General features: G+C 41.8%; 1 protein-coding gene across 2 annotated transcripts; it reads right to left on the bottom strand.

The window, feature by feature from the left end:
* Positions 1 to 46,813: 46,813 nt before the first annotated feature.
* On the bottom strand, positions 46,814 to 68,895 carry LOC129531432 (core-binding factor subunit beta-like). 2 transcript variants are annotated; one of them, XR_010129850.1, is made up of 5 exons: positions 68,650 to 68,895; positions 68,326 to 68,412; positions 61,396 to 61,512; positions 48,159 to 48,310; positions 46,814 to 47,258 (listed from the first exon to the last, which is right to left on the bottom strand). XR_010129850.1 is itself a non-coding variant. In XM_063695511.1 (4 exons), exons 1-3 carry the CDS (start codon positions 68,725 to 68,727, stop codon positions 61,444 to 61,446), a joined length of 234 nt encoding a protein of 77 aa, XP_063551581.1. In that variant the 5' UTR covers positions 68,728 to 68,895; the 3' UTR covers positions 48,129 to 48,310; positions 61,396 to 61,443. The 2 variants fall into 2 exon arrangements, 1 of the variants encoding a protein (XP_063551581.1); XM_063695511.1 differs by lacking the exon at positions 46,814 to 47,258 and having other exon boundaries at positions 48,129 to 48,310.
* Positions 68,896 to 72,089: the final 3,194 nt, after the last annotated feature.

The raw sequence follows: 72,089 nt of genomic DNA, 5'->3' as shown, positions 1-72,089 counted from the left end.
AGAAAAGTAACAAAGACAATATAATATTAAAAGACAGAAAAAAATTACATGCCACATTGACTATCATTGAATCACAAAGTGAATACATATTTTTAATGCATTGTTTCATTAAATCAAACTCCCTTTCCCGTACCAATACAACTCCTCTGATGTAAGTGACCTAAAAAGACATAAATAGGTTTTAAAGCAGATATAAGATAAATGCAATATATGTAGTGTGAGTTTAGGGAGAGATAAAAGGGAAAATACCTTTTATCTGAGAAATATATACCACACTAGAAACAGCAAAAATGAAGAATAGATATTTTCAAAATTTACTCATAAATGGGTATAAGAAAAAAATCGAGCAAAACAAAATGGAAAAGAATAAATAATTATCAAGGGTAGAACAATATTTATAGTTGTTTGAAGACAGACAAAGCTGACCTGATACCATGTATATTTTATCCAGTTTTCCAATTTTGTTTTTATTGCTGGAAGGTTAATTTGGTCAGAGTTATTTCACCATATCAGCAACTATAATTTTCCAAACTCACACCCCTTTTTGTATCTTATTTTTTATCCTATTATTACATATTTTATAATATATATTCTATACTGAATTATACAGTAAATAAAATATGAACACAACAATTTCATAGAAATGGTGAGGTTTTTTTTAATTGAGGCAGAAGTTCATGACTTGAAAATAGAATGATGCAGTAAAGAAATAAACTCAAGAACTCAATTTATGGAAAAAGTGAAAACAATTTGCAACATTAAAATAATCAGAACCTCAATCCAGATTAAGAAGGAATAGAGAACAAATATTAATTTGGAAGGCAATGAAAATATAATCACAGATATTGATCAAGTAATTAGATAAGATCATTTTCTTAATTTTACACAAATATATTGGAAACCCTGGATTATATGATTTTTTCCATATGAAAATATAAGTGACCAAAATGACAAGAGTTATAAAATCTCAGTATCTTATTAATGCAGAAAAAGATGTTGAAGATATAAAATTCTGAACATTCTCCTCTCAACAAACAGACACTAACTCGTCATCTAGCATTAGGTATATCTCCCAAGGCTATCCCTCCTCCCTCCCCCCACCCCACAACAGAAAGCGCACCGGCATGTCACAAGTATACATATGTAACTAACCTGCACATTGTGCACATGTACCCTAAAACTTAAAGTATAATAATAAAAAAATAAATAAATAAACTTTTAAGGGAAAAAAAACATGCGGACCTTTTGCTTATGTGGTTACTAAGGCAAAATGTAAGTCATGATTTTCCTGGACCAGCTCTTAAAAAACGTCTGTTCTGGTTAAGACTGGGTAAAATGGATGATTTGTTTATTCAATAAAGTTATTGAATGCTCTCCATGTGCAAGATACAGTGTTGAATGTGGTGCAAAATATAAAGATGTGGAAGAAAAAGCCACTGAAAATAATATGAGGAAATAAAAAACTAGAGTAAATTATCAGTGGAATAATTTCTATTACACAAGACACTACACCCATACATTTTCCTAATGGTCATGTAAGAATTTCTCCAAAAATACCTTCCAGCACTACAAACTAGAAGAAAAAAGAGACTTGATACCAAATTAAGTTATTAATAGTGAAGAATAAAAGAGACTACCTTGCCTAATCCAGTGGATCCAGCAACTGCCAACAACTGTCCTCTTTCTATCTTGAAATTAATATCTTTCAGGACAGGAATACCAAGAAGTGAGAAATTACTGAAGAAGAGGCTGTCATCACCATTAGAAATTTTTCTATTGTTGTTTTGTTTTGCTTTCTCAAATAATTCCTCAAATCCCTGTTAAAAAAAAAAACACACACACACACACATCAAAAATAAAAGATGAGTTTGTCAGAAAAAAAAATCAGCAGGCATGAACATTTTCAAGAAGAAATGTATCAAGACATGGAAGTACTGATAACTCAATGCTATTTAAAGTTTTCCTCTTCTAATTCTAGCTATGACAAGTTATCAGGCCATCCCACCTGGCAAGAACAATTATGAAAGCTGGATAAAATTAATTAAAAATAAGTAGCTATTTAAGGGCTTCTGATAGCAATCAAAGTATCCAGAACTTGAGTGTGTAAGCTCTCAGAAAGAAGAGAAACACATTGAATTGATTTCAACATTCTCCACAACCTTTCATTTGGATACATTTGCTGAGCAGATAGCTAAGAAGAAAATGGTAGCTCAGAGATTTTCGAAATCTGATAGGCCTGCATAGACAAAAATTGGAATTCATGACTATCATGGTGGCCAGGGCTTGATAAGGGGCCAGTAGAAACAAAACAATTTTGTTTTTCCTTCACAGCATTTTCTGGTTCTTTAGTTGCAGACGGTGAGCAACTAAGAAGCTTAGCATAAAATGGAGCTACCCGACTAAAAGGAAGTTAAGCAGACCTCTCAGCAAAAGGATAGACAAAATTGGAGTTCGACAAGGAACAGAGGACCTAGAAATCTCCCTAGGCATTGAGACCCCTAAAAAGCTAATCCCTAGCTGAAAAGGCAAACTAGAAATGCACCGCTGCCACAAAGACTGAAATCTAGCCTCAGGGCATTTCAGCCTGATTGGACCAAGAGGATCTACCTCTAAGCGAGAAGAAAACTACAATTTATTTGGAGGGAGATCCCATCTAAAGCCTTTTTCTCTTAGGTCAATGTCTGGCTTTTGATCATAAATAACCAGGCGTATCAGTCAGCTGGGCTAAATGATGCATGCACACACATGCGCATGCACACTCAAACAGAGCGAGAGTGACAGTGAGAGGGAGAGGAGAAATCCATAACTTTAAATGTTTCCATGTACAGAAAATAAAAATACTTCCAAATATATTTATGAATAAATATTGTATTTATACTAAACTTGACCAAAGCTGAACACATGTGTTCTCTTCCCATCCCTTTCCCTTCGTCTCTCTCATATACACTACACACAATAAAATACAGGCCTATTCCACTAATAAATATTACTGCAAATATTCTAAAGCTGTACTTTACAGTTAAAAGTTGCAATCCCATTAAAATCATACTTCAGAATCAAGTAGTGTTCATGTTAGTAAGCAAGAATGGATGACTATTAGGAAATAGTTTACTATAATTTATCATGTTAATAGAAAAACAATAATCTCCAGAAACTTCAACATATATTACCAATTAAATAATATTAATAGAATAGTATTATAATGAGATAGATGTAATTTTATCCAAAATTCAGAATTTATGTGATGGTGTTTGGGTACAGGGCCTTTGGGAAGTAACAAGGTTTAGATGACGTCATGAGGGCAGGGTTCTCATGATGGAATTAGTTCCCTTATAACATAGACACCAGAGAGCTTGCTCTCTTTCCCTGCAATGTGAGGACAGAGTGAGAGAACTTGACTGTCTGCAAGAGAACGCTTACCAGATAGCAAACATTCACAGATCCTGATCTTGGACTTTCCAGCCTCCAGAAGTGTAAGAAAATACATTTCTGTTTAAACCACTCAGTCTGTGGTATTTTGTGATGGCAGTTCGAGCAGACTAAGACAAATAATGACACCATTCATGATTGTTCCCATCTACCAGTCACCAAAACAAGTTCTAACAAGATTAAAAAATAAATTCCCCCAAAAGGTAAACTTAAAGCCTAAAAATTAGAATAAATTGTAAATAAAGATTAAAAATATAACTGGAGGCAATCAAAAATATATATATCCTAAGGAGATTGTTAAAGCTATATGAAAAATGTATGCTACAAATCTCATTGGAGCACTATTCATAAATCTAAATAATTGTAAATAACTATGGTTATGTTGATTATGGTAAATCCATATAAGTTAACATAATGTAATTTGTAAATGTTTATAAAGCATTCTTGTATATTAGCAAAACAATTTGAAGTGTCTAAAAATCTTCAATACAAAATTACATGTAAGTTATAATTCCAAGTATGTTTGAAAAATTACATATAAAAATAATGGAAGTAAATGCAACAAACTATTCATAGTAGAATTTTATTTTACAGCAACTCAAAATAATGAAACATCCTGTGGCTTACAACTTTCAACTAGGTATTGTGATTTTCTTACTATTCCATTCAGTAGGATACAGGTGACATGGTTGTATTCTCAGTTTGTCAGTGTTCTCCTGGCATCATTATTAATAGTGTCCCTATCACTTTCACAAGCTTCCTGGTTTGCAGAATAAATTATATTGTTATCTGAGATATGAGAAACCTAATTTTCTTCCTTCTTCCCCAGTAATAATCTATACAATTCTGGACAACTCACCTATCCATAAAACAATTTGATCTCTACCTTAAAAGAGATACTTCTCTGTTAGTTAACTTCATAGAAATATTGTGAGGATTAATGAGGAGATGCTTGGAAAATACTTTGAGCACATCAGAGAAAAGTGCTATGATATTGCCACTAATAAATTTATTTACTAGCTTTCTGAGTAGAAAGTCAAGGGAAATCAAGATTTTGTGGGCATCAGTGACAAAACCAAATCAATCATGCATGTTCTGGCAGCCCATTTTATATAAGTTCCCCAGAGTAGAGTAGCTAGTGAACATAGAACTTCTTTCCAAAAAAAAAAATATATATATATATATGAACATAGAACTTCTCCATATGTATATATATAATCTATATATATAATTAATTAGAAAAATTAGAGACACATAGGCTAAATTTTGACTCTATATAGGGTATTCAGTTAGCAGTTATGAGTGAATGTATTGAACTTCTCTTTCCTGGTGAAAATATTGTGTTCCATCAAGAACTAACCACATGGAATGTTTGGAAGTTGAACAAAGACTGTTCATTAAGCTTGAAAGGGACAGATCTGAGCCAGCCAGCACTTTGTAACCTGGCAGTCAGGCCTCAAAATCAAGGCTGTTATTTTAGTAGGCCAATTAAGTTTTTTAGAAACTCAGTGGAAAGGTGGCATCTTCACACATTTTCAGCACCTTATAAATTAGGTACTTTTGCCTGGCACTAAAATATCCTTCTTGAACTTAAAAATCAAAATCAATAAATCAGTTTACTTCTCAGGCAACAAAGAAGCAGGTGAAAGTCAACAACGGGGCAGATTAAACTTCTAGCAATGAATCCCAAATATACAGGAGCCTTAGTTTGATTAAGATGACAAAAAAACACCTGGAGGAAGGGCACTCAAGTCTGGCTCATGGTCTCTTTGTTCTTCCTAAAATCTACATCCCTTGCATCAACTACAGTACTGTAGTCGATGATTTGAAGTTGAAGCATAATATCTTATTTTTTCTGACATTGCAAGTATATAACAGATCACAAAGTTTTTTTTTTCTTTTTCTATTTTTTTTTTTTTTTTTGAGAGGGAGTCTCCCTCTGTCACCCAGGCTGGAATGCAGTGGCACGATCGTCACTGCAAGCTCTGCCTCCCGGCTTCACGCCATTCTCCTGCCTCAGCCTCCTGAGTAGCTGGGAGTACAGGCGCCCACCACCACGCCCGGCTAATTTTTTCTATTTTTCAGTAGAGACGGGGTTTCACCGTGTTAGCCAAGATGGTCGCGATCTCCTGACCTCGATCACAAAGTTGATTATCTTTTCACTTGTCAAGTTCTTACACTGTCTATCTAAAATTCATATCTTGACCTTTCATGTCTGTCTTCAAGAACAAATCATCTCTCTTCCCACTCTGTCAATTTGATCTCTTTCTCTTTGCTTTGTTCTGGAGGAGAGAAAGGTGTATCTGTATTATTTCCTTATTTGTCCGAATTAAACAGCTGTTCTTGGAGAGTGGTGAGCAGTTCTTTATGAAAAGGAGAACTGGTTACTTAGTTTTGTACAATTTACGAAAAAAGTAAGAAAGTGCTGAAAACGAGTATCTTAAAATATTCATTTTATTCAATTTTATTTTAATTGGGGCACAGATATAAGGGAATATTTTTAGTTGAATAAGGGATAAAAATATTCTGTTATAAATCCTCAAGAATATTTATACCTTAAAATTGTTTTTATATTTCTGTTTCTATGACATTCAAATGGGCAAAATTTTTTCTAGAATTTAGACAGATTTACAAATAATTGCATAAATATGTCTAGAAATTGAAAAATTAAAAGAAAAATACAACAATGAGAAACTGAATTGAACTTGAAAAATACCCTAATTGTGAAAACCAAACTTTCATAGTATTATTTTAATGTTTTCTGATTTGCATTTTGGGAATTCTTGCCTTTACTGTGTTTTTTTCCTTAGATTTTCTCTACATACTGTTCACAAAATTCAGTTAAAAAGTATTTTAGAGATTGTCTAGGGAAAGGGCTGCATGCTCAGTCATTGACTGTTACTTACTTTGGTACAATTAGGGGTATTAAATTTGAGTTCATTGGATTTGTGCTTCTCCCCACACAGGCTGACTATTCGTAGCTGTTCCTGCTTGGAATACATATTGGCTTAATCAGTACTATTTGGAATTCTGTGAAAATACAAACTAATTATGAACTTTCTCTGATAAGAGACAATTTTGGCTCCTGATTATTTGCTTTTCCCTACATTTATATAACAGCAATCTCATGAAATCGAGTATTAGACCAGCATGTTATTGATTTGCACATTAGGAAATATTCACCTCTGAATTGCTTTCCTTTCTGATATCCTCAGATGCAAAATATTGAAGAAGAGCATGCAGTCAGACCTTTATTTGATTGTTTGATAATTGTTTTTCCTGTTTCCATTAGTATTATTTGTGGAAGACCATAGCAGTGGGAGTTCTTATCACAGAAGTCTTGTGACCTCTGTGTTTGGTAGCTATAGACTGCAATGAGTTTATCTTTTCATAGGGGAAATTGAGACGAGATTACTGCTACCCACTACCCAAGCTCTGGTTTTCTTTACAACGTTTCTGCATAAATCACAACTACATAGCTTCAATGACGTACGTAACTCTTGCTTGGAAGTGTGGCAACAGAGTTGATGGTCATGGATTTAAGCTAGAGTCTCATCACTAGTTTATTTATAGTAAACACTCTGGGGGAGACTTTCAGTGTTAGATTCTGTGCTACACTCTGGTTTTGAAATATGTGTCAGCTATGGCCTCAGCTCTCAAGGCATTAGTTGTGTTTGTGTGTATTGTGTGTTTTGAGGGAGGTGTTAGGTTTTGGTTGAAAGAATGAGGAAGGGGAGCAAGATTTGAGGAGAAAACAAACATGCACACGTACATGGTTTCATTGAATAATCTGCACTTCTGAATTGTCAGTACATCCATCTGATTCAGTCATAATTGTATTAGAATCATCCTGAGCGGCGGTGGAAAACATTGAATATTTTTTTTCACACTGAAGCCAGAACTCTTGGGTACCATAACCCAGCAATATTGTTTGCTGGCTGTCACTTAAACTCACAAAACACCTCTGTTTTATCATCTATAATAAATACAGACACAATATTCTGTTTTATATATATGTATATATCTTGCAAAATTATTGTGATGATGAAAAACGAAATGTAATACACACAGAATAATGCATAGTAGATGGTAAGCACTAAAAAATGGCTATGTAAGCAGTGATTCCTCTCTTTGTTATCTTCATTATTACAGTTTCTACATAGGTTTTATTTCAGTGATTTTTATAGTAATGACTTTGCTTATTTTATAAAAATACTTCATGCCAAAGAGTACAAAGAAAACAAAAAAATCACTCCAAATTTTCAGAAACAACCAATGTTAACTGTTGGTGGAATTCATTTGGCTGATTTTTTTTTTGTTTCTTCTTTGCACTTTTTGGTATTTTTCAAGTTTAAAAGGAATAAGCACATACAATTATTATAATAGCTGTAAAATAGTTATATGTGTTTCAAATTTCATACTCCAAAAAGTTTGGATATAGATGGAAGATACATAACTATATGTACAGTGAGAGAGAGAGCTAGCAGAATAGATAAAAAATAATTTTATAATAAAAGAATACTATATCTGTTTTTTTAATTGGAAGTATTAAATTTATCTATGTGACTGCATTATTTCCTAAAAGGTCACATTTAAAAAAAAAAAATTTAAAAAACATTAGAAGATTGCATCATTATAAGTTATTTCTTAAATTTTAATTACATGTGTATCTATGAATAATTTATGCATAAACATATATATGTAATGTCAAATCCTAAGAAAATGTATACACCTTAGGGAATTATCACAAAACAAACACCTCCACAACTACCACTCAGAATAACTTTTTTTTGCAAAATAGATTACTACTCCTTGATTTGTCTTCAAAGATACCCACTATTTGGAGTTTACTTTTCTTAATGTTTTGATATTTATATACCCACTCTGTGGTAGGCCAATAATGCCTCTGAAAGGCATGTCCATGTCTTAATCCATGGAGCCTGACCTTATTTGAAGTAGGGCATTTTCAGATGTATTTAAGATATTTGAGGCCGGGCACAGCGGCTCATGTCTGTAATCCCAGCACTTTGAAAGGCCGAGGCAGGTGGATTCACCTGAGGTCAGGAGTTCGAGACCAGCCTGGCCAACATGGTGAAAAGCCTGTATCTACCAAAAATACAAAAGTTAGCTGGGTGTGGTCGTGGCGGCACCTGTAATCCCAGCTACTCGAGAGCCTGAGGCAGGGAGAATCACTTGAACACAGGAGGTGGAGGTTGCAGTAAGCCAAGATCGCACCATTGCACTCCAGCCTGGGTGGCAGAGCAAGACTCTGTCTCAAACAAACAAACAAACAAACAAAAAAGAAGAAGAAAGAAAAAGAAATTTGAGAGGAGATCATCATGGGTTATCTGAGTGAGCCCTAAATGCCATGACAAGTGTCCTTGTAAAAAGGAGACAGAGGGAGCAGAAGGCAATGGGACAATAGAAACGGAGAAGTTTGAAGATGCTGTGATGCTGGCTTTGAAAATAGAGGAAGGCCCACAGGATGGAAGAGTCCATGAATGGATTATCTTTTGGAGTCTGCATTGAGAATATAGCCCTTCTGCCATCTTGACTTCAGGTCAGTGAAACAAATGTTGTACTTCTGGTCTCTCTAAGTGAGAGAGAATGAATTTATCTTGTTTAAAATCACTAAGTCTGTGATAAGTTGTTACAACAGCCCCAGGAAACAAATACACACTCATTTATTTTCTTTTACTGCTTAACATTATGCATTGTGAGTTTGACCTATGTTGTTACATGTAGTTCTAATTTGTTCATTTTCCTTGCTGAATAATATTCAATATGCAATTTTAAAAATTCATCTCTTTTTAAACAAATAATGCTGCTATGAACATCCTTGCTTGTATCTTGTGGTATAAATATGTAAGTGGGTAGCTGCATCCATTTACTTTTTCTCCAACAATCTATGAGAATTTCCTTTGTTCTCTATCTTCGTTTGTAATCGTTATTGTTAGTCTTTTAATGTTAGACAAACTAGTATGTGTAGAATGGTATGTCATTACAGTTTTAATTTAAATTTCTCTAACAAATAATGAGCCATTTTCATCAGGACTGAGGCTTGGGTGAAGCAAGAGAGGCATCTAGGGTACACAATTTAAGGACGTGTTTATTCCCTTTCTTTTCTGTCCTTGTTTGTGATGAATTATTTCTACTTTATCAAACAAAATTGTAATAGGTATACAATTGATTTTAGCTTTTTGTGCATTTGTTATAAATCCAGTCACCTTACCAAACTGGCTTTTATTTCTAATTGTTTGTAGATAATTTTTGACATTTGTACATAGCCATGCCATCTCCAAAATAGCATTTACTTTCTTTTTCAATATTTACAAATTTAACTTCTTTTAATTGCCTTATCCCACTAGCTGGGGCCACTGTAAATCTTTTATACTTGTTTTGATGTCTATAGAAACTGTAGTGATGTCCTCTCCTTTATTAATTTCTCACACTGGTAATTTCTGGTCTCTCTTTCTGTCTCACTGTTTATCTTTCTGTCACTCTCTTCCCCTCTTTCTCCGTGTGTGTGTGTGTGTGTGTGTGTGTGTGTCTGTATAAAAGAATTCAAATATACGGGTAGTCCTTGACTTGATGGTTTGACTTACAATTTTTCAACTTTACAATACTGCAAAACAATCACAATTTCAACATAATGTACCATATTCAATACATTACATGAGAGATTCAACACTTTCTGATAAGTAGGCTTTCTGTTAGATAATTTTGCCCAACTGTAGGCTAATGTTAGTGCACTGAGCATGTTTAAGGTAGGTTAGACTAAGCGATGATGTTTGGCAGGTTGGGTATACTAAATGCATTTTCTACTAATGATATTTTCAATTATATTGGGTTTATCAGGATGTAACCCTATCATAAGTTGAGGAACACCTGTACTATAATTATGCAATTATAAAGAGATTCATTAAATAAAAATGATTTACTTGATTCACAGTTCTGCATGGCTGGGGAGGCCTCAGGAAACATACAATCATGACAAAAGGTAAAGGAGAAGCAATGCACATCTTACATGGCAGCAAGAGAGAGAGCAGGAAAAACTGCCACTTTTTTTTTTTAAGACAGAGTCTTGCTGTGTAGCCCACACTGGAGTGTAGTGGTGTGATCTCGGCTCACTGCAACCTCCACCTCCCAGGTTCAAGTGATTCCCCTATCTCAGCCTCCTGAGTAGCTGAGATTACAGACGTGTGCCACTATACCCAGCTATTTTTTTTGTATTTTTAGTAGTGATGGGGTTTTGCCATGTTGGCCAGCCGGTTTTGAACTCCTGATCTGAAGTGATCCACCCACCTCAGCCTCCCCAAGTGCCGGGATTACAGGTGTGATCCATTGCACTGGACAAAACTGCTACCTTTAAAACCATCAGATCTCATGACAACTCCCTCACTATCATGGGATAGCATGGAGGAAACCACCCCCATGATCCAATTACCTCCCACCAAGTCCCTCCTTCAACACGTGGAGATTACAATTAAAGATGAGATTTGGGCAGGGACACAGTGCCAAACCACATCATTCTCATTTTTTTCAATAATTTCTTCATCATATCTCGTCATGTATTCATTTACATGTATTTTTAAATTGAGTACTAGGCATTATATACGAAAAACTGAGAGTAATTTGAGGCCCTGGAAATGTTAACATTCTCTAGAGAGGATTTACATTTGCTCTTTGCAGTAAGCTAAGGACACTAGCAGGTTACTTTAATGCATCCATAAGTGTACAGATAATCAGACACTAGGTTTATGTCCCTGAGTGGGCTGGTCTTTATTGAGTGTAGTCCTTGCCCCCAACTCAAAGCCTGGAGGGTACTGTGATCCAGTTCTCCCCACCACATTCCCTTGCACACTCACAGTTACATGCATTTCGCTGCCAAAAGTATTCCTTAGTTTTGCAATCTATTTTTTAACTTCCTAGAATCAGTAAAAATCTTGAGCTGAAAAGTGATGCTCAGTGCCAAGCTCATCTCTTGGATCTGGGCTTTGCAATTTTCCATGGCTTGTTAACACTTAGTGTCTTGAAGAAAATTTTGTTGTTGTGTTCCATGGGAGAGTTGATATCAATTACAAATCTGCGGTTACTGGTAGAAGTTCCTGTGGTTTCTATTTTACCTTCAGATTTTACTTTTAGACTGCTCCAGTCTACATCTTTTTATAAGACGTTATGTGAGGACAGTTTTTTTTAATTCTCTTCTGCAAACTCTGGAGTTTTGTAACTTGCATTATTCTTGTTTTAATAAAATTTATGCCTTTTTTTCTATAGTCTGCAAGAAGTTTTCTTTAGTTGCTTAATCTATGTGCTGTATTTATAGGACTTATTGTTCATCTGTCATTTCATAAAATGTCTCTTTTTACTTTCTCCTTATTTTGGCTCATTCTTTGGCTAGATTTTTTGGGGTGATGTTATCTGAGTTCTCTTATGTCTATTTGTTGCTTGAATGACCCTTCAGGTTTTACATAATTGTTTCAGCCATCCTTTTATTTTCTTAAGAATGTCCTGGTAACATGTTTCCCCTATAAATCTACATCCAAATCCTTCCTTAATTTAAGGAATCACTACATGATAGTGAACGTTTAATTCTCTTTTATTCCAATTTGAGTTATCAATGTCAGTGCCAATTATTCTTTTTCAAGATATCATTGCCTGCACTCTTCACATATTATCTTGTTTATGATGACTTGAATCATTTTTCTTTATTAACATACATAGCTACACTCCCCCCAGAGGAATAGGGAACTCACATATGCAAAAGAAAATCCATGGGAACACCCACAACACAATTTATCCATCATCCAGTATTACTGAGTAAAGGCTCTTGGAATAAGAGTTCTCAACACAAATAGAATATGAAAAACTATAATATGCATACAAAATGTGAGAGGACTTGGACATTTAAAAAATGACTTCTAGTTGAAAACTAATGTGTAGACTGACTAGCAGAAAAGATATAGGTGGAATTGATGAGCATAAAATTATTAAATAAAAACAAAAAATAGGAGTACATGATAAATATTTTCAAAGTATGATATCTGAAAACGCTAATACAATACACTTTTGACAATTTCCAAGAAAAGTAGAAAGAAAGAAGAAAATTTCTAAAACAGCTAAAGATACTACACCTACAGATATGAAGAAATTTAAAAACCTCAAGCTGTAGTCATTAAATATGATTATTATCTGAATTTTAAATGCATGCACTCTTTGACTCACTCTTTGACTCTATTATTATCATCTCTAGCAGATGCTCAGTAGTCTGATAAGATCAGGAACAACACAGCACCATTGCCAAGCCACATAGAAGCATGAAGCAAAAGAAAACGTCAGTAATATTGATTTTGTCTTTATTTAAAATGTTAATATGTTGTTCATCATGGATTTCATGCATTAATTTTGATTTAATAAAATATTACATTATCATTTACCTTGATTACTGAGTTTATTTGACATCCATTTAGGTTCCTCACCTGAGGCAGCAAGCGCTTCACGTTCTTCACTCTGAGTCAGGACCTGCACAAGACCTAAAAATTTTACATTTATGTCCACTTAGGCAGTTGAGGTCTTGCCTTCTAAGTTTCTCTATAGCTCACTACGAAGAAATGGTTTTGATGTAGGGAGAGGGCTACACTCTCGTAGTGCTAGTTCCAGGAAGATGCCCATGTGCCCCTGATAGCACTACAGAGTTTAGCAATTTCTGTCGTCACTGCTTATTTTACTGTTTCTCTTCCTCAGTTTGTTTCCCTTCCAGAGAGCCAGGTCATGGGCACTGGAACTAGATGAATAAGTATTGAAAACCCACTTATGTAAAGTTGAATGAGTTATTTTACTTGTCTGAGTCTCAATTTTCTTATATATTAAGTGAGTATAATTTTTAATTTATAAGATTCTCATATAAATAAATACGTACAGAAAGTCCATCATACACTTAGTCCACAGCATGGACTTAATAAATCTCGTTTATCTTTTCAACTCTATTTCTGCTTCCCATTTTTCAACTTACTACTACAAAGCTAATCCATTACCTAGTATATAGTAGAAACTGAAAAAAAATTGAAATGCATTTCTTTTATTGCTATAATCACAAATATGTTACATAGACCTACCTCAATGCTAGAGTTCATCCATTGAGTTGGTACAGTTTTGTTTAATATTAGTTTAATATTTCAAATGTAGCAAAAATAGTTTATTAGTTACTTATAATAGTTGGAGGAAAGTAATCAATAGGCTTCTTAGAAGCACTGTGATTCCTGATCTAAACCCCATTCTTCAGTGAAATTGTTTTGATAATGTATAAAATTTCAGAAATTTATATTTCTGCTTCTAAAATCTCAGTGTATTTAGTTAAGAGAAATAAAAATAACTTTAGCTGACTTTATAATATATAAAGTTTATTTTAAACTTTTGCCTTTAAATGAAAAAAATAATGTTATTAGAGGTTTTATACTTTTCTGTATATAACATCAGGCTAATTTTCACTAGACTGTAAATATTCGTATATGGACAGGCAAATCAGTACTGAATATACAATAGATTTTCTTTTCTATGGATTGTGCCTAAATTACATCAGTTTAGAACAAACACGCTTAATTAAAGCCAATAAATTTAGGTGTTCTATGATTGTTATACTTTTTTGTTTTCCATGAAAAATAGCCAGACCTGTTCACTGGGGCTTGTTGTAATTATGGATTTTAATGTGAATAAGCTATCATTTGATGTTCCACCAAGAAAATGTTTTTACATTTTAAAGAGCTCTAAGATTTGTTATTTGAGTTAGTGTCTTTGAATAATGGCTGAGAGAACAGTTTTTTTTTTCAATTACACAAGTATTTCTTCATCTATTTAGAGGCTCTGAGGTCAGACTAGATTAAAAATGCACACACGCATTTGTCTCAATTAATGGTGGAAAGTTACCTTCTTGGTGACTGCAGTGTGAAAGATTGTGTGTGGTTTGGTTTCTAATCTTTCATTTCTTTCCAACATGAAAAAATAACCTTCCTCAGGCAAGAAAAAAACATTGTACTTGGGGAGTTGCCTTTGATCAAAGAAAGGGGCAATAGCTCTTTCCTGAAAATGGTGACAAGAATGAAAACTGGAAAGAAAGATCGATTTTAACTAGAAGTAATGATTTTGGGGGAGGAATAGGGAGAGTATATGTGAGGAAACAAGGAAGGAAACTGAGAGTAACAGTCACTGATGCCAGTTTGTGAAAGCGATGAGGCTGACCAACATGCCTTGAGGCCATATCAGGAGATTTTAGTTTTCATATAAAATATTTATGTTTCCATCTTTTCTTCCTATATTACGAGGGCAATCAAAAGAAGATTTTTGGCTTTGTACAGAATTTTCTCCTGTGTTGACGAAGTAAAAATGCCAAGTATATTCACATTTTCAAGGTTTTACTGAGAATAAAGTTTATACCCAGAAATGATTTTAAAACAAACAATGGGCTATTCTAGGAAAACAAAACGGAGAGAGATGGTCTAACAGGAATGATGTGGCAGAATTAACATAAATGCTGCTATGCTTTTGTTCTGTGTCCCCACCCATTCCCACGTGTTGAGGGAGGGAAGTGATAGGATTGAGTGGGGGGGGGGGGTTCTCCCATGCTGTTCTCGTCATAGCGAGTCTCACGAAATCTTTTGGTTATAAAAGAGGCAGTTTTTTCCTGTGCTCCTACTTCCCTCTCTTCTGCCACCTTGTGAAGTAGGTGCCTGCCTCCCCTTCACCTTCCACCATGATTGTCAGCTTCCTGAGGCCTCCCCAGCCATGCAGAACTGTGAGTCAATTAAACCTCTTTTCGTTATAAACTACCCAGTCTCATGTAGTTCTTGACAGCAGTGCAAAACCGGACTCATACAAATAGAAAAGATATTATCAATTTCATCCTCCCCAGAACTTTCATGTTTTCACTAGATTTATGAGATATGTTTTTCAATCTCCTTGAAAATCAACACAAGCCCTTCGTTATCCAGTCTTATTATAAAATAAAGTATTTGTTTTATATTGGCACCATGACAATTTCAACTAAATTAATGGCTTCAGCAACATAAATTATTATCTCACACTTCTGTAGGTCTGAAGTCTCAGTGGGCTCAAGCAGCTCCCCTGTTCAACATCTGGCAAGGTCCAAACGAAGGTGACAATCAACAGGGATCTTATTGAGAAGCTCTGGTAAGAGTACATTTCCAGATTTATTAAGGTTGTTGGCAGAATTTAGTTGTTTGCAGTTGTATCACCATTCCCAGTATCTTGTACAGTTGTACGTCATTGTTTTCTTGCCTGTGTCAACTGGTGGTTGCTGGTGTCAGCTCCTAGTAACCTGTCTCCAGACTTCCTACGTGAGCCTCTACATCGCAAAACCAGCAATGACGCTTCCGAACCTTCCCTCTGCCAAGCCTCTCTTTCTCCAGCTGAAGTATGTTCTCTGCTTTTGAGGGGTCATATGATGAGATTGGGTTCACCTGGATACTTAAAGATGCTTGCCCTATCTTAAGGTTTGTAACCTTAGTTACAGCTACAAAGTCCATTTTGCCATATTCACAGATTCCAGGAATGAGGATGTGGACATCTTTGGGAGGCTACTGTGCATACCACAAATACTAATCTCACAATAATCTGTTTATGGCCAATTTTTTTGGCCATTACTTCACTGAAATTCATACTCTGCATTTTGTTAACTATTCAGTCTCTGAGCTGAAGCACAGTAATACAGAAAAACCTAGACGATTCAAAATGAAAAACATTGATAGAGTAAAAAGAATATCAGAAATCACTGGTTTTTGAGACTAATGTGCGAAAGTTTACTTTTCTATATTTTTGATAATATTTTTCCTTGTTTTTAATTTTGGTATGCTTTAGATAAGATGAAATGCACAATTATAAGTCATTATTCAATGACTTTTGACAAAAGTACACGATTGAGCCACCCACAGCCCATAGAACATTGACATTACCCCAGAAATTTCTCATGGCACTTAACAATCAATTCCTGTCACCCTCCAGCCAGTATTCTTGTTTCTATCACTACAGATTGACCTTGCCCATTCTGAAACTTTATATGGATGTGATCACACAATACATACTTTGTTGTCTTTTTTTGTAGTACTTTTGAGTAGTTTTCAATTATTTGACTATATCACAGCTTTACAACCCATTGTCCAATTTTGCGGGCCTTTGAGTTCTCTTCAGTTTGGGGTTATCAAGAATAATTATACTGTTATCTTTATTTCTGTTAGGCTTGAAAATATTTCATAATCATGTATTCTTAGAATAATTTGCAATTTATTTAAGCAGTCATATTGATTTTTAGGTAAATATATTTTTTTATTTAAATTTTAGGGTACATGTGCACAACGTGCAGGTTTGTTACATATGTATACATGTGCCATGTTGGTGTGCTTCCCCCATTAACTCATCATTTGCATTAGGTATACCTCCTAATGCTATCCCTCCCCCCTACCCCCTACCCCATGACAAGCCCTGGTGTGTGATGTTCCCATTCCTGTGTCCAAGTGTTCTCATTGTTCAATTCCCACCTACGAGTGAGAACATATGGTGTTTGGTTTTTTGTCCTTGTGATAGTTGGCTGAGAATGACGGTTTAAAGCTTCATCCATGTCCCTAGAAAGGACATGAACTTATCATTTTTTATGGCTGCATAGTATTTCATGGTGTATATGTGCCACATTTTCTTAATCCAGTCTATAGTTGTTGGACATTTGGCTTAGTTCCAAGTCTTTGCTATTGTGAATAGTGCCACAGTAAACATACGTGTGTATGTGTCTTTGTAGCAGCATGATTTATAATCCTTTGGGTATATACCCAGTAATGGGATGGCTGGGTCAAATGGTATTTCTAGTTCTAGATCCCTGAGGAATCGCCACACTGATTTCCACAATGGTTGAACTAGTTTACAGTTCCACCAACAGTGTAAAAGTGTTCCTATTTCTCCATATCCTCTCCAGCACCTGTTGTTGTATGACTTTTTAATGATCACCATTCTAACTGGTGTGAGATGGTATCTCATTGTAGTCTTGATTTGAATTTCTCTGATGGCCAGTGATGATGAGCATTTTTTCATGTGTCTTTTGGCTGCATAAATGTCTTCTTTTGAGAAGTGTCTGTTCATATCCTTTGTCCAGTTGTTGATGGGGTTGTTAGTTCTTTTTCCTTGTAAATTTGTTTGAGTTCTTTGTAGATTCTGGATATAAGCCCTTTGTCAGATGAGAAGGTTCCAAATTTTTTTTCCCATTCTGTAGGTTGCCTGTTCACTCTGATGGTAGTTTCTTTTGCTGTGCAGAAGCTCTTTTGTTCAATTAGATCCAATTTGTCAATTTTGGCTTTTGTTGCCATTGTTTTTCGTGTTTTAGACATGAAGTCCTTGTCCATGCCTATGTCCTGAATGGTAATGCCTAGGTTTTCTTCTAGGGTTTTTTATGCTTTTAGTCTAACATTTAAGTCTTTAATCCATCTTGAATTAATTTTTGTATAAGGTGTAAGGAAGGGATCCAGTTTCAGCTTTCTACATAAGGCTAGCCAGTTTTCCCAGCAGCATTTATTAAATAGGGAATCCATTCCCCATTTCTTGTTTTTGTCAGATGTGTCAAAGATCAGATAGTTGTAGATGTATGTCATTATTTCTGAGGGCTCTGTTCTGTTCCATTGATCTATATCTCTGTTTTGGTACCAGTACCATGCTGTTTTGGTTACTGTAGCCTTGTAGTATAGTTTGAAGTCAGGTAGCATGATGCCTCCAGCTTTGTTCTTTTGGCTTAGGATTAACTTGGCGATGCAGGCTCTTTTTTGGTTCCATATGAACTTTAAAGTAGTTTTTTCCAGTTCTGTGAAGAAAGTCATTGGTAGCTTGATGGGGATGGCATTGAATCTATGAATTACCTTGGGCAGTATGGCCATTTTCATGATATTGATTCTTCCTACCCATAAGCATGGAATGTTCTTCCATTTGTTTGTATCCTCTTTTATTTCATTGAGCAGTGGTTTATAGTTCTCCTTGAAGGGTCCTTCACATCCCTTGTAAGTTGGATTCCTAGCTATTTTATTTTCTTTGAAGCAATTGTGAATGGGAGTTCACTCATGATTTGGCTCTCTGACTGTTATTGGTGTATAAGAATGCTTGTCATTTTTGCACATTGATTTTGTATCCTGAGACTTTGCTGAAATTGCTTATCAGCTTAAGGAGATTTTGGGCTGAGATAATGGGGTTTTCTAGATATACAATCGTGTCGTCTGAAAACAGGGACAATTTGACTTCCTCTTTTCCTAATTGAATACCCTTTATTTCCTTCTCCTGCCTGATTGCCCTGGCCAGAACTTCCAAGACTATGTTGAAAAGGAGTGGTGAGAGAGGGCATCCCTGTCTTGTGCCAGTTTTCAAAGGGAATGCTTCCAGTTTGTGCCCATTCAGTATGATATTGGCTGTGGGTTTGTCATAAATAGCTCTTATTATTTTGAGATATGTCCCATTAATACCTAATTTATTGAGAGTTTTTAGCATGAAGGGCTGTTGATTTTTAGGTAAATATTTTTTAAGATTACCTGCCCACAAACATAAACTACCTATTGCGCCCTGCTTGTATTTTGATGGGCATATGCACATATACACTCAGAGTTGAATGTGGCTACTTTAAATGACTTCTGCCCTTCTCATAAAATAATTAGCAGATTATCCAGTTTATAAACTTGATGACATTGCTATATAAGATACTGGAAAGCAAATTCCATTATATAATATTTGCAGAGATAAGTTTTTGAAATTGATAAGCCAGTTTTCCAGGATTTTTTATGCTAAATACAGTTGTTTGGATAAGGACATTCTTATAGATACCTGGCTTCATAACTAATACAAGCAATTGATCATAACATACCCACAGTTAATATTTTTCTTCACTTTTGCCCTACAATGGGTGCTCTTAAATTCCTTTGTAATATCTTTAAAGGCACAGAAGTAAGAAATAGAGAGAAAAATAAGCCTGAGAAGTCTTTGGGCTCCAAAAATCTTTTCTCTTGGTAACCATAGTAGCTCGTGACTCAATAAAGTGATAAAAAAACTTCACATTTTGGTGTTAAAAGACTTGTATATGTTAGGTTTTCTGACAAAGATAATCAGATATGACAATTACTAAATCAGGATATTAAAACTATCATCTCAGGATAAGAACAATTATGTATTTTCCTGTTGAAACTTTAGATTCTTTGTTGTTGTCATTGTCCCTTAAGGAAAACCTATCTGTCCTTGTGCCCCAGAAGCACTCCACATCTTTGGTAGATGTGAGTTTATATTTTTTATCACTACTCTTGTGCTTGAAAAGTATGCTTTAACATTTCTTGTAGTGCTTCTCTGGTGGTAATAAATTCTTTCACCTATAATTTTAACCTTATTAAAGTGTTAATTTTGCCTTTTGAAGATTATTTTCACTGTATATACAATTCTGAAATGACATTATTTCTTCTCTATACTTTAAATAATTTTTAGATTTTCATTTAGCTTACATTTGTTCTGATGAGAAGTCAGAAGTATTTTTTATCATTATTCCCTTTTCTATTACATGCCTTTTCTCCCACCTACAATTACGAATTTTGAATTGTATGACTGTGTTGGTATTCTACATCTCTCCGCTGTTTTTCTTCTTTTCCTCTAAATCATTGGACATATTTTAATGCCAGCTTGATAATGCTTGTTTTTATTCTTAACAACATCCTGGCTATCTTAAGTCTGTTTCTATTGCTTATTTTTCTCCTAATTTTCGCATAGGTTTCTGATATTTTTGCATGTTTAATAATTGTTTTTGTTTTATATTTGACATTTTTCATACTATATTATTTAGATTCTAGACTTTCATCTTTGGTAGAAGTGTGTTGAATTTTATCTTGAGCAGACAGTTAATTTACTGGCACATTAGTTTGATCCAGTTGGTGCTTACTTTTAAGTTTTTAAGGCTGATTTAAGAGTATTTCTTCTGATAGGAGTAGATGAGCCCTTCTTTGGAAGCTGACTTTCCTGAGTTCTTATTTAAACACTGGGAGATGCTCAGTGAGTCCTTTCACTTTGACTGGTTGAAACTCTAATGGCTTTCAACATTGTTGAACCAGTGAAATCCTCATTCCTCTCATGGCCCCTTAGAAACAGTTCTCTGTGTGGCCTAGTGAAATCTTACTCTGTACATGCATAATATGTTGTTCACTCAAAAAATTCAAGAAGACTCATTTGTAGATTTTTAGATCTCTTTCTCAATTCGACTCTTTCTTCTCTGGAATGTTCTTCATAAATTCCAGCCACCTCAGCTGCATCCTATAATCGGTTTCTCCATTCAGAAAAATTGCTGCTATCTATTTGGGCCCCTCTTTCCTTTCCTGCAGTTTGGAAGTATCCCTATATAAAAGGCCAGCTTTAAATGTGGAGATCACTTCAAGGATCATGACTCTATGCTGTGTGTTGTACAATGCTTTAAAATGGGCACATGGTACATTTTGTCTAGTTTTATAGTTGTTTACAGCAGAAGATTCAGTCTGAAATCCATTATTTTATTATGGCCAGTACCAGAATTCAAGCACTCTGTTTTTTTAAAAAAGCACATATTGTGTACCTGCTACCTTCCATGTACCATACCAGGTGTGTTCAAATACATAGTCAAGTCAGCTTTTACTATTTGTTGTTCCCCATGAAGGGCTTACATTTCATTTTCTTTTTTTTCCAGAGAGAGGGCTTAGGCAGATTTTTATTCAATATCTATGCATTTGCTCATGCTGACTATTTTTGGTATATTTTTACATACTTCCTAAATACTGTTTGTCTTGCAAGATTTATGGCACTTCTTTTTTGCATGTTTTTCTAATTCATCTCCAAAATCAACCTTTCCCAACTTCGTTTGTTCATAAGATACTTTTAAATTCACCTCTGTTATAGCATTTACCCTGTTGAATTATAGCTATCTCTGTATGTGTCATAAAAACCCAGAAAAATTTTAGGCTGCAACTGCCACTTTCCTCTCTTTGTGACTCAGCTTGTCACAATTACAAGTGCACATATTAGGCCATTTCTAATGGTTCATTGTACTGAATACATGCTACCTAATTTAACTCACATAATAATCTTGTGAGGTATATAGTATAATTATCATTATGTTTAATAAATGAATTCAGTCTCATATAAGTTAATTATTTATTCTAGTTTACTAATGTCAGTGATAGAACTGAATTCTGAGTTCATGCTCCGTGTTTGCAACTCTAAATCTACTAATCATCACTATACCACATTTACCATGCATTGCCTTCACTCTTGTTAGCCTGACAAATAGGAAAATAATACAATAATCCTTAAATATCAGTACTATCTCATACAATTTCATATAACTCACACAATTTTAATCACAATTCAAAAGGTCTATACAGCTTAATTAGTCTAACTCCCCATTCAATGGCCATATTTTCTCTACAGTGTTCCTGACCATAAGACTTTGTTTTGACCCTGCTGTTTGTGTCCCCCATCCCTTAAAGCAATCCATCTATGCTAGTAATTATTAATTCCTTAGAGTAGTTTACATATGCCATCCTAAAACTTGTATCCACCATTTCTTTCTCCACCCTTAATGGCTGTATAAAATTTGTCCCCTTGGTCATTCATTGGCAAGCCCTCAAATATTTGAAAACAACTAATGTTGCCTTAAGTCCTCTTTCTTTCAAGGTAAACATCTTTAGTTGCTTTTCTTTGCTCTTCTTCTTAGATTGGTTTCTACTCTTACATCAAATATTTTCTGTTTGTGGACAAGATTTTAAGAAACGTCAAACTATGAAACATACTGTCCTGTATGATCATAGTAATCTGTGAGGCTATTATTATCTTAGGTGTTATTACAAAGCTTTCACTTTCCTTTTCCAAGATGAACAACACAGCAACATGAATAAAGAAAATTTTCCCTCTAGTAACTAGAAGAGTTAGAGTAACTGTGATTTACAGATGAAAACCTGGGGCCAGAGCCTTCCTGTAGGATATTAGACTTCCTTTTCAAGAGGTGGCCCCCTATATAATATTTTTAAATTAGCTGCCCTCTTCCTTCAATTCTGTCACTCTGTTATGCCCTTTGAAAAGAGACAGTGAGGGAGTTATATTTGGAAATATGCCCCATATTTTTTCTGATCACTGGAATGCAGAGGTGAACATGAGCTTTATGAGTCTGTAGAGTTAGGGAGTACATATTTTAAGTAATTAATTCTACAATCTTAAAAATAGCTCTCACCATAATTCAACAGCTGAATGGTGGGAGTTGGACATAATGGAGAAAATATGGACTAAAGAGATTATGAATAGGTATTGTGGAGAATCCATATTTTAATTGGGTGAATTAAGTAAACTCTTGGATGGATTAAAAGGTTAGATTCTGGTTGGATGTGGTTTTCCCTTATGTTCCAGAAATATGTCAACTCCCGATTTACAACAAAGGCCCAAATTCACAAAAAGAGAAAGACACCTACTTCCCTACTTAGTTGAAGAAACTAATATTGCCATCAGACCATCCATATGCCATTATTATTTTATATTACTCAGATTATAATAGGCAGTGAACTTTCAATAATATATCACCTGATCTTTTGGTGTTTATATCAGAAGCCCATAATCTTTCTCTGATAAAGAGAATGAGCCATGAGCCAATATACCTGACAAATATGTAAAGGCAGGGGCAGTGCCCAGGTTTCCCTGAGAAGTCTATCTCTGCCGCTACTTTCTCAGGGCTGCGGAGGGCACATATCTCATGCAAGCACACACTTGCGTGCATGTTCACCCTCTGGATTAGCCCAATTCTCCATTCACCTTTAGTTTTGCCTCATATTTTGGGAGTTCAGATTAGAAAACTGATCTAATCCACCCACATTTCTGACATCTCTAAGCTTATGTGGTATCAATGACCTCATGATCCTTTAGATTGATTTTTAATATCTGAGTATTTACTTTCAAGGGTTAATTAACCTTGGTGAAATCTTAAAATCTTCAGCTAAAGATATACTACATGACAGGCATACAATTTTGGAACTGCTTTGTTATGAACCTATACAAGGTACATTGGCAGTGGTCACATATTAAAGTAGCTGTTTGAACAAATCTTAATGGCACAGCTTCCATCTCAGGACTTATTAAGATCCAGTGGCTGCTTAGAGAGAAATTACTTTGTTTGCTATAATTTGTTGAGGAAATCACCATACAATATGCCATTAGAGTGCAGATATTTCTTGTAAGATACCTGTGGTAAAGCTCTTCCTGTCATCCTAAACTGGAGAACGTACTGAAATTAGCTTCATCATGAAAGTTTAGATGCAGCTGAAAATTCAGAGACAATTGCTTTATCTTAAAAGCTATTTTCACTTTTCCATTGCCACATTTAAAAGTTAAGGTTTATAGAGAAATATTCTCAAGTGATTATGGAACAAGGGCAGGAAAATAGAAGCATAAAAATATGTATTTCAAGGCACCAATTCTAATTCTGCTTCTAAAAATAGTGTGCAAAGCTGCAGTTGCTGGGGGATTGTTTCAATGAAGCTGCATCGTCACCATCAACTACATTTTCAGGATCCACAATCTTCATATATATACTTTATTTTTTAATATTATAGAGGAAGAAAGTGTAATAATTTGGTGGGAGCTTCCTCCTATGTATGATATAGGAAGGTAGACAAATTAGCATCTGCCCGTGCTATGATGATCAGAGGAACAATCTTGCAGCTGACAATGCCAAGAAATTACTGTCCTTGAATAACGTCAAGCTTTAAATTTTTGACTACTGAAACTTCAGTAACAAATATTGCAATCAAAATTGAATTTCATAAAACTTTGGATTCATTCTACAATAGTAATATTCAGCTTCAGGTGAATAATGACATTGATACTCAGCCTTTCAGTGTTCAGCCAAATATTTATTTGGTGCATCTCTACTTTATATATATTTGCAGATTTTAAAATATTTTTTTCTGCTGTGTATCATCATAACTGATACATATACACAAACATACAAAATCTTATGAAAGGCAAATGCAAACATATACACAAAGAACATATTATAGGAAAATGTGAAAAAAGAAAACATTCAAAGCAGAGATCATTACATAAGATGACAAAACTCAAACTAAACATATCTTCACTGTTATATGTAATGAAATAAAATTAATAATTAAAGCAAAATACTTATATTGGACAAGAAAAAATGTGTTGATAATTCTGTTAGCTCCACCCAAATCCTTTATCTGACTTTCAGTACTCTGTTCTGTGCTCCAGGAGGTGGACTCCCAAGACTTTATCATTCAGGTTCCTCTGCCAGCTAGCTCCTAGTTGAATTGGATTAATGTAAGGCACTGGCAGTGGGTCAGATGGCAGAAGGAGAGAGAGAGAAATCCTGATATCTATACCCTGCTTTCTTCCTAATTCTGCATGAATGTAGTTTCTACCAGATAACTCTTCTCCACAGCACCAGCTCTTTCTAGGCTTCAATAATGCAAATTATATACCTTGTCCCTTCAGGTCTAGGGATGGTAACAGCGTTTCACTGTTCCTGGTATCTGAGTATTACAGCAACCTTTGCTGGGGTTTTAAATCCTGCTCTAACTGAGGTAAGTAGTCCATTCACCAAAGTCTCTATTGTGGACCATTGAAGCAGATTTCTTTTTCTTTTCTTTCTTTCTTTTTTAATAATAATGATGGGGTCTCCCTATGTTACCCAGGATGGTCTTGAACTCCTAGGCTCACATGATCTCCCACCTTGGCCTCCCAAAATGCTGGGATTACAGGTGTGAGCCACCATACCAAGCCTGAAGCAGATTTCTGTTTTATACAAGGGTCCTAATTAATGTAGAAGCTATTACAAAATGGGGTATGTAAGAATATCTGTTTCTTAAGGAATAACAGGTAGCTATACCTTGTACTGCCTACCACACAGAAAGAGCAGAGTGACTGAGAGGCTTCTCTGGATTTTGGAAGTAACATGACTACAGTTGTGTGTATTCAAACCTATTACAGGCTAACTCACAAGTCTACCCATTTAGAACAAAGAGCTCTTTGCAGCAGGTTCAGTCTCTGCTGTAGGCTCCTCTGCTGCGTGGGTATTTTGACTCAGTAGATCTAAGTATCTGGCTTAGAGTAATGCTGTTTGATGCTTCTAAGTAACCCCAAGAAGACAATCATAGTTCACCTAACTAATAATTTTGGAATAAAATTATGTCCCCTTCTGCCAAATATTTTTATCTATTTAAGAAGTCTGGCTTGTCACCATGTAACTATGTGATTTGAAGGGTTCACCATCAACTGGGTGCTATCCATGTTACCAAATCTTAAAATTGTGCTCAAAAATTAGCAGGTTATTATAAAATGGAATTGATATGGGTGACATTAAGACTGAACAGGAAGGAGAGTCACAAGTGTATTGAATGAGCATGTAGTTCAGACCTTTATTAGCTATTCCTGCTTAGTTATCAAATTTTTCTCAACTCTCATTCATATTCACCAGGGGAATCCCCTAAAGAGAAGGTGCTCAACAATCAGGTAGATTAGGTGTCTGATCTTTCCTGTGGATGTCTATCAAGCTTTCTCCCAGTGATGCTGGTGCTTACTTAGTGGAACCATGAAAAAGTAATCATAGTTGCATGGATGGTAAATATGCATGAACTCAACACAATGGACTACCCTTTAGCAACCCTGATCTGTCTACTATCACTGAGTGTCCAACTTGTCAATACCAAGGGCCAATGTGTTCCTGATATGGCACCATTTCATAGGGACACCGACCAGGCACCTGGTGCCAGGGTGATTACATTGAATCCTTTATATTGTGGAGTAAGCAACCATTTGTCTACATAAAACCAAATACACATTCTAGAAATGGGTTTCTCTTCTCTGCCATCAATGCTTCTACCAGTGTCACCATATGTCACCTTATAGAATGCCTTATTCATTGCCATAACATCCCATATTACATTGCTTTTGACAAGGAAACTCATTTTGTAGCAAAACAATTGTTACAAAAGATCCATGCCCATGAAATTCATGTTTCTTCACATGTCTCATCACCAGTAAGCAGCTGGCCTGATAGAATGATGGAATGGCTTCCTGAAGGCTCAGTTTCAATGCCAGGTGTGACACAATATTGTTTGAAATTGTGGTGTTGGCCTAACAGATTAAACTATTAGACAGTACATAAGCCATATTTCCAAAAGCCAGAATATGTAGGATCAGGAACTAAGAAGTAGAATTATTTTACCTAATATTCTATTTACAGAATTTTATTTCCCTTCCTGGAAACTTGTATTTAGTAGCTTTGGAGGTTCTCTTTTCCAAGGAAGGAACATTTCTTTCAAGAAATATAGCTATGTTTCCGTTAAATTTGGACCTGAAATTGCACCCTTGCTATTTTTAGCTCCTAATGCCATTGATCTAACTGGCAATAAAGAGTTTAACTATACTGAATGGATTGATTAATTCTGATTAACAAAGGAAAATTCGGCAAGTAGGCCGAGTTGGAATCCAGGAGATCTGCTGTGGAGCCTTTTAGCACTTATATGTCCCATAAAGAGCCACCAAATAAAGACAGTATCACTAGGGACTTTGATCCTATGGAATGAAGATTTGGGTCATCCCATGAGACAATAATTCCTCTACTACAGAAGTAGTAAAGTTTGCTTGAAAATGGAATGTATAATAGAAAAAGGAAATTATGATGATAAAATTTAGCCTCATGACCAAAAATGAAAACAGTAGTAGTTAATTTACATATTTACGTTAACTGAATATTTCTTTCCCCTCACTCTCCTTGCTATCTCATATAAAGAGTACTGATAGTGGGTGACATTAACATTTATAATCCAGTTGGGAATAAGACTGAATTGCTGACACCCTGCCACAATTTAAATTATGCTAGGACTGTGTTCTCCCTGTACTGGAGATTCAATTTTCTTAATCTAAGCAGGAGGCAAGAATGAATGTGAAGTCAGAGTAGTGTTCTGGTAAGTTTCTATTGACTTCATGGATTTATTTTCTTCCCTTGTCTAACTTGCTCTGTGCTCATGGATGCAGAGCCATGCAGTCAACATCATTCAGATTCCTTTGTCGCCTGAATTTCAGCAGAAGGCACTCAGTGGGAGGCTCCTCTAGGGTTCAAGTTAGGTGGAGATGAGAATGGGTTATTTCTTCCCTGATTCCCTCTGCTTTGGTTCTGTGCTTCTGCCAGGGGCTGAATCTCTCCATAGCTAGAGCTCCTGCTATGCGACCTTTCCTTGCAGCTCCAGAACTCACTTAGCTCTGATAATGCTGTCTTTTCTCTTGTCCCTTTATGGCTTCCTGTGGTTGGTGTCTTTGTTCCTCTGCATCTCTCTTTCTCTCTTATTTTTTTAACCCTAGCTACATCTCCGTAAACAGACTTTTTAGGTTCTTGACAGTGGAAACTGAGAGGAATCATGACTCCTTCCAGGATTACATTCAGTAACAAAGCCAATGATTTATTGCATACAAGCAACAACTCTAATAAAAATTAACTCAAAAGCTTGAAAATGAAGCTTTGGGCAAAAGAATTACAGGCAAATGGAAATAAAGAAAAAAAGCAAAGATCACAATATTTAGAACAAATAGGTTTTATTCATGGTTGGTAAAAAATACGAAGGAGGACAAAGGCAATTTATATCAATAAAAAGGTCACTATAAATAAGTAACTGTCATAAATATTTATTAAATATGTATGCAAAATTCAGAAAGCAAAAACTTCAGAAGCATTTTTTACAATACAATTTATAATACTATTTTTTCAGCTGATGGAAGATCAAGTGAAAAAACATAAGTGAGATTTAGGAGGACATAAGCAATTAATGGAAGATAAGTAATATGTGTATATTTATTCAAATACTCATGGAATAATAGTCAAAGTGGACAAAGTACTGGGCCTCAATGAAAACCTTAGCATATTCCAAAAAGTAAAAATAGTGTATAATTTAGTCCATGATGACAATGTAATAAAACTGGAAATTATTTCTGGGAAGTGATATTGCCTGCAATTGTTAATTTCTACATTTTAAAAAATAATTATTCTATTATTTTGTTCAGTAAACATTGTACTTTTTTATAGGTAAAATATCAAAATACTCAAATATATACAAAAATTCATAATATATAATTTTAAAAATACCATACAAATATCAAACTTAGAAGAAGCAAAAACAATTCCCTCAATGAGTTCAGAATTTTATAATTAGATATTAAAAGGAGGGTAAGAAGTACATGTATAGTAACTGGACAGTGCACAGCCACAAGTTGGGTATAGCCCTATAGATTGTCTATTTTAAAGTATACATATATAGTAATTTGCTATTCAGAAATGTTGAATCATTTAAACATAATTTTATTATTACAGAAACAGTATATGTGCATCAGAGAAAAGTTTTTAAATGCAGAGGAGCAAAATGTGTTGAAATAGTCCTATAAACAAGGAAACACCATTGTTAGTACCTTTGCCTCTAGCCTTACATATTATTTTTCATCAAATATACACTTTTTAACCTTTTTCAGTCAATAATTTTCATATTTTTATTTTCATGCATTTTCATTATATACAATATCCATGCTGTATTTAGATGTCTTTAATTAATTAAACATTTTTCTTTAGGGCTGATTTCTTTAAACCAGTCTCAGTGCAGTCCTGCACATTATATCTAATTGTCTACCCCTTAATTTTGTTTTAAATCTAGAATTACCCCCCTTTTTAAATGGTACTGACTTGTTGAAGGAAAGAGGCCAATTGACCTACAAAATGGCATACCTTGAGGCTTTGCTTGATTGCTTTCTGTATCTAAATTTACACCTAATGCCTTAATGGCTGCCAGTTAAACACGCTTGACTAGAATAAATCACAGGTGAAATTTTGTACCTCGTGTTGTACTACATCAGAAAATTTGTAATGTCAGGTTGACCCACAGTTGAGACAGTAAAAGTGATCATTGGTTTGTGTGATATCTGATATCTGGTACTGATGTCATCTTTCAGTTAGATTGCCCTTTTTGCAAGTATGGGATGCTATGAAGGTCTACTTCCCCATAAGCCTTCACTTAATGAATTTTAGCAGCAATGTTTCTCTTTCATAAGCTTCCACTGAAATATAATATAATTGAATTGTGCAAATCATAATTGTATAGCTCAAGGAATCAGTTCAGAGTGAACACACCCATGAAACTATCAACCTGGGTCAAGAAACTCTCAAAGGACACATAGGAGGCTCCTCATGCCCCAACCACACTATTTCCCTCTCCCTTCTCCCAAAGTGTAACCACTCTCCTGGTGTCAAATGGCAAAGAATAATTTACCCCCTATAAATAGACTAATACAGAATGTGTTTGTATTTGTTCCTCTTGTTCAAAATTATGATCAAGATTCACAGATGTTATTGTGTGTACCTTTATCATATTCATTTTGATAGATGTAAAGTAGTACAATCTATTCATACACCACTATTTATTCTTTCCTGTCTTGTTAGACATTGTTTTCCTTCTGTGGCTAAATAATCCATTTGCGAACATTGTTATAAGTTTCTATTACTGCATGTGTGCATACAATTCTGTTGAATGCATACCCAGAAATGAAATTCTTGGATCATACAGGACACACGTGTTCAAATGTTGTAGATAATATGAAACTTGTTTCCAAAGTGGTTGTTCGAAATTCATCCTGATAGCATAAGAGATTTCCAGTTGCTTCAAAACCACATCAACACTTTAAATTATTTTCTATCTTTTAACTTTTCTGGTGAATGTATAGTATTTCTGCTGATGGACTTAATTATTATTTAAGGACAAGTGAGGTTGGACGTCTTTTAAAACGTTTATTAGATATTTGTATAATCTCTTTTGTAAACTGCTTTTTCAAAATATCGCCCATATTCCTATTGGGTGGCCTCTCTTCTTATTGTTCGAATTTTTATGTATTCTGCATATAAGCCATTTGTCAATTATATAAACCACAAATAATCTAGTTTCACTTGCTTTTGCTCTCTTATTGGTGCCTTTTTGGAGAAGAAAACTCTTTTTAATTTTAATACAGTTGAAATCATTAATGTTTTTCATATCCTGCTTAAGAAACCTTTGCCTTCCCAGGCCCTGAAGATATTATTATCTTATACAATTATTGCTTTTCCATTCCTGTTTAGATCCACATGAATGAAATGGTTTTGTGAATGAAGTGAGGTAAAAATCTAGATTTCTTTTTCCATACCGATACAAGATCCTGTACTGTTATATTTGTCTATCTATGCTTGTGATATTTACCTTTCTTCATTACTATGGTTTATATTATAGCCTTGATATCTGGGACTGTAAGTACTTTGTTCTTTTTTGAGATGTTAGCTGTTCTTAGCCTTTTGCATTGTCATCTAAATTCTAGAATTCACATGTCAATTTTTGAAGATAAGCCTCTTGGAACTATGATTGATATTGTAATCAACAGATGAATTTAGGAAAATGGACATCTTTATAAATTTAAGTTTTCAATTTATGAACACATTCTATCTCTTGATTTGTTTAGGTTTCATTCAATATTACCCAGTAAAGTTATGTAGTTCTGTAGAGATTTTGCATATATTTAATTAAATTTATCTCAAGTATTTGATGTTTTGATGCTGTTCAAAGGGGTATCTTTTTTATATTTTAATCTTCTATTTATTGTGTAAAGAAATACACTTTTTAAAATATTGATCTTATATCAGAAAAAACACAAAGCTGTGATATTAATTCTAATAATTAAGTAGAAAATTATCTTGGACATTTCATAAACACAAATGTATAGTGTGGAAATGGGAGTGTCATTTTACCTTTCTGGTCTTTAGTCTTCTTGCCATCTTGCACTGGCTATGAATGGATTAGAATAAAGTGGGATGGAGTAATGACAATAAGTAATCTAGCCTCATATTTTATCTTGCAGACAAAATGTTTAAATTTCACATTATGAAGGATTTTGCAGCAGATTTATTTTCTTTTTTTGAAGATTATGTTTATCAATTAAAATGCTACAGTTTGCTGAGGTTTTCAATTCTAAAAAATACTATTATCAGAGATTTTAGACAATCAACTGATTTTTTTTTTATTCAGTAGCACATTGCACTAATAGACTTTTAAATGTTTTTTGGCAAATTTGAGCAGAAGGACGATAACCTTTCAAACATGAAAGTTGCAAGAAAAGTATAAGAAACCACAAAGTATTTTTCTGAGATTTTCAGATTCACCAGTTGCTTATGTTTTGCTCCATTTATTTATGATTTTTCCTCCTCTCTCATTCTTCTCTTTTTTTAATTATTTAAGACTAATATGTCAAATTTGCCCTTCTACTCTGTTAGGGTTTCGCTGTGTCCCCACCCAAATCTCATCTTGAATTCCCACATGTGTGGGAGGGACCCAGTAAGAGGTAATTGAATCATGGGGGCATGTCTTTCCCATGCTATTCTCATGATAGCAAAGAAGTCTCAAAAGATCTGATGATTTTATACAGGGGAATTTCCCTGCACAACCTCTCTTCTCTTGTCTGCCACCATGCGAGACACGGCTTTCGCCTTCTGCCGTTACTGTATTGTCAGGGAAAATATAGCCAAGATTATCTGCTCCTCAACCTGAAGTAAAATATAGATTCTGCCTAATTTTAGAACCGATGTTAGCCAGGTGTGGTGGCTCACATCTATAATCCCAGCATTTTAGGAGGCCAAGGCAGCAGGGGAATCGCCTGAGTCCAGGAGTTCAAGACCAGCTGGAGTAATATGGCAAAACCCCATCTCTACAAAAAGAGCAAAAAAATTAGCTGGCTGTGGTGGCACACGCCTGTAGTCCCAGCTACTCAGGAGGCTGAGGCACAGGATCATTTGAACCCGGGAAGTGGAGGTTGCAGTGAGCCAAGATCGTGCCACTGCACTCCAACCTGGGTGACAGAGTACGATCCTGTCTCAAAATAAAAATAAAGAATAAAACCATTGTTTCCACATCTGGAACTTTCTTTTCAAGTTTATATCACCTCTCCTTCCAAATCAGGTCTCCCCTCCTCCAGGAAGTATTCCTTGATTAAGCCAAAAATGTTTTAATTTTCACCACTTGTCCTATTAATCTGCATCCCCACAGCACTTGTAGTTTGTACTTATTCCCTATCCTGTTTAAGTGTGTGTTCATCATCCTAACCATACTGCATAAGCAGGCACTATTTTAAGTAGGCTTGATAGATTATCAGAAATTGACAAGAAAAAATACACACCAAGAAGAAAGTAGAAGAGGATTTTTTCTTTTCTTTTCTTTTTGCTTTATCATAGAATTTCTTGTCTTGGTGCTTACAAACTGTGTAGCACAATGAGAGGAGAATGTGATTTCTGCAAAACATTTCAGGAAGCACGAAGTATCTGTAAATACCCAGGAATAATGACCATGTCTTTTATTTGTATTATTTTTCTAATTCCTCCGCTCTATAGGGTTTGCCCAAAGTCCTTGATTTAAGCCCTTGAGTGTTGGTCGGCTGACTTAGCTTTGGATTGTGGTCCACTGAGATCGCTCGATCTTTTTAAGCTTTAGAGTTATGCCTTGCCATGTGGATGCAGGTGGAGGAAGGACTTCTCAGTGTGACCCATGAGAGGAGTGGCTCTCCTGGGCCCCAGGCCCCAGGCTGCATGCGTATGGGAGGGAGGAGGAGAAGCAAGGAAAGGAGGAGAGACAGAAGTATATACTGAGCTGGTAGTTGGGGAAAGGGTTGGCGGGTGGGGAGAAGGGAAGACAGGAGTCTGGGCCAAGGCCAGATGTGTCTCCGTGGGGAGTCCTCAGAGTGGGCAGCCGGACGTCGCTCCATCCTTCCCGCCTGACGGATGGGTCTGCTTCGCAGGCACAAGCTGTCGGGCCAGGCCCTGCCTAGGCAGAACAGTGGCGCTCCTGTGCGCGCTGCTCCGCTCCGCTCCGGAGGATGGGGCCCGCCTGGGAAGCCAGGGAGTGATGGAGAAAGCAGATGTCCCAGAACAGGAGCCGCGGGGTCACAGAAGCACGCCTGCCTCCCAGAACAAGGAGCCACAGGATGAGGTGGGAGGGGACCGGGAATCAACGCGGGGGAGCGTTTGGGGGAAGTGTTGGTCGAAAGAAGAGAGGCAGAAGGACGCGCGCTGAAGGAGCCTGGGGATGAAGAGCTCCATGATTTGGCCACAAGCCCCCTCACCTTTAAGAACAAAGCTTCCTGCATTCAGTTGCAGAGTTTTGTTTCCCGGTCAGATGCTCAGAGACCGTCCAACCTGTCCTCCACCCCTCAGCCTTGCCCATCTCCAAGGGCATCTTCCGCGCCCTCGCCCGGGACTCGGAGCCCACCACCCTCCGCCTCCGCCTGGCCTGGCCTGGCCCGCGAGATCCCTGACGCTCCAGTTCAGAATCTGGGATCCGCAGGCTCCCAGATCCGCCGCTGGCCCAGCTCCCACCCGCCCGTCAGCCGCCTCCCCCTCAGCGTTAATTAAAACTTGCGAGATGGAGAGGCTGGCACAGGCGCCCCCGTTTAATTTGCAGCATCTTTCATGCTGCTGACGATCGTAAAGGGCTTTAATATTGAAATATGGGTCATTTTCCCAGCTCCAGCCCTCGCCGCGCGCTCCCTGCACCCCCACACCCAGCCACCACGCGCTTGATGAAAGAGCCCCTGCAAATCCATTAAGGAGAGATAACTGAAAACTCCGGGGTAATATTTAAGACCGCGTGCCGACGCGGGGTGGAGGGCCTGACTGCGCCCGCTTTGCCCGTCAGTGCTGGTGCGTGCCAGTCCCCAGTGCTCTAGGCCCACCAGGGCCCCGCGGACGCCCAGCCAAGGCCCCCCATCTTAGCGGTGCCTCCTCACTCCCTGCACTCAAAGGGCTGGCTCTGCGCTAACCTGGCCCTGCCGAAGACTTGCCTGGAGACCTGAGTTCCAAAAGGAGCCACAGGGCACACTGTGCAACAGATGCATTAGGGCCAGCATGCACAGGGGCCAAAGCATCTTGTCCCACTCCTTCAGCTTCGGTTTGGTGCACCAGCATCAGGCACTGCTCAAGCTTCTGAGCACAGCATCCCCTCTGCCTGCAAACTTTTCCCTCCAGCACTTTCTACTTGGGGAATTGCTGTTCCTCTTTCAAAACCAATGCAGTTCCACCCCAAGTAATGGTGCAGTGGGGTATGGAACGTGGGTGGGAGTATAGACATGCCAAGATCCTGGTGTGACCATTGTTGCAGCTGCATGATGAGGACACTATACTGCTCTGTTTTCATATGTTTTTAATGTTCCACCTCAAACATGTTTAGAAAGCAGCTGAAGCATCTTCTTTTACGCCTCCCTTTCCCATAAATACAGACTACCTGTTATCTTGTACATTGATGTTCCTTAGCACATCGTGTTGCCATTATCTGTTTAAAGTCTTTCTGCCTACTCAGCTGTGACATCTTCAGGACAGGGATCAGGTCTAATTTCACTCCTTAGCGCTTGCTCCAGGCCCAGTGCAAGGCACATAACATGCGCTCAGTAAACATCACTGAATAGGCTGCTCTCTGGGTACCTAGAAGTCTCTAGGGCTTAAGGTTAGGATACAAGCACACGGAAGGAGGGTAGGGCAAAGCGTGGAAGAGGGGTGGAGTCTGTGAGGCTGGGTTGGGGGTCATGTCTCTCTCCCACAATGACTGGCTTCAGGATGTTCCCAGAATGGGAAAAGGGTAGAGGACCCTGTTCTGCACTGTGATTTAGGAATCCTTAGGTCTCCACTTGGGACTTTTGGAGATGTTTCTCCACTTCACTCCATTTGGCTTACTCTCCCAATCAGGTTAGACACACACACATGCACACACACACACACCACCACCACCACACACCTTAGAAAGGGAAAGAGTGGGAAAGAGGGAAGCAGAAGAGATTATTTGAAGACCTACTTGTGCAAAAGGCATGAGTAGTTCAGGCATTTCCATGGATACCCAGCTAACCCCCTACCACAGGGCCTTTCCTACCTACCCCTGTTGCACAGTCTTCCCAAACACTGTCCAACTCCCATACAGGGGTTATACTCACAGGATGGCACTATCGAGGAAGAGGGGGCTGTTCTGACTCAGCTCCCCTAACTGCACATTGGCCCTGAAGCCACAGTTGCAATGATGCCCTCTCTATGGCCAGAATGAGATCCAAACCATTCCAAAGTTCCATTTCCAAACAAGGACTCCTCGTTAGAACCACAAAATATCAGAGCTGGAGGCAACCAAAAGAGCACTGTGTCCCCTCTTAGTATCTATGGGGCAACTAAGACTTAGAAAGGGTCTGTGATGTGCCCCAGGTCACAAAGCCATTGGTAACTGGGCAGGCGGGGTGGCTCACACTTGAAATCCTAGCACTTTGGGAGGCCAAGGTGGGTGGATCATTTGGGTTCAGGAGTTCGAGACCAGCCTGGCCAACATGGCAAAACCCTGTCTCTACTAAAAATACAAAAATTAGTGGGCAGTAGTGGAGCGCACCTGTAATCCCAGCTACTCAGGAGGCTGAGGCAGGGGAATTGCTTGAGCCTGGGAGGCAGAGGTTGCAGCGAGCTGAGATCTTACCACTGCACTCCAGTCTGGGCAACAGAATGCGACCCTGTCTCAGGAAAAAAAAAAAAAAAGCCATTGGTAACAAAACCAGTGCTAGTGCTAGAATCCCAGCAAGTTAGTGGTGGAGCTGGAATTAGAATCCCAATCGCTTGACCCACTTAAATATATACAATTGATATTCGAAGTGCTTTTCACAAACATTATCTCATTTAATTCTCTCTCTCTCTCGATAGGATCTCACGTGTCACCCAGGCTGGAGTGCAGTGACATGATCATGGCCCACTGCAGTCTCAAGCTCCTGGGCTCAAGCAATGCTCCCACATCAGCCTCAGGCACATGCCACCACACCTGGCTAATTTTTGCATTTTTGTAGAGACAGGGTTTCAGCATGTCGCCCAGGCTGGTCTTGAACTCCTGGGCTCAAGAAATCCTCCTACCTTGGCCTCCCAGAGTGCTGAGATTACAGGCATGAGCCACCGTACCTGGCCTCATTTAATTCTCACAAACCTATGAGATAGCGTCACAATTCCCATCTACAGATGAGAAAAATGAGGCTCAGGGAGAGCCATGATTTGTCCAGTGTCATACATGGGTGGAAAATAGATCCAGGATTTGAACCCCAGTTTGACTGGCTCCAATTCCAGTGCCCTTTCCACTCACTTCTCCAGTATCTCCCCCTACACCCCACCCCGCCAAGTCAGGCCAGTTTCCCAGACACTCACCCTTCATCCCTGGACATCTCCAGCCAGAGGTCTTTCTTCTCCTTAGCCCAGCTTCCCTCACCCAGGGCAGTGTTCTTTGCCCCAGATTTGGAGCTGGGGGTGTGGTAGTCCCCGCCGTGGTTCTGGGTACAGGCCTCCATGAACTGAAGCCATGCACAGCCTGGCCTCCTGTGCGCAGCCCTACTCCGGTTCGTGGCCACGGAGGCCTCAGCCATATGAGCAAGCGATTGGGCTCATCAGGACGCCTTTAGGAGACTGGAGTCAAATAAATGGATTGCCGGAGGTCAGGAACAAGGGATCTCCTTGCCTTGCCTTGCTTTCGAGATGCTCCCACCACCCAGAGGTTGGCAGATTCTGTTTGACTCACAGCTGTATGTGGAAGTGGGGGCATTGTCACAGGGGGATAAAGATGTACAGTATCCCCTGGTACTCCACACCCATGGAAGGAAAAGTGCTTGGAGATGCACATCCTCAGATAGCCCACAGTCATTAGGGCTGGAGGAACACACACACACAGGCACATATACACACTCAGACCCCCTCTCTGATTCAAATGCACTCTTCAGCAACCAACCCCCCAACCCCACCCACCTCACATCCTCTGATGTCCTCACACTCCATCCCTCCTGTGAGGTACTTCCTGAAACGCTGCTTCTCAAACACCACTGCACACAAATGACCTGGGACCTGGTTAATATACAGATTCTGACTCATTAGATCTGGGGTGGCACCTGAGCTCTGTTTTCTAGCCAGCTTCCAGGTAAGGCCAGGGCTGCTTCTCCAAAGATTTTAAGCAACGGTCCTCCCACATTGGAAGGGCAGGGGCTTTCAAAATGTAAAAGAGATAGGAGTGTGCAGTTTGGGAAAGCTCCTCTCCCACTCCGATCCCCCAAATGCTGCTGCGCACACCCAGGTGACTGAACTGTTTCTAGAATGCTGTTACCTCACTCTTTACATGGCTCCCTCTCATTCTTCAAACCTCAGCCTAAGTGTCACTTCCTCAGAGAAACTTTCTCTGACCACCCAATTTATTTTATTTTATTTTATTTTTCTGAGATGGAGTTTTGCTCTTATTGCCCAGGCTGGAGTGCAATGGCACGATCTCGGCTCATGGCAATCTCCGCCTCCCGGGTTCAAGGGATTCTCCTGCCTCAGCCTCACAAGCAGCGGGGATTATAGGCATGTGCCACCACGTCTGACTAATTTTTGTATTTTTAGGAGAGACAGGGTTTCTCCATGTTGGTGAGGCTGGTCTCGAACTCCTGACTTCAGGTGATCCGCCCGCCCCAGCCTTCCAAAGTTCTGGGATTACAGGCGTGAGCCACCATGCCTAGCTGACCACCCAATTTAAAGGGTGCCCGCTCCACCCTGTCTGTGATTACTCACTTCACAACAGGTCTCAAAATTGCATGTATCTATTTGCTAACTTGCTTATTTTTTTGTCTGTTTCACTCTCTGAAATGTACGGTCCTTGAGTTCAGGGATAATGCCTGTTCCATTTATTCATGAATTCTTGGCAACCGGTGCCTAGTGCATAGTAGATACTCAGTAAATATTGCTGGATAGACCAGTCACAGTGGCTCATGCATGTAATCCCAGCACTTTGGGAGGCTGAGGCGGGCAGATCATTTGAGGTCAGGAGTTCGAGACCAGCCTCGCCAACGTGGTGAAACCTCATCTCTACTAAAAATACAAAAATTAGCTGGGCATGGTGGCACAAGCCTGTAATCCCAGCTACTCTGGAGGCTGAGGCAGGAGAATCACTTGAACCTGGGAGACACAGGTTGCAGTGATCCAAGACTGCCACTGCACTCCCACCTGGGTGACAGAGGGAGCCTCTGTCTCGAGAAAAATAAAAAATAAAAATAAAAATAAAAAATAAAATATTACCTGAAAGAGTATCTGAATCCAGGACTGAGGCCATAGGTAATCTGAGAAAGTATCTTGGAGGAAGGAAAATGGGAGGAAAAGAACATTGTGTGAAGGACTTAAGAAAGGTGACTCAAGGAAAGTGGGGAGGCAAGGGTATCCAGATAAGATTGGCCCCATTGGTCCTGGGTTGATAAGACAGGGGTGAGGAAGGGTCCTGGAGGGAGAGATCCTGGGGGTAGCAGCAGATGCTGCAGGGTCTCAGAAACCATGGCAGGCACTAAGAAGACACGTGGGCTTCCCTCCACCTCATGGACAAGGACCTTCATTTATTCATTCTTTCCTACATTTGACAAATTCTTACTGAGATCTTATTAGGCGCCAGGCACTGTGTTTGGTGCTGAATATTCAGGAATGAGCACAATGGGTCTGGTTCCTACCCTCCTAGAGATTACAGTCCAGTGGGAAAGACTGACAGTGAACATATTAATATGTTACAGTTGGGCCAAGTCTACAAAGGATAGGGTATGATAACAGGTATGATGGGTGGTTCCCTAGGGAGAAGTTTCCCTAGGGAGTGACAGTCACCCAGAATGCTGATGGGTGGAGGTCTTCCTTGCTGTCTTCCTTGCCAGCTCCCTGCCAAGCTTTCGTCCTGGACATTCCTGCATTCCTCTGCACTGTCCCTTTAAGAGGAGCATCTCTTCCCTGAGCAAAGGCGGTTCAGGCACACAGCCTGATCCTGCCAAGGTTGTGAGCCATAAATCAACGCTGGCACTCCCTTGGCAGTGTGCTTTCCTCTGAGCTGCCCAGATGGCAGGCAAGCCTGGGGCTCCAGGGGCAGCCAGGCACTCAGGAGGGGGGAGGCGGGCAAGGTGTGGACACAGCTGGGCCCCAGGCTCCTGATGGCAGTTGCCCACTTCTGTCTAAGGGCCCTAGGACAGGGAAAATGCCAAAGTCCTTCTATTCTAGTCCCAGGGAACTTCTGACTCCCAAGTCAGTCTGGCATGGGGCTGTTGGGATTATTGTTCCCACGCCAGCCAGGGACCAGGGCCTCATAGGCATCCTCTGAGACCAAGGGTCTTGGATGACCTCTTGGGATCACAGTCTGCTCTAACATTCAACCTGAAAGTTCTGCCTGTGGTTTGACCTTCTTTCCTCTTGCTGTAGCCGAGGTGTCTTCTTTTACCCTGCATGACAGATGAAAGACAGTAGCTCCCCATTTAGTGGGGGTTTTGGGACTGTGTGATATCTCCCTCCGCCTTCACTTTAAGCCTCCCAGAAAAGCAGGATAAAAAAATGCTTCAAGGTCAGTTGGAGAGATGGAACTCTGCCCTCTTGGGGGATGCCATCCCTCTGCCACCCTCACAGGTGCTGTGACAGAGGGAACATATGTTGCTCCTACCCCAGAGGACAGAGACAACATCTTAGCAGCCACAGCCCCACAGAGCTGGGCTCAGCAGGCCTTGACAGAACTGGAAAGGCAGCCGCTCTCCTAGGCCTGGGCCTGGCCTGAGCCTGGGTTGTGGGCGGAAGGGTGGAAACAAAGCCTGTAGACCCCTCCCAGAAAGGAATCAACAGGCTTGACTGCTCTCCCCACGCACACTCCCAAACAGTAGAACAGTGGAAAATTCATGGGTTCCAGAACAATAGAGATTTCCTGTGATGTCCTTGTCCTCAGATTCTCTGTGAGAAGTCAGAGTTTACAAGTCCTTAGAGATTCTTTCTCACACACTCATCATACAGATGAGGAAACTGAGATGCAGAGAAGTTCACCCAGGTCTTTTTCAGATTGTTTTTACCACACCACATTTGCCACATGAACAGAAACTCCCAGAGCTACCACTAAGCAGGATGTATTAGATTCTAAAGGTAGTAGCATAGATGGAGGTTAGATAACAAGTAGAACTTTCTCAGAATAGTAGGTCACAGAAGAAGATGAGAAGCAAAGTAAAGAAAGTGCATTCTCTAAAACAGTAGGGTGGGGGTGGGAGGGATGGAGCCAAAGAATCAGGTTAGAATTTTGCAAAAAGATAGAAATATAGAGAACACAGGAGAGGGAGCTGGCATAGAGCCCAGAGCAAGGACAACTGGGGTGTGGAGCTTCTGGGGTTCTAGATTTCAGGACCCCTAGATTTCATCTGTCCCACGCTTCTGGGTATCACCAGTAGTTTAAAGTCAGGCCTTATCTGGGCTGATTCTCTTGGCTTTCTCCTTGTTCTCCCGGGATGGCTTATCTGGCTGCCAGAGTCATTTGTCGTCTCTAATTTGTGTTTAAATTAAAGTTCCCACAAACAGAGGTTTAATGTGCTGTTACCAAGAACTCCCAGGCCCCCTGCAGCTCTGGGAAGTTGAAGGGGCTGGGGAGAAGAGGTCAGTCTGTGCGCATCCCATCGAAGCTGATTCCACTGGCATTGGACCTGGAGTGGACAGCCCAAATAAGTGTCTCCGTCCTTGCTGCTCCATCCAGAATGGTGATGACAGGGGGCAGGGCAGGGAAAAGCATGCTCACAAAGGGCCTGGGACCAACATGCCTGTTCAGGGGCTCCTGGGTGGCTGTTCACCCTTTTTCAGGATGGTGAGGAGAAGGCAGGGGAGGTGGGCAATGAGAAGAGGGCAGGGGGTGGAAAATAAGGAGAGAGCAGGAGGCTCCATTCTGTAACACTTGTGCCTGGCGCTCACTGTGTGCCAGCACTGTTCCTGGGCACCTCATAACTACAAATTCAACCTTCTATACAACCTGTAAGGCAGGTGTTATTATCATTAGCCCCATTTTTATAGATGGGGAAATAAAGGCATGCCCAGTATCACCAAGCTAGTAAGAGGCAGATCCAAGGAGTTAAGCCAGTGCCGTCTAGCTCCAGATTCCCAGTGCTATGCTGACACTTAAGCCAAGATTTATCTGTCACCCTCCCAATCCCTTGATCACAAGGTGAGGCTTCTCTTTGCCAGAGAAACTGAGACAAAGTGAAGCTCCAATCCTGCTCCCCAGACCTTTACCTCTCTGGGCCACAGTCTTCTCATCTGTAAAATGAGGATAAGATACTAGGAGGTGTTGAGGGTCTGGGAAGTTTTAATGAGACAGCTTGTCAGTGACCAGCACAGGGTAGGTCCCCAGCAGTGGCTGCTTCCTTCTCTGTAGTCTAACCATGAGACTTCCTGCTGTGCCTTCCTGCACTGCCTCTTAACTCTGCTTTCAAAGGAGCTAGCGGCAGTGATCCTCGCCCCTTAAAGAAAACCCTCAGGAGAGCGTTGTTCCTCATTCATTTGTCCAAATTCTCTCTCTTCCTCTGGGAAACCCTGAAAAAGAGGGATAATAAAGCTGAACTGGAGCCCCAACCTGCTCTGTCCCCAGCTCCCCTGCACCCAGGTGAGCCAGTCAGGGCGGCAACAGAAAATAAACGACACATTCGAAAGGGTTTCACTGAAGGGTTTAGTGATGTGACAGTTTCTAAAGGCATAGACCAGATGAAGAAAACTAATAAGGGCTAGTGTGGCACCAGGATAGAAATATCTCTACCAAAGCCCGATGCCAACTCTGGTCATGGGACACAGGAGAGAGGCCACTCAGCAAAGCTGTGAACATGGAGGAACTACAACCACCACCAGAGAGCTTCAGGCAGGCAAAAAAGGGGGCTGACAGGGAATGGGGGAAACAAATACCCTGACTCCTCTCTCCCCCTTCTCAACCGGGACCTCTATTGGCCGAGAGATCAGGGGGCCCAGGTGACACAGTCTGCAGAGGTCAGCCTCCCTGGGCAGAGCAGCACAGAGAACACAGTGGGGCAAACAGAAAACCATCCCCATCCCATCCCACCGGCGAGTCCCTGCTCTGATACCAAAGCCTTCTCTCTGCTGCTTTATTGCCACCACTGTCACTGCCTGCAGCCAGTGACTGACAGGTAAGGAGAGTCAAGACTCCTTCAAGACAAATACTCCAGCTCACAAGGAAGGTGGGATCCAGGCAGAGGGCAGCTTGAGGTAAGAGGGCTGTGTCTGAAGGGCAGCAGGGCAGGGACTGCCCACTCCCAGCATGGAGAGACAAAGAGAAGGACCGCACTGGGCGTGAGGATGTCAAACGGTGATAGTAAATGACTCTCTTTCCTCAGCATATGATACAAATCACTGTGGATCTTCCTTCCTCCTCCCCTCTCTAGACCGGAAGCCCCTGGGGGAAGGGATTTTGTCTTGTTCATCCTTGACATCTAGCACAGTGCCTCTTAGGGGCATAATCAGAATTTATTGAATAAATAAGCAAATAGATATATAAACGAATGAACAAACCCATTTGCAGCTCATATGCACGGCCCTGGGCCCTGGTCAGGGAGCACTGTTGAATGAATGACATGCAGCATTCCTACAGAAGTTTTATTTCAGTCAGTTCCATCATCTACCACCTCAAGTTTCCTTTCAGCCACTCAGTCAGGGGCCACACAGCCCACGTTTGTCTCCACGCTGGCCAGAGGCTGTGCTTTGATGGCACCCACTCAAATGTGCAGTGATCTCATCTGGCTCCTCCTGATGGAGGAATAAGGGGAGTAGCAAGTGACTTCCTTTCTCACAGCAGCCTTTCTGTGAGCTCTTTCTTGAGAGAAATCTTGATCCATGGCAAACCGTCTGTGGTATTCTCCGCTGTAGCCCTTGGCGGGAGATGGGAGGAGGGAATGACAGTGCCAAGGAGGCAGCTGAAGGATCATCACCCTGGGAGCCACAGTTCTGGCTTGCTTTTTCCAATGGGCCACAAAGACTGAGGGAGGCAGGCGGAAGCAGGGGCACCAGACTAACAAACTAGAGTTTCTAGTCCCCATGCGAAGCCCACCTGGCAAAGTGGTTAGACACAGATGCTGTGGCTGGGCTCAAGATCCCTGTTCTACCACCTGCTGGCTGTACAACCTTGGGCAAGATACTTGATTACCATGCCTCAGTTTCCACATCTTAAAAAATGTGAATAACAGTAATGCCTACTTCACATGGTGGTGAAAAAGTAGGTGAGTTATTAGTTATGAGATACAGCCAGGTCTGATGGCATGGGCCCATAGTCCTAGCTACTCAGAAGGCCGAGGTGGAAGGATTGCTTGAACCCACGAGTTCAAGACCAGCCTGGGTAACATAACAAGACCGCTCCCCCTCTTTGTTTTTTGAGATGGAGTTTCACTCTTGTTGCCCAGGCTGGAGTGCAATGGCATGATCTCGGCTCACTGCAACCTCCACCTCCTGGGTTCAAGTGATTCTCTTGCCTCAGTCTCCGGATTCCAGGGATGAACCACCACACCCAGCTAATTTTTGTTTTGCAAATTTAGTAGAGATGGGGTTTCACCATGTTGATCAGGCTGGTCTCAAACTCCTGACCTCAGGTGACCTGTCCACCTCGGCCTCCCAAAGTGCTGGGATTACAGGTGTGAGCCACTGCGCCTGGCTGCAAGACACCCATCTCTCTAAAAATGAAAGTTTTGAACTATTTAGGAGAGTACATGATCCATGGTAAGCTCTATATAAATTTTGTTACATAAAATTAAGGTTCTAGTCCCATAAACTTTTTTCTGTAATAAGCTGCTCAGCCTTAGATACCTCTCATATTTGCTGTGAGAAGTGAACAAATGCATGTGAAAACTGTAATGTGTTTATAATTTTTATTATTTGTCATCAAGATCATGTAAGAGACCTGATTTAGCAGAGGGTGAAGGGATGCGAAAGGGGCTGTCAGTCATCAACTTTTGATTATCTGCCTTGTTAAGGTCCCCTTCTTGTCAACATCATCAGTTCTTTGGCTTGTTCAAGTCTTTTGTTGACAATATCCAGGCCTCTCATGGTCCCTCCCACACACAACGGGCCGCACAGCAAGGGCTGGAAGGAAAAAGCCTTTGAAAGCAAAACGTGTCCTTTCCTTCCTTAGCCTTGAAGCGGGAATAACCACTAGACAGAAGGCTGTGAGGGAGGACTCTGGCACTTCCACTGTGGCTGATTTGCCTTTGGGCAGGAGGGGAAACTGATCAGCTCCCTCTCTGGTAGGGCCGCAGGAAGAGATGTTGGCATTTGTTATGAAGTGCTAGGAATAAAAACACATACATGGCCGGGTGCAGTGGCTCACGCCTGTAATCCCAGCACTTTGGGAGTTCGGGGCGGGTGGATCACAAGGTCAAGAGTTTGGGACCAGCCTGGCCAACATGGCAAAAACCCGTCTCTACTAAAAATACAAAAATTAGCCAGGCGTGGTGGCGGGCACCTGTAATCCCAGCTACTCAGGAGGCTGAGGCAGGAGAATCACTTGGACTCAGGAGGTGGAGGTTACATTGAGCTGAAATCATGCCATTGCACTCCAGCCTCGGCAACAAGAGCAAAACTCCATCCCAAAAACAAACAAACAACAACAACAAAAAAAAAAAACAGAAAACAAACAAAACAAACAAAAAAAAAACCCATACACACATACTTATCCCAGTGTCCAGAGCAAATGTTCTGCCGCTTACTGGTATGGGTGTGATTTCAGATAGCTACTTAAGCCCGGAGTTTTGGTTTTTCTCATCTTCAAAATGGAAATATTGATGCCTAATTCAAAGGGTGAAAATTAATGAACTATAGAAACCCCTTGGTGTATGTCTGGTCCAATAAATGGTAGCTCTTATTAGCTAACATTTTGTAATATCTGCCCACTATCTCCTCCAAGGGATGGAGAAGTAATGCTGACTTCCAGACTAGGAAAGATAGTGGTAGCAGAAAGTGATTTACAACTCTGACTTTTTTCTCATTTTCTTTCCAGAGCACATAGTAAGTTCTTGTTGGTTCATTCATTCATTGAACAGTGTTTAGAAGTTTGAACAAGCTTGAACAACTTGCCATCATTTTGTTCACTTGTATTCATCTTACTCTCACCACTAGAACTGCAAGGTCCATGAGGGCAGAGGCAGTGTCTGTTGCTGGGTGAGTGACTGGATTGACCTCAAAGCATGTCTGAAGACTGAAATGGGCCAGACAAGGAGATGGACACTGGAGGCCTGGATTCTGGGCTCAGTCATACCTCCAGGAACATAACTTTCTCTCGACTCTGGAGTCTTCACAGACCTTCCTTCTGCTGTGAGGCACTGGATAATCACTTGAGACCAGACTCACGGAACTCTTCCCTGATGGGAAGACATTCATTCATCCACTCCATGTCTCTGAAGCCCCAAGAGAAGGATCTGAATCCCCTAGTCTGAAGAGTCAGCAAGTTTCCAACATAGCAATCGTGATAAAAAGGGAGAATTGATAAAGGAGGGAGCAGCCCCACCTCAGTAACAACAGAGGGAGGAAAATTCCAGCTAGTACATGTACTTAATATGAAAGCAGACATGTGCCAAGACCCTTCTTTCATGGATATTAGGTGTTCCCAAATATAAGAAACACCCATTCTTGCCCACAGGCCTCACTGGATACTATCCAAGATGTCTAGAGAATAAGAGGAAAGAGAGAATCATAATATCTAAAAGGTGGAAACAACCCAAATATTCACCAATGGATGAACGGATAAACGAAGTGTGACATATCCATACAATGGAATATTAGTCAGCCTTGAAAAGGAATGAAGTACTGATAAATGCTACAACACGGATGAACCTTGAAAACACTATGCTCAGTGAAAGAAGCTAGTCACAGTAGGTCTTTTATTATATGATGCCATTCATATGAAAGTCTGGAATAGGGAAATCTACAGAGACTGAAAGTACATTAGGGTTGATAAGGGCAAGAAGGAATATGGGGGGATAGGGAGGTGATAGCTAAAGGTTACAAGATTTCTTTTTGAGGTGATGAAAATATTCTAAAATTAACTACGGTGATGGTTTGACATACCTGTGAATATACTAAAACCACTGAATTGTACATTTCAAATGGTGAATTGTATGACACATGAATTATACCTCAAGAAAGTTGTTTTTTAAAAAGACAGCGTAAGGGGTAGGGGGAAGTTGAGATGAAGCAGGAAAACTGTGATCAGAAACAAAGCTCAGGGGCTGTCTGGCCTGGCTGCCCCAAGTCAAAGCCTACATTTCATACAGGCAATGTTAGGGTAGCACCCAAGCCACGACTCGGAAAGATAAATTGACCCCAGAAGATATAGGGCTGGGTCCCTTCTCCCCTGACAGCTCCCTTTCTGTGTTTTTTCTGGCACAATAAACTCTGTCATCTTGTATAAATAGGAGAAATTTATGGCAGTTTTCCCTCTTCTTCTCCCTGGTGGGCTACTAGGAAAGGTCCAGGGGGAGGAGGGAGCCTGAAATTCCAAAAATATAAATGTGGAAAGACTGGAGGGGGTCGAGGATTCTCTTTGCCTGCCTTGGCTCTGGCCCCAGCTCTTTCCCTTTGCATGTTTGACCATCTGGGTGATGAGGAGGGTAGAGAACTGGTGCAGCCCGTTCTCTCTGCAAGCCCAAAAGAGATGGGTCCCAAAGCAGATATCCGACAGGAGGGGCACAAGGGAAATCAAGGAAATAGGCTTGGCTGTCCCATGAAATTATTGGAGGAGACACAGACCACTGCCCTCCTTCCTGGATTTGGCTATTTTTGTACTTCCCTGTTTGTTGAGGCAGCCTGATACAGTGGGATGAGAACTCGTCCTAGATTTACAAAGATTGATAGAGAAAGTAAGTATCTGACCTTAAGCAAGTCATCTCTTCTCTCCGGGCCTCACCTGTAAAAAGAGAGAGGGGACTGAATTTATCAGGGGTTTTCAAATGAGTTTAACTCTGGGGTCCTTCCTTCAAATAAAACTGTATGTAGTGACCCAACATGAACACGAGCCTGCTGAGCTTCTGGAAGGTAGGAATGGGAGTCTCAGGGCCCTGTGGTGAATGGCGAGAGGCTTGTCCAAGCACAAGATGATCTCCAGGGCTTTTCCAGCCCTGTCCTCAGGAGGGATCTGCCCCCATGGTGAAGAGGCTCAGTTCTGCACACCCAGTGGGCTTGAAATCCAGCTCCACCCCCTCCTGTGTGTCCCTCAGCACATAACTTACCTTCCTTGAACCTGTTTCCTCGTGTTTAAACTGGAATAATAGTAACACATATCTCAGAGGATTGTCACATATATTACACTAAACAATGTGCATAGAGTCCTTCGCATACTATCTGACCCAATAAATATTATTATAGTTATTCCGTGATCTGATGTAATCAGTTTTTTGAGACAGAATCTCATTTTGTAGCCCAGACTGGTGCACAGTGGCATGACCTCAGTTGACTGCAACCTCCACCTCCGGGGTTCAAGCAATTCTCCTGTCTCAGCCTCCCAAGTAGCTGGGATTACAGGAGTGTGCCACTGTGTCCAGCTAATTTTTGTATTTTTTAGTAGAGATGGGATTTTACCATGTTGGCCAGACTGGTCTCAAACTCCTGGCCTCAAGTGATCTGCCTGCCTCAGCCCCACACAGTGCTGGGATTACAGGCGCGAGTCATCGCACCTGGCCTGATATAATCTTTTTAATTTGAAATATCTCGTCTGAGAAGGTGAATTAGAAAGGATGACAGCAAAACTGCTATAACACAAAGACCCCAAAACACAGTAGCATATAGAAAACAGAAGTTTATTTCTCACTTAGTCTGGGAGGAAGCGGTTCCAGACAGCAGGCAGCTCTGTTCCTCCTAGTCAGTCAGGGATGTGTGTTCCTTTCATACCTTTGCTTTCTCTTCTCTTAGGGATATCTTTTCAGTTGCCTTGTCAAACCTGTCTCAGGCTCATATGCCCAGCTCATGAAAGAGAGAACACAAAGGAGAATTTACTCAATGCCGTCAGGCTTTGAGGACATGCTCACCTCACATTCCCCTGTGTCTACACCTGGCTACAAGAGCAGCTGGGAAATGGAGTTTCCAGCTGGGTTTCCCTCCACCCTCGTGCAGCAAGGAAAGAAGAAATTTTAGTGGACAATGGGCAGTCTTAATCCAGGGCTCAAACCCACACCTGAGCTGTCCTCTTCCTCTTCCTAAAGGAAGGGAAATAAAGTCTACAGCCCAGAAAACAATGTGACCACCCATCCCCTACCCAATCAGGTCCCTGCCATTCATCCCAAGATCAGCTGTCTTGGGAAAGTGGCTTGGAAGCCTCCCTCCAGAAAGACCACCCTTCTGTCCATCTTCTTCACATGGGTGGATGTGAGAAAAGTTTCTGTCCCCACTGCCTGCCTGCCACTCCCTGTCTCAGTTTCAGCTCACACTCTAGCCCTTTGTTCCCAGTCACCAAGAGTGACTACAAATGCGGGGGAACAGGAGGACCTGAAACAGTCATGGAAATTGAGACTGGGACACAGAAGCCATGCTCAGAGGCAGCCTAGGTGAGGGTTCTGATGCCAGGAAATCCAGCTACTACTGTGTAACCTAAAGCAGGGATTAAGCTCTCAGAACTTCAATGAACTCTTTTGGAAATCGGGATAAGAAACCCACTTGTCAGGGCTGTTGTGAACATCAAATGTGATCATGTATGTACCTAGTACATAGTATGCCTTCAATAAATGGTAAGGCAAACCCAAGGCAAATTGAATTCATGTCCATTACTCTGACCCAGCCTTTGCATAAATTCTTTTTTCTTCTCCTTCCTTGACAATGCATGGCTCCCTCCCTCTTCTTTACTTCCTATCCTCATTCCCCTACCATCTGAACCCTGATCTGGAATCTCTTTTCTCAGGAAATCTTCCATGATTGAAAAATTCCTGCTTGGCCCCTTCTCACTCCAATACTCTATCTTCGCCCATCTTCCATCTACCCCATGGTCCTGGCCCAAGTTTACACGTGTCCCATCTCTCCCTTCAAAAAGCATGCAGCAGTGGAAGGGCTTTAAGTTTGTCATCAAGCAGATCAGAGTTCAGATGCCAACTCTGCCAAGTTCTAGCTTTAGGACTTTGTCAGATCACTTCCCCTCTTTGAATCTCTGTCTTCCCAACCCTCTGGTGAGGTCAAGTGTGTGTGGGCTGGTACATAAACGATATTTAATCTCCTCTGCTCTACCCAACCTCCCCCAACTCACACTCCCAGGACTAACTCTCTACTAAAGGGAGTTATTAGACCAAGAAAGTAATTCTCCCATTACCAGCCCCACTCCAACCCTGCACAGGGAAAAAGTGACTTCGAGTCTATGGGTCTTGGAGGGACCACCAACCCAAGATCTAGAGCAGAGGAAGGACTTGGATATCCCAGCTTCCAGGGTCATAGGATCTCTCCCCAAGCCCTCATATGCAGCCCCAGTTGCAGGACTAGCTTCAGGGATAGGAGTGAAAGAGTTGATCTGATTCCAATCTTAGCCTGTAAGTAGTAGCTCACCTGTGCCTCTAGTTTCAACCTTCCTAGATCAGAAGAGCAACAATATCAATGACAACTAATGCTTACATAGTGTTTCCTATGGGATAGGCATTGTTCCAGGCTCTTCGTACATATAACTCGTTTAATCCTGACACCAGTCTTTGAGCTAGGTACTATTAACCCCGTTTTACAGACAAGGAAACTAAAGCACAAGGGGTTAAGTAACTTGCCTAGGTCATACAACTCACATAAGGCATGACCGAGATTGAAAACCAGGCCGTCTAGCTCCAGAATCCATCCTGTTAACCACTCTGCCATAAAAAGAGCTAACATTTACTGGCAGTTTCTATGTGCCAAGCACTGTGGAAAACACATGGCATGTATTTCTTCTAATTCCAAATAACCCCCTGAGATAAGTTTTATTATTAGTATCCCTGTTTTACAGGTCAAGAAACTAAGGCAGAGAGAAAAGTTAAACAACTTGCCCTGAGTCACACAGCTAGATATTAATAGTTTCAGAACTCCTAGTTGTTTTGCCTCAAATCCCACCTCCCCATCCCTGCTCAAAGCCCCTCCCCTTCTAGGTGGGTTGTTTAGTTCCTATCACCAGTTCTTCACAAATCTGCTTTACCCCCCACAGCCTACAACCCTTGTTCTCCAAAACTCCTGTTGACCTCTGTCCCTTTCCCTTCCCACTTTCTCCCTAGTCCCTCTGCTCCCCACAAGGTCCCCCAAACCATTCTGTCTCTCTCCCTCTGCTCCCCACCCACCCTCCCCCACAACTCCTGCTGAAACAGATGAATTTCACCAAAAAAGACCATCAGACTTTCCCCAAGCAGGCCCCACTGTGCCTGATCGCACACCCCCAGGGGAGGCACCACAGTGGCTAAGCTGGAGAGCCAGAAATAAAATCCTCATTCTACTTCCCCGCCCCCTCTTCCCATCACTCATCTGGGAATCCAGGGTGAAGAAGGGAGCTAAAGTGCAGAGCATTCATTTAATATTAACAAATTGAAATGAATTCTTTGAATGCCAGTTAACTTGGAGCGGCCCCTTATTAATAGTAATTTAGATTCATACTTGGGAGACGCAGGGACAGGGGCTGGGCCAAATGTGCCCAGAATGTCAATGTGACTGGGGAACTGAAAGGGGAGGGGCGGCAGTTTTACTTCTGCCCAGTTGGGTTCTGTTTCCCTGAGAGAAATAGACAGTCACTGGAGGCGGATCTTTGGGAAACACAAATTACCCTTGTAAGTTTATTTTTGTTACTTCAAGGAATCTGAATAGTTTGAAGCCATGTCACACCATTTTAAGAGTTTATTTTCACAGTAATGCTAAAAAGAAGAATTTCCTCAGAGCTGGGATTTACTTCAAACCCTCTCCTAAGCCAAACCTTACTGACCAAAGGGACAAGTCCCCAGGCCAGCTCTCTACCCTTCTTTGTTCAGAGCTAGAGCGAGAGATCAATATGGGCTTCCCCAATCCCTGCCCCTTCTACCTTACCCAAAACTAAAGGGAAGAATCAACACTGTGTGTCTCTCTGAGAAGTCTCCCCCAGGAGGTAAAAGACCCAAAGGGCTGACCCCTAAGCTAACAGCTTACATTTAAGGAAGGAAAACAATCTGCCTTCACTTTTCTGAGAATTTAGGGAAAAAATGAGAACTTAGAATTCAACTTCATGTATCAGAGTTCTCCAGAATACAGCCAAGTGGAAAGAACTTAGTCCCAAATGAAAAAGTTGAACAGAAATTCTGCTCTCACTCATTTTGCCGGCTTGGAGGTCAGACTGGAGGTGTCCTGAACTAGAACCAGAGCATAGGCTCTGACCCAAGAAGGACACTGTCTACTTCCCAGGCATCCCTCCTTGGCTGGGAGGAGAGGGGAGGATGAGTCAGTTGGAAGCTGAGAATTGTGGAAGCTGGGGATGGGAGTTTTGAGATCGAGGAGGCAGGAGCGTGAAGGAGGTCAGGGAAAGGCAAGTAAATCTACTAACCATTGCAGTTTATAAAATAAAAACCTTAAAAATGGTTTAACATGCAAAAGGTTAAATTTTAAAAAGAGGTCAGGTTTTAAAGAAGGTAAAATACCTCAAATTTAAACATAACAAAAATGAGGAAAATACACAAAACATTTCAAGCAAATTGTTCTTCAGAAGAGGAGAGGTTGGAATTAATCAAAAGACCTTTTTTACACACCACCCCCCAAGAGTTTCCCAAACAATAAATTCATTTACAAAACAAAAAGAGGAATCAACACAAAACCTCATCCACATACAGAGAAAAATAAATTGTGGTGATTCTGTAACAGCTGAAAAACTAGTGAGGGAGGAGAAAAATGAATAAACTCTAAATCCATTAGGTGATATTTATAAATAGCAAAATTGGAGGATGGAATGGAGAAAGGAGTTGAACTTATCATTAAAGAAGTAACACATGTGAAAACATAAGGTGTAACTCACCCCCAAAGAAAACTCTCCATAAAGTAGCAAGTATAGAAATTTATTGAAAAGGAGGAAAGTACCACTCACCCCCCCCCAATATAAGTGTATGAATTTGAATTAAAATTTTCTCCAAATCCGAGATAGGTTACACAAAAGAATACAACAAGATTTTTTTTCTTTCAACTAAGAGGAAAAACAAAATCCGATTTAAATTCACTAATGGGACACGAAGGGAGGCTGTGGTTTGCAGGTGCTAGTAAACGGGGTGAGGGTTGTGAAGAGTTTGAGGGGTAGAGGACCAGCTTACCTCGCTTTGGAGCCACGGCGGCCAACAGGAGTGGGCAAAGGACCCTGCCAGTGCCTGAGTGATAGGAGAAACAAGGACTAGGGGACTCGGGTGCCCCTAGACGAATGAGGAGGATGGAAAGACTGGGGGTGCCCATCTCCCCTCCTCTGCCTGCCTCCCTCCCTCTGGTACCCAGGCCTAGAGAGCTACTGAAAGTTACAAATTGCTTCCATTATTAGCTCATCCCGGGCAGCCTGGTCATTGGCCAGCCCCTGGCCACGTGATCCCTCATACCAATCGATCGAATTTCTAGTCGCAATTCTCGGTCTATCCCTCAGCTCTGGGGAGAAAGTGGGGGCTGTGGCGTGGGGGCTGAGGTCCAGTTTGGGGCGGGGTGGGAGAGGAGTCCTTGAGTATCCTGTCCCAGGGCCAAACCCTCAGAAGTCCAGTCTTCAGGACCTCCTTGAGCCGACTTCCACCGATGGAGGGGGATCTTCAGGGCGCCTGCTGGGTTCTCAGGACTCCTCTTCAGATCCTAGTTTGGACTCCTCCGGGTTAGAAAGGATGGGCTCAGCACATCTGGTGAGGCAGGCAGGTCCTCGCTGCAGCACAGAATGATCCCATGGCCCTCAAGGCGTGGTGTCAGCTGAAAGTTCACTGATCCGTGAGCCCTCTGCCTCCCTCCTCCCTTGAAAGAGCAGGGCGTGCCCCGCTTCTAAAAGCCCTGGGGCTCCTGCAAGCGGACACCGCTTTCCAGGACAGGTGCAAACAGGGACGGTGTGAAGCCGAGGTGGAGACAATGCGATCACGCGTGGCACTGGCATATCCCACAGAAGATGAGGTGAATGTGTGTCACCGGAGGCATATGGGGAGATGGCAAAACCAACAATGGTGTCCAGGCATGTGCCCAGTGGAAAGGGGGAACAAGTGGCCTTTCCCTGAGTGCCAAGGAAACCCAAAGAAGACCTGGGAACCTGGACGGGGCCTGTGCCTCAGTCCAAGCCACATTTTGAAATGCCTGCCAGAGGAGCACAGAGGTTTCTGCAACATTCACCCCACCCCGAAGCCTCCACCGCCCAGGTAGCCCTGACACAACCTTCCCTGCACCCAGCCCCAACCCCATCCCCAGGCCCAGCCCAGTTACTTTGGTTTCCTGACATTCGTTACAGCCAAAAGATTCAGGGAATCAGTCCACCTATGAGCAGAGGAGAGGATATCCCTCATTTGTGAGACAGGACGTGCAAAGGAAATGGGACACCACCTGTCCTAGAAGACAAGGCCAGTCATGATCACCTAGCGCTCATTCTATGCAATCCACCCACCGATGAGGTGAAACAAGGAGACCAAAGAAGCTTCCCTGTCTGAGACACGCATGGAAGCCAAGTGTTCCAGGCTTATCAGACCTGCCCAATCCAGCAGAAACAGGTTTGGAGAGAGAAAGAGTCATGTCGCGGATCTCCAGAAAGTGTCCCCCTGATGGACTGGGAAGCGATCTTCGTAGAATTTATTCAGCCAGACCAAGAGGCAACTAGGCCCCTCAGAAACAGGGGAGACAGAGCAAGAGGGAGGACAGAGCACAGGCCAGAGCCCAGGCAAGTTACAGAACCTTGCCACCGCCACGGGCGTAAGGGGAGGGGTGCGAAACGCGTGACTTGTCCAGAGAGGCCAGCATTCCAGGGACAGGAATTGTTGCCGTCTCCCATTCCTGGCTTCCTCTTCAGAACTGTATCGTGGTGTGGCTTCATTGCTCAGAGAAGAGCCGTGCAGGGGTACAACCATCTTCTTGGAGGTGGGTCTGCTCCTCTCCTGCCAGACAATGAGCTGCTGTGGGGTTTTGTCCTGGGCTGGAGTATGGTCCTCTTGATCCTAGAAAAGAGGCCGCTCAGGATGGGGATGAGACTTCGATTGCTCCGGGACCGATGCATCTCCTCACGTGATCGAGGACTACACAAACCCAAAGTGGAACCGCCCTGAAAACGATGAACAACCAGCCACAGGACTCAGGCAGAGATGCAGAAAGAGGCCCACCAAAGACTGGCTGACATGCAAAAAATCCCATTTTGGCGAACAGAGCACATTCGTCCAAAGACACACACGCGCACGGGCATACACACACAAACACACACACACAGACTGACAGAGAGAGGGAAAGAAACACACAGAGGGTGAGAGACAGAGAGAGAAGAGAGAATGGGAGACACACACACACACACACAGTCCTACAGCGGTGGCACAGAAACACACACTCCCAGACAACCCCTGAGGCTAATAGTGGAAAATATGTATCTAAGAATACACTTGGAACAGAAATGTGAAAAACCAAAAGTAAGAGATATTATGAAGGATCAAATATAAAATGACCCAGTGCTCAAGAGGCAACAAAGAAAAGTGTAGAAGAAAATGATGAGGCATTGTGCCTTAATGAGTTTGTGCTACTATATAAGAAAATACACTAGGCTGGGTAATTTCTGAAGAACAGAAATGTATTTCTCACAGTTCCATAGGCTAGAAGTCCAATATCAAGGTGCCAGCAGGATTGGTGTCTGGTGAGGGCCTGGTCTCTGCATTCAAGATGGTACCTTGTGCACTGTGTCTTCAGGAGGAGATGCAATGTGTCCTCACATGGCAGAAGGCGGAAGGGCAAAACAGGGGAAGCCCACTCCCTCCAGTCCTTGTGTAAGGATCCTACACCCATTTGTGAAGACTCTCCCTTCATGACTGAATCACTACCTAAAAGCCCTACTTCCTAATCCTATGACATTGGTGATTAATTTTAGCAGGACACATTCAGAGCATAGCTCCCTATATTCAATTTCTTAAAAATTATTTTGTTGTTTCGCTTTTCTGTTTTTCAAATGGCTAAAAGTGCACAAAATTGGATTAATCATAATCCTTGGCTCATAGCACATACCTTGGCTCCTATTTCACCCTTGTCTGTGCCTGGGCCTCTGTGTAAATCTATTTGAACAATATGGTAATCACTTGTGAACTTACAACACAACCAAAGAACTAGGGTTCTGACCCTAACATCTGCTCCTCCTCTGTCCTTTTTCCTGATTTTCACCCTTCAGCCCGAGGGTAACTACTAACCTGAATTTATGTTTAGGATTCTCTTCCTTTAAAAAAAAACACATTATTTTATTGCATACATACGATTACCCTAAATGACATGTTATTTAGTTTTTAAGGGTATAATTTATTTACCCATTCTCCTATTAATTTACCCATTCTCCTATTAATGAACAGTTGGCTTATTTCCAGATTTTTGTTATTATGAATGGCATTACATGAGCATTTTTTTTAAACTACTTCTGGTACATATGGGCAAGAGTTTCTCCAGGGCCTATGGTAGAGGAATTGCTTTGCCATAACATATGCTCAAATTTATAAGATAATCCAAAATTGCTTTCCAAAGTGGTTGTTCTAATTTAAACTCTCACCTCTTGTATTAGTTTGAGATGATCTTGTTGATCCGCAGTCTCTCCACATGTGGTGATATGGTTTGGCTGTGTCCACACCCAAATCCCAGCTTGAATTCTATCTCCCAGAATTCCCACATGTTATGGGAGGGACCCAGGGTGAGGTAGTTGAATCACGGAGGCCAGTCTTTCCTGTGCTGTTCTCATGATAGTGAATAAGTCTCATGAGATCTGATGGGTTTATCAGGAGTTTCTGCTTTGGCTTCCTCCTCATTTTCTCTTGCTGCTGCCATGTAAGAAGTGCCTTTTACCTCCTGCCATGACTCTGAGGCCTCCCCCACCATGGGGGACTGTAAATCCTATTACAGTTCTTTTTCTTTACACCTCTTTTTCTTCTCAGACTTGGGTATGTCTTTATCAGCAGTGTGAAAACAGACTAATACAGTAAATTGATACCAGTGGAGGGGGTGCTCCTGAAAAGACACTCAAAAATGTGCAAGCGACTTTGAAACTTGGTAACAGGCAGAGGTTGGAACAGTTTGGAGGGCTCAGAAGAACACTGGAAAATGTGGGAAAATTTGGAACCTCCTAGAGACTTGCTGAATGACTTTGACAAAAATGCTGATAGTGTTTTGAACAATAAGGTCCAGGCCGAGGTGGTCTCAGATGGAGACGAGGAACTTGTTGTGAATTGGAGCAAAGGTAATCCTCATGTTTTAGCAAAGAGAATGGCAGCATTTTGCCCCTGTCCTAGAGATTTGTAGAACTTTGAACTTGAGAGTGATAATTTAGGGTATCTGCTGGAAGAAATTTCTAAGCAGTAAAGCATTCAAGAGGTGACTTGGGTGATGCTAAAGGCCTTCGGTTTTATAAAGGAAGCAGAGCATACAGTTTTGGAAAATTTGCAGCCTGACAATGTGATAGGGAAGAAAATCCCATTTTCTAAGGATAAATTCAAGCTGTCTGCAGAAATTTGCATAAGTAACAAGAAGCTGAATGTTAATCCCAAAAACAATGGGGAATATGTCTACAGGACATGTCATAGGTCATCACAGCAGCCCCTCCCATCACAAGCCAGGGTCCTAGGAGGATAAAATGGATTTCTGTGCTGGGCCAGGTTCACTGTGCTGTGTGTAGGCTGGGGCCTTGTATCTCTGTGTTTCAGCCCCTCCAGCCATGGCTGAAAGGGGACAACATAGAACTCAGGCCATGGCCCTGAGAGTGCAAGCACCAAGCCTTGGCAGCTTCCATGTTGTGTTCAGCGTGCACATGCATAGAAGTCAAGAATTGAGGTTTGGAAACCTCCACCTAGATTTCAGAGGGTGTTTGAAAACACCTGGATGTCCAAGCAGAAGTTTGCTGCAGGGGTGGTGCTCTGATGGAGAACCTCTGCTAGGGCTGTGCAGAAGAGAAATGTGGGGTCAGAGCCCCTATACAGAGTCCCTACTGGGACACTTCCTAGTGGAGCTGTGAGGAGAGGGCCACTCTCCTCCAGACCCCAGAATGGTAGATTCACTGACAGCTTGCACCATGAGCCTGGAAAAGCTGCGGACACTCAACATCAGCCCATGAAAACAGCCAGGAGGTGGGCTATACCCTGCAAAGCCACAGGGGCAGAACTACTCAAGGCTGTGGGAGCCCACCTCTTGCATCAGCATGACCTTGATGTGAAACATGGAGTCAAAGGAGATCATTTTGGAGCTTTAAACTTTGACTACCTTGCTGGATTTTGGACTTGCATGGGGCCTGTAACCCCTTTGTTTTGGCAAATTTCTCCCATTTGGAACAGCTGTATTTACTTAATTACCTGTACCCCCATTGTATCTAGGAGGTAACTAGCTTGATTTGGATTTTACAGGGTCATAGGCAGAAGAGACTTGCCTTGTCTCAGATGAGACTTTGGACAGTGGACATTTGGGTTAATACTGAAATGAGTTAAGACTTTGGGGGACTGTTGGGAAGGCATGATCAGTTTTGAAGTGTGAGGACATGAGATTTGGAGGGGCCAGGAGCAGAATAATATGGTTTGACTATGTCCCTACCCACATCTCAACTTGAATTGTATTGCTCAGGATTCCCATGTGTTCGGGGATGGAACCAGGGGGAGGTAGTTGAATCTTTAGGGCCGGTCTTTCCCATGCTATTCTTGTGATAGTGAATAAGTCTCACAAGATCTGATGGGTTTATCAGTGGTTTCGTCTTTTGCTTCTTTTGCCTCCTTCTCATATTCTCTTGCCACTGCCATGTAAGAAGTGCTGTTCATCCACGGCCATAACTCTGAGGCCTCCTCAGCCATGTGGAGCCCTTAATGCAATTAAGCCTCTTTTCCTTCCCTGTCTCGGGTATGTCTTTATCAGCAGTGTGAATATGGACTAACACATTTCGTATTGTCAAACTTCTTAATATTTGTGGAGAGAATAGATGTGTAGTATCTTGTGCATTTCCCTGATTACTAATGAGGTTGAGAAAATTTTTATGTTTTGCAGGCTTTCTCTTTTGTGAAATCCCTATTAATGCGTTTTCCCAATTTTCTGTTTGGTTGCTATTTTTAAAATTAGAAATAACTGTCATCAATCCAAAAGCTTACACATGGTGGATACCTTCACACCAGTTCACAGTACAAAGTAACTCCTTGCTTGTAGAAAACATTATTATTATCATTATTATTTTTGAGATGGAATTTGACTCTTGTAGCCCAGGCTGGAGTGCAATGGTGTGATCTCGGCTCACTGCAACCTCTGCCTCCCAGGTTCAAAGGATTCTCCTGCCTCAGCCTCCGAAGCAGCTGGGATTACCAGCGCGCACCACGATGGCCTGCTCATTTTTTGTATTTTTGTAGAGACGGGGATTCACCATGTTGGCCAGGCTGGTCTCGAACTCCTGACCTCAGGTGATCCACTTGCCTCAACCTTCCAAAGCGTTGGGATTACAGGCAGGAGCCACCACACCCAGACTAGAAAACATTATTCAATAGCAAACAGTAGCAATATGCTTGGGGGTTTTAGGATTGATTATTTTTGAATCTCTAGAAAAGCTCAATGCATTACCTTAGGCTATAATCTCAGGGCAGAGTCTCATCTGTTAATGGGGGGTTGGTCTAAGGGTCTTCCAGCTCTCAGATTAATGGTTTCCCATGTTGAACTGCTCCATGTCACCCACCCATCCTCGGTTTTGTTTGTTTGTTTTTACAGAGACGAGGTCTCACTATATTGCCCAGGCTGGACTTGAACTCCTGGCCTTAAGCAATCCTCCTGCCTTGGCCTCCCAAAGTGCTGGAGTTACAGATGTGAGCCTCTGTGCTCAGCCCATCCTTGGCTGTTCAAGTGTAGACGTAAGTAGTAGATGCCAAGTTTACCTCCAGGTCAGAAGGGGCAGATGCCCCAGGGCAGAATCATAACCATAATCAGGCCTCCCACTGCACAAAGACATTATGTTCTGAAGCTTAAACCCAGACAAAGGTCTGCCCAGTAGCACCGTGTTCATGAATGTCAGGTCAAAAATTTAAAACTGGGACTATCCAGAAGAACCTGGTAGATGCAGGTGCAGTCCACAGTCCAATGGTCAGCCTTGATAACAGGCCACCTGTTCTTTCTCTTTATCATGGAGTCCTTGATGTAAAAATCGATGACACTTTCTTGCTTCTGGTGTGCTTCCGTTTCTTCATTTTCCATAAGTAGTTTCCTCCATCCCACCTCCCAACAGGCCACAGTCAATTCAGGACATTTTAACCATGAAAATGTGTCCCCATAACACGAATTTAGAGGCCAGACAGGGTGGATCACGCCTGTAATCCCAGCACTCTGTGAGGCTGAAGTGGGGGAATGGCTTAAGCTTAGGAGCTTCAGACCAGCCTGGGCAACATGGTGAAACCCTGTCTCTAACAAAAAATAAATAAATAAATAAAAATAAGCCATGTATGGTGGTGCATGCTACTAGTCCCAGCTACTCAGGAGGCTGAGGTGGGAGGATTGTGGGGCCAAGGAAGCCAAGTATGGAGAGGGCCAAGATCATGCCACTGCAATCCAGCCTGGGTAATGGAGTGAGACCTTATATCGAGAAAAAGAAAAATATTTAAAGGACAGGCTGACTTTCTTGTTACAAGACAATGCTCATTTGCTATTCCATAAATCCTAGAGCAACTCTTAAGAATTATGCTAAATCTACACTACCCGTGCTCTATAAATGGAACAACAACACTTGGATGATATCAGAGCTGTTTACCGCATGGGTTACTGAGTATTTTAATCCCACTATTGAGACCTACAGCTCCGAAAAAAAGATTCATTTCAAATACTTCAGCTTTTTGACAATGTACCTGGTGACTAAAGAGCTCTAATGGAGATGCACAGGGAAACGCATGCTGGTCTCATGCCTGCCAACACAACATCTATTCTGTAGTCCATGGATTGAGGCATCATTTTGACTTTCAAGTCTTATTATTTGAGAAATATATTTCATAAGGCTGTTACTGCCATAGGTCATGATTCCTTTGATGGATCTGGGCAAAGACAATTCGAAGCCTTCTGGAAAGGATTCACTATGATAGATGCCACTAAGAACATTCATGATTCACCAAAGGAGGTAAAAATAGCATTAATAGGAGTTTGGAAGAAGTTGATTCCAACCCTCATAAATGACTTTGAGGGGTTCAAGACCTTAGCAGAGGAAGTAACCACAGTTGTGGTGAAGATAGCAAGAAAACTAGAATTACAAGTGGAGCCTGAAGATGTGAGTGAATTTCTGCAATCTTTTTTTTTCCGTTTTCCTCTTAGTTTTATTTTTATAGCACTATACTTACATATATTTTTGTAAACAAAATATATCTCCTCAAACTTTTAAAGAAATTGTTCTGTTACTTTCCTTAAGGGTTAGAATGTTCTATGACAAATATTATGTACGTGAAATTAGGAATGGAGTGATACAAAAGTTTAACAGTGGTTTTAAAAAATTATATTGGCTGGGCACAGTGGCTCACGCCTGTAATCCCAACACTTTGGGAGGCAGAGGTGGGCGGATCACAAGGTCAGGAGTTCGAGACCAGCCTGGCCAACATGGTGAAACCCCATCTCTACTAAAAATGCAAAAATTAGCCAGATGTGGTGGCGGGTACCTGTAATCCCAGCTACTCAGGAGGCTGAGGCAGGAGAATCGCTTGAAACTGGAAGGCGGAGATTGCAGTGAACCAACATCACGCCACTGCACTCCAGCTTGGGCAACAAGAGCGAAACGCCATCAAAAAAAAAAAAAATTATATTACATCCTTATAACATGGAATGAAAACAAATCTGAGCATATGCTGGTATAATCAGATCTGTGATCTTTATTAAAATGTAAATTACCAGATAATCTCTAACAAAACAACCCACAGTATTTTAAATTGCAAAGAAATGTTTCCTACCTTGCCTGCTTCTCTTTCTAAGTCGACATACTCTCGGCTAGGTGTTTGTCACTGTTCTCCCTGCCAGCTAGCCGGAAAAAACTGGAGAGACAGATTGGTTCCTGTGGCCACAAAAGCCTTTTAGAAAAATCAATACAAACAGGATCAGGAGCAGGACATTACATAAATTATGCAAGCAATCATTTATTTTTACATCAGTTTATGTCTTAAGCCAGGCAGCACAGAGAATACTTAAAAGTAAAAAAAAAATGCACTCATCATTTTTCTTAAGTATTAAGTTACAAACATCTGATTCCATTTTGAGGACATTTGCCATTGGCTGCTTAAATATAAAATCAGACATGGAATCAATACTTTCTTTCAGGTCATTTTTTGCTGATGTTAGGATCTCACACTGCTAATGTCTAACCAGAAGCCACCATCCATCTTTGCATTTAAAAACTTCTATTTTTAAATGTAAAAATTTCTATTTTTAAATGTAAAAATCACTGAAAATCTAAAGATTTTGAATTTTAAAGAACACCACAATTTAAAATTGTATAAATGAGGCACTTTAATTTTCCTTGATTTCCCTTGCTGAAACACTGCATAGCAGGCAGTACATAAAAAATGCACTTGGAATTGTCTCTCCTCTGATAAACCATACATCGACATGGGATGTGACAGTACTCTCTAAAACCCTAGATGATTTTTAAAAATATGTCTTTTCTCACATTTGACTTTAGGAGAACTTGGTCTGACTACAACAAAGAGAAAAGTATTCATCTAATATTTATAAAAGATTTGGATGTTAGAGCTCAACAGATGCAACAACCTAAAACCACTTCAATAAAGTGTCATTTTATGTAGGCCTTGAGCAAGTTACCTCTATATTTCCCTCATGCAAAAAACAAAGACATTACCCCTTTCCCAAAGGAAATTAAGAAAAAAAGAAGTAAAAGCATTTTTGAAAAAATACATTTTTCATCATCTAAATGTAAACTCTTCTTTGCTGAAACCAGAAAAAGTTTTTTGTTTGGTTTATTCTACTAATTAAGTTCTGAAGCATAATTGGTTTCCATACATAGAGTCTTCATCTCAAATCAAGAGGTTCACATTTGGGGCAATTTGTTTAAAGCCATCAACCAAGTTAGCTATCCAATAGTTCCCCTGATGGTTAACAGCTTAGATTCTTTAGAGGTAAAAATTATACTTCTTATTTCTATTACTGGCACTGTCGGTATACTTGTCAACCTAAATGCTAAATCTCTAAACCTCTTTGATGGCATTTCCCTAATCAACTGGGGTACCATTTTCATGTGGTAAATGTTTTATATACATAGAAACTGAGCTAACATCAATATTACAACATCATTTTAAAAAATCTTTCAGGCAAGGAGCAGTGGTTCACACGTGTAATCCCAGCCCTTTGGGAGGCGAGGCAGGTGGACCATCTGAGGTCAGGAGTACAAGACCAGCCTGGCCAACATGGTGAAACCCTGTCTCTACTAAAAATACAAAAAATTAGCTGGGCATGGTGGCAGACGCCTGTAATCCCAGCTACTTGGGAGGATGAGGCAGGAGAATCACCTGAACCTGGGAGGCAGAGGTTGCATGCAGTCAGCCGAGATTGCACCACTGTGCTCCAGCCTGGACAACAAGGCGAGACTCCATCACAAAAACAAAAAACAAAAAAAACTTCCCATGTACTACGAGCATAAATCTTAACAAAAAAACCCCCCAACACTAGTTAAGAAAAAAAAAATAGTTTCTTGGAGGGAAACTGCCCAGGCTGTATGACCTGAAGCATAACTCAGTTTCCTCACAAATTAATTATTTGTAAAGTGCTTAAAACAGTACCAACTAAATGCTATGAAAGTGTCTGCTGAATAATATGATAAATAACTTTAAGCTCAACAAGAAAGCCAACTTTTTCAGCTTCAGATAATGAAATTCTCAGAGCAGAGTGGTGGCAGAAAAGACACAGCCCATGAACGACTGCCCCGTGTCAAAATCCCTGTGGCTTGTTTCTTCAGTATTCACCTAGTAGCAAATCCTTACACCTCCAGTGTACCCCAAATCAGTTCTGTGCTAAGACACTCTGCAGATTGTATTACCTCATCTCCTGTCCTGATGCCAACCTCAGAAGAGATTTCCTGCTTCATCACTATATGTCCATTATCTCATAAAGATCCCTCTCTGAGACAGAAGTGGTAAACACAGATCATTCTAGAATAACATTTTCCAAACTTATGTGACCATGGAATTCTTTTAATGAAATACCTACATATAGGTAAGAGTTGGAAAAAGTCTGTTCCAAAATATTAATATGGTGTCAACATCGTCATAGGAAAATAAAGATAAAAATAAACAAAATGAAAACATTAAAATGCTACACTAGTATGACGCCTATATTTAAGATTTCCAGGTTGTCTTATGCTTTATAAGTTTCACAAAGTATAAAATAGTACACCTTGTGCCAAACCAACATACTTTTTACCATTCAATCTTTAGAATGAGAAATATGTATTAGTTTTTACTCTTCTCACCACAGAGTAACCATACTTCTTATAAATATTTTTTCTTTATTTGATTATTAGTGTTGAAGACGTCTCCAACATTCTTAACTACAGAAGAATTGGTAAGAATAGGCTGGGTGCAGTGGCTCAAGCCTGTAATCCCAGCACTTTGGGAGGCCAACACGGGCAGATCACGAGGTCAGAAGTTTAACACCAGTCTGGCCAATATAGTGAAACCCCATCTCTACTAAAAATACAAAAAATTAGCCGGGTGTGGTGGCGTGCGCCTGTAATCCTAGCTACTCGGGAGGCTGAGGCAGGAGAATCATGTGAACCCAGGAGGCAGAGGTTGCAGTGAGCCGAGAGCCAAGATCATGCCATTGCACTCCAGCCTAGCCGACAGTGGAAGACGCCGTCTCAAAAAAAAAAAAAAAAAACAAAAAAAAAAACAACGGTGAAACTCTGTCTCTACTAAAAATACAAAAACAAAATTAGCCGGGCGTGGTGGCAGGTGACTGTAGTCCCAGTTACTCGGGAGGCTGAGGCGGGAGAATGGCTTGAACTCAGGACGCGGAGCTTGCAGTGAGCCGAGATCGTGCCACTGCACTCCAGCCTGGGCGACAGAGCAAGACTCAGTCTCAAAAAAAAAAAAAAAAAGAATTGATAAGAATAAATCAAGGCCAGGTGCAGTGGCTCACTGAGGCGGGCACATCACTTGAGGCCAGGAGTTGGAGACCAGCCTGGCCAACATGGTGAAAGCCATCTCTACTAAAAATACAAAAACCAGCCAGGCGTGGTGGCAGGCGCCTGTAATCCCAGCAAGTCAGGAGGCTGAAGCAGGAGGTGGAGGTTGCAGTGAACCGAGATGGCACCACTGCACTCCAGCCAGACTGACAGAGTAAGATCCAGTCTCAAAAAAGAATAAATCAGATTCTACTACAGATTCTTCGACCTGTGTTCACTTTTATTTAATGCTGATTGGGTTTTACAGTTAAAAACTCAATTGGCATAAAATAAGGAGGCTCATTGAGTTTTATAGTTAAAGAGAGATGATCAACACAGCCTTTAAATTGTTTCACATCTAAATGCAAAATGAGGCTGGGAGTGGTGGCTCACGCCTGTAATCCCAGCACTTTGGGAGGCCGAGATCGGTGGATCACCTGAGGTCAGGAGTTTGAGACCAGCCTGGCAAACATGGTGAAACTCCATCTCTACTAAAAATACAAAAATTAGCTGGGCGTGGTGGTATACGCCTGTAATCCCAGCTACTCAGGAGGCTGGGTAAAGGCAATCACTTGAACCTGGGGGGCGGAGGTTGCACTGAGCTAAGATCATGCCACTGCACTCCAGCCTGGGCAACAGCAAAATGAATTCTTCATTAACCTCACTGATACATCAAGGAGATGTTCCAAATAAGAAGAGGACAACTGGGGCAGGAGAAAGGTTGGGAATAGTTTTGAGAACTATGGATATCCTTGCCATTTATGGCTGCTGTCAAAACAGGCAAAATAATGCCTTTTTCCACAGCCAAATAGGAAGAAACCCAGCCTGTTCATAAGTCATAAGACAAATTTCAGGCATTAAATTAAGCAGCCTCTAAATTCAAATAATCAAGTACCTCTGATATAAAAGGTATTGTGAAAAATAGCTGTATCCAGAGGGGTTTATACAAAATTAATGAGGTCTCTACCCTCTAGGAGCTAAGGATCCTGTAATTAAATGTGGGTTAACACTGAACTAAAGGAGGGAAACTAGAAAGAGAGAAAACTAGGAAATGTGAAATTCCTCTCCAAATACCAATAGTTACATTATTTAACAAAATAAGACATGAGCCGTCTTAAGTGCAAACCTCACACAGCATTCAATCTACCTTCTTTAACCTTTAATACTTCTCAGAAATGTAAAACTTGTAAAATGTGTCAGATCAGATACTTGTCTTATTTTTGGAGACAGGGTCTCACTCTGTCACCCAGGCTGGAGTGCAGTGGTACGATCATGGCTAACTGCAGCCTCGACCTCCCGGGCTCAGGTGAGGATCAGATTATTTGGAAGCGGGGAAGGTCTAGAATGTCTGATTCATCCTGGAAATAAATTCATGACAAACACTAACCACCTATAATACTACTATAATATTACAGCATTTCAGATATCCTATGGGTTGAATTCATAATTCCATTCAACAAAGTCTGAGATGACAGAAAACACCCTACTAGCTATGATTCACCAAATTTCCAAAAAAATTCAGCTTTCAAAGATAGTGATGATAATACAACACATGGGGCTGCGTATGGTGACGCCGAGCCTGTAGTCCCAGCTATTGGGAGGCTGAGGCAGGAGGATCGCTTGAGCCCAGAAGTTTGAGGCTGTAGTGCCTCACGATTGTGCCTGTGAACAGCCACTGCACCCCAGCCTAGGCCACACAGCAAGACCTCTCTCTTAAAAAAAAAAAAAAACGAAACAAGACCAGACGCGGTGGCTCACACCTGTAATCCCAGCATTTTGGAAGGCCGAGGTGGGAGGATTACTTAAGGTCAGGAGTTCAAAACCAGCCTGGCCAACATGGTGAAACCCTGTCTCTACTAAAAATAGAAAAAAATTAGCCGGGCGTGGTGGTAGGTGCCTGTAATCCCAGCTACTCAGGAGGCTGAGGCAGGAGAATCGCTTTAACCCGGGAGACAAAGGTTGCAGCGAGCCAAGATCATGCTGCTGTGCTTCCAGCCTGGGTAACAGAGCGAGACTCCGTCTCAAAACAAAAAAGCAAACAGTGAGAGTACAAGTACTTTGTAACTTATCTTTTATACTTGCATCCTTCACCTCCAGGAAATTCTATCGTCAGGTGTACCACCTTCCCTTTGCAAAAGGTAACACAGGCAAAGGATGACACGATCATCGCACCAGCTAATGAATTCTTTTCTTATACCACTCAGTGCCAAAACCTAAAAGTATGTCTTATGCACTTCAATCATATAAATACTACAATTACTCAAGAAATTTGCAAGTGGGCTAAAAGCTTGAGACTCTCTTTCATAACATGCACTAATGACCAAATATTCAGGAGCTCCTGATAAATTTAACCAGTATCTTCTCACTATTACAACTCTAAAAAGCCTTCACTTAAAATATCAAAATATTCTTTAAAAATAAATTTGAGTTCAGTGATGTAAAGGGAGAATTTTATGGCATATGAATTATATCTGAATAAAAATAAACTGGTTTTATAAAAGGGGTGGGAGAAGTAAATTTCCAATGTCTTCCTACTGTTAACCCAAATTCAAATCGCACCTAGCTTCAAGCCTCTAACAATGCAGTGAGTCCAAGTCACCGAGCAGAGAGTAACAGCATTCCATTAGACAGTGCTTCAACTTTTTAAAAAATAATCATGCCGGACGCAGTGGCTCACGCCTGTAATCCCAGCACTCTGGGAGGTCGAGGAGGGTGGATCACTTGAGGTCAGGAGGCCAGCTTGGCCAACAAGGTGAAACCCCGTCTCTACTAAAAATGCAAAAATTAGCCTGGCGTGGTGGCAGGCACCTGTAATCCTAGCTACTCAGGAGGCTGAGGCAGAAAAATCGCTTGAACCCAGGAGGCGAAGGTTACAGTGAGCCGAGATAGAGCCACTATACTCCAGCCTGGGCAACAGAGCAAGACTCTACCTCAAAAAAATAGTAATAATCAACCTCTTTCCTTGGTTTCTTCCTACCAGTCCCTCCTCATCAGCACCTCCAACAAGGCAACCCAAAAAGATGAGAGGAACTAGGACCCTTGGATTTTTTTTTCAACCCAAGGTCTGGTGAAGACGCACTAAATCTGCCTCCTCAAACAAGGACCCCGAGATCAACCGTGGGTTTTGCCCATCTGTGCAGTTTTTAGGAACGGCAGCCCTACTCAGGACATGGGGATAATGGTTCCTTTCTGATTCTCCTGAAGCTTAACATTCTAAGAAAATGACATTTTTAGGGCCTTTTTCCCCCCTCCTCTCTCTATTAGAATAAATAACTGGAGGAAAGATTTCCACTCGGCGATCTGGTAGTGAGACCGCTTGACACAGAGAATTACCGACAGATCTACCTTCTAAGAAACAAACTATCGCCGACCTTGAATGAAGCTCCACTTCTTTTTCCGAATGGGGGTTTGCTTGCTACAAATACCCTGAACCCTTCTTCGGTGTCGCCGCCTAAACAATGCCCTTCGCTTGTTTAGTCTGGCTCGGGTTCGAGCTCCACTCGCGGTGCTCCATTGGCCGACAGGCGCCACCGCGGCGAGCACCGGCCCGCGGCATCTGGTTTCGCATTTTGAATCCCGAGTAGGAAGTGAGACGGCGCCCACTCAGTTCCGGGAGCCGCAGCAGCCGCGCCGCCGTCCGGAACCGGCCTGGGCCGCCGCGGCCCCGCGCAACAAGTGACCCGCGCGCGCCCCGGGCCAGCCGACTTACGATTTCCGAGCGGCCGTCGCGGCAGGCGTTCTGGAAGCGCGCCTGGGGTTCCTCGTGGGGCCGGTCCCTGAAGCCCGTGTACTTAATCTGCAAGGCAAGACGGCCCGAAATTAGGAGCCAAATCCGCGGCGCCGCCCACGCGCCCGCCCTCCCAGCGCGGCGCCGATAAGGGCAAGCAGAGGCTGCGGGCGCTGGCCGCCCCGGCGAGATTGCCTCTCCGCGGGCGCACCGACCGGGACTCCTGGGGACCGCGCCACCCAAACTTTTCTCCGCCCGGGCCCACTCGGGGCGCGCTGCGGCCTCCTAGCCGCCCGCCCGCCTCACCTCACACTCGCGGCTCAGCTTCCTAAAAAACTCCTCGTTCTCGAACTTGCTTCTCTGGTCGGGCACGACGCGCGGCATCTTCCCGCCCTGAGGCCGCGCCGGCCGGCCGCGCTCGGGGCTTGCGCGGGCACCCGCTGGCTGGCTCTGCGCTGACCGACTGACCGCCCACCCGCGGCGCCCGGACGCCCGCTTCCCTTTGTTTCAGGCGCCCGCCCGCGTGGGCTCCCGTTCCGGGCAGTCTGAGGCGCCGCCGCCCGCTCGAGCCCAACCCACACCGCCGCCGCCGCCGCCTCAGCCATTGCCTGCCGCCTGTGCAGCCCCAGCGCTCGCCGCCGCCGCCGCCGCCACTTCCTCTCGCCGCCCACCCCGCCCCCGCCGGCCCCACCCCGCCCCCGCCGGCCCCACCCCGCCCCCGCCGGCCCCACCCCTCCTCCTCGCGCGCCCGCCCGCCCGCCTCCAACTCCGGCAAACAAGACGTACCATTCACAACTCCGCGGCCCACGCCGCGCATGCGCCATCCGCCTGCTGGCGGAGCGGCCGGGCTGTGACGCCCCGGGGCTCCTTCCCCACCAGGGCCCTTTTCCCCCTGCTCGCCCGCGGCCACTCGGCGTGGAGCTGTCGTTGGGGGATCCGCCTGGCCTTTAGCAGACTGGAGTAGCCAGCGCAGGCCTTTTCTTCCGCCCTTCCTCGGCCATCTGGAACTTCTGGGCTCCCCAGGTGCGCGGAGTAACCCCAGATTGTCACTTGAACGCGAGGAAACCTAAGTCCTTGGGGACTTTTCTTCCCTAAACCGACCGGCAGGGGTGTAGGCTGTGCACGTTGAAGACTGAGGTGGAAACGGACCAAAGAATCCAACCGAGTCATGGTGGAAAGGTCGTGGCTTTTGGAGTCAGATGGGTCTTAGATGGGATCCCACTCAGCTACACTACCTGCTGGCTGGGGCCTTAGATAAGAATTGGACCAGTAAACCTCAGTTTCCTTATTTCCAAAATGCAGACACTCCTAGGTTTGCAGTGTTGGCGTGAGAACCTTTATGTGGGTCTAGCACACAGTAGGAGCACAATAAATTTAAGTTTCTAAAGAAGAACAAGCTGAGTTAAGAATGTAACCGATTGCCAGTCCATATACTTACTCAATGTGCAATCAGCTGCAAAAAATAAGATCCATAAATTCTAGGGAAGTTGTTTAGCCCAAACTGGAGAAAGTCTGACATGGGATTTATGGCAGAGTTTGATTCAAAGTTAGTCCTGTGGCCGGGCACTGTAGCTCATACCCGTAATCCCAGCCCTTTTTTTTTTTTTTTTTTTAAACAGAGCCTCACTCTCTCGCCCAGGCTGGAGTGCAATGGCGCGATCTCGGCTCACTGCAACCTCCGCCTCCTGGGTTCAAGTGATTCTTCTACCTCTGTCTCCCGAGTATGTGGAATTACAGGCACCCACCACCACGCCCAGCTAATTTTTTTTGTATTTTTAGTAGAGATGGGGTTTCGCCATGTTGGTCAGGCTGGTCTCGAACTCCTGACCTCAGGTGATCTGCCCGCCTCGGCCTCCCAAAGTACTGGGATTACAGGCATGAGCCACCGCGCCTGGCCTAATCCCAGCACTTTGGGAGGCCAAGGCGGGCTTATCACCTGAGATCAGGAGCTCGAGGCCGGCCTGGTCAACATGGCAAAACCCCATCTCCACTAAAGTACAAAAATTAGCGGGGTGTGGTGGCACACGCCTGTAGTCTCAGCTACTCGGGAGGCTGAGGCAGGAGAATCGCTTGAACCCGGGAGGTGGAGGTTGTAGTGAGCCGAGATGGTGCCACTGCACTGCAGCCTGGGCCACAGAGCAAGACTCCGTCTCAAACAGCTACTCGGAAGCTGAGGCAGGAGAATTGGTTGAACCTGGGAGGCAGAGGTTGCGGTGAGCCAAGATCGTGCCATTGCACCCTAGCCTGGGGAACAAGAGCATAACTCCGTCTCGGGGGGAAAAAAATCCATGAGGAAGCACTCTTGCTCCACAATGGGTCCAAGGAGGGTTCACAGACCTCCAAGTTGATCTTGGCCGAAGACTCTAGCAATAATTGTTTCTGCCATGGGAAATGTGGAATAAATAAAAATTGAAAGATCTCTAGGATGGCCTTGATGGCCATGAGCTTAGGCAAGGAAAAGGTCAGGGTCAAGGGAGCTAGACCTGGAGGGGTGGGAGTGCAGAGCAGGGCAGGGCGCTCTCATTGTCACCCTCAAGGAGGGGAGGAATGATGTCCTAAGGGAAAGGGACAGCAAAGCCTGCCAAGCAGACCCAGAACAGCAGCCCCACAGACAGCCTTGGGCAACTCCAGGCCACAGGGTAACCGACACTCGGCGTAGTCTGGCATCCAACAGCCAGGATGACCGGGAAATAAGCCACAGGCTGAAGGAGGCCATCTCCTCGGCTGACCTCTATATGCCTTTTTGGTTGTTAATTTTTTTTCACTTATTTAAAAAAACTGAATTAAAGGAAATTTATAAAGGAAATTTTCACCCATGTAAGGTACACTTAAGTCTGTGCTCCTAACAGCTTTGGCAGCTGTTGAGTTGGGTATGGGTTGGCCCAGACACCATGCTATGGGTGTTTGCTAAGGGGGTTTGCTAAGATCCAGCTCTACTAAGGCCCACTCATGGAAGCTTAGAGGTGTCTCTTCTGTGCCAAGAAACATCTGCCCCCACCGTCCCAAAACCTGACTGAATTATCTGAAGTCCTGTCATCTGGAATCTTCCTTTCATAAGGATTCAAGCCAACCAAGGGCCTCCTCTGAGTATCTCCCTAACTTCCTAGGTGGGTGGCTGCTCCTGCAGGCTCCTAAAGCTGATCTTGGGTGGGTAAGTAGATAATACACAATGAAGCTGAGGAGAGCGCAGGAACCCTCACTTGCCTAGTGCAACTGTGAAGCTCTGTTCAGGGTGCCTTCATGCACCTTATCACAGTTAATTCACACAACCACTTTCTTTTTTTTTTTTTTTTTTTTTTTGAGACGGAGTCTCACTCTGTTGCCCAGGCTGGAGTGCAATGGCGCAATCTTGGCTCACTGCAACCTCCGCCTCCCGGGTTTAACCGATTCTCCTGCCTCAGCTTCCTGAGTAGCTGGGATTACAGGCGCCTGCCACCACGCCCAGCTAATTTTTGTATTTTTAGTAGAGAAGGGCAGGCTAGTCTCGAACTCCCAACCTCAGGCAATCTGCCCGCCTTGGCCTCCCAAAGTGCTGGGATTACAGGCGTGAGCCACCGCGCCCGGCCCACACAACCATCTTCTAAGTCAGGTCTTCTGTCTCCTGAGAGATGAGGAAACAGACTTTGAAAAAGTAAATAAGGCCAGGAGCGGTGGTTCACGTCTGTAATCCTAGCACTTTGGGAGGCTGAGGCAGGTGGATTGCCTGAGCTCAGGAGCTCGAGACTAGCCTGTGCAAAACAGTGAAA

The sequence above is a fragment of the Gorilla gorilla genome, chromosome 12, assembly GCF_029281585.2.
Source record: "Gorilla gorilla gorilla isolate KB3781 chromosome 12, NHGRI_mGorGor1-v2.1_pri, whole genome shotgun sequence".
In the NCBI taxonomy this organism is placed as follows: domain Eukaryota; kingdom Metazoa; phylum Chordata; class Mammalia; order Primates; family Hominidae; genus Gorilla; species Gorilla gorilla.
Note: the sequence above shows the minus strand (reverse complement) of the source record. Positions and strands in the feature narration are given on the sequence as shown.

Bases quoted from the DNA above. Each gene is read 5' to 3' on its own strand.
- LOC129531432 (XM_063695511.1), bottom strand. From the start codon at position 68,727: ATGCCGCGCGTCGTGCCCGACCAGAGAAGCAAGTTCGAGAACGAGGAG. The intron at 68,413-68,649 runs GTGAGGCGGGCG...CTTGCCTTGCAG, and splicing joins AGCTGAGCCGCGAGTGTGAG to ATTAAGTACACGGGCTTCAG. The intron at 61,513-68,325 runs GTAAGTCGGCTG...TTTTTCTAAAAG, and splicing joins GCGACGGCCGCTCGGAAATC to GCTTTTGTGGCCACAGGAAC.